The sequence below is a fragment of the Sycon ciliatum genome, chromosome 8 (assembly GCF_964019385.1).
Source record: "Sycon ciliatum chromosome 8, ocSycCili1.1, whole genome shotgun sequence".
NCBI classification, from domain to species: Eukaryota; Metazoa; Porifera; class Calcarea; order Leucosolenida; family Sycettidae; genus Sycon; species Sycon ciliatum.
The window spans coordinates 12,209,323-12,280,962 of NC_088650.1; the positions used below are offsets into that span (position 1 = coordinate 12,209,323).

General features: G+C 46.7%; 5 protein-coding genes and 2 long non-coding RNA genes across 7 annotated transcripts in view; 2 read left to right on the forward strand and 5 right to left on the reverse strand.

Annotated features, from left to right (window-relative positions):
• LOC135823447 (uncharacterized) overlaps window positions 1-4,374 on the forward strand; it is a 20,470-nt gene extending 16,096 nt beyond the window's left edge. The window contains exons 16-18 of the mRNA XM_065336298.1: window positions 1-66; window positions 700-809; window positions 3,243-4,374. The exon at window positions 1-66 is cut by the window's left edge and continues 118 nt beyond it. Coding sequence (XP_065192370.1) covers window positions 1-66; window positions 700-809; window positions 3,243-3,831 — 765 coding nt within the window. The 3' untranslated portion in view covers window positions 3,832-4,374. The remainder of the gene's footprint in view (window positions 67-699; window positions 810-3,242) is intronic.
• Window positions 4,375-11,131: 6,757 nt separating this feature from the next.
• LOC135823449 (uncharacterized) lies at window positions 11,132-18,732 on the forward strand. Its single transcript, XM_065336300.1, has 4 exons — window positions 11,132-11,292; window positions 13,652-13,933; window positions 17,386-17,529; window positions 18,468-18,732. The coding sequence occupies exons 1-4, from the start codon at window positions 11,235-11,237 to the stop codon at window positions 18,719-18,721; spliced, it is 738 nt and encodes a 245-aa protein (XP_065192372.1). The 5' UTR covers window positions 11,132-11,234; the 3' UTR covers window positions 18,722-18,732.
• Window positions 18,733-18,889: 157 nt separating this feature from the next.
• Window positions 18,890-23,381, reverse strand: LOC135823450 (uncharacterized). Its single transcript, XR_010554709.1, has 3 exons — window positions 23,250-23,381; window positions 20,991-21,135; window positions 18,890-19,835 (listed from the first exon to the last, which is right to left on the reverse strand). It is a non-coding gene; the product is annotated as an uncharacterized LOC135823450 (long non-coding RNA).
• A 3,262-nt stretch (window positions 23,382-26,643) lies between these two features.
• Window positions 26,644-32,689, reverse strand: LOC135823012 (uncharacterized). The gene is made up of 4 exons (XM_065335847.1): window positions 32,664-32,689; window positions 32,535-32,591; window positions 31,634-31,682; window positions 26,644-28,302 (listed from the first exon to the last, which is right to left on the reverse strand). Exons 3-4 carry the CDS (start codon window positions 31,644-31,646, stop codon window positions 27,548-27,550), a joined length of 768 nt encoding a protein of 255 aa, XP_065191919.1. The 5' UTR covers window positions 31,647-31,682; window positions 32,535-32,591; window positions 32,664-32,689; the 3' UTR covers window positions 26,644-27,547.
• A 6,966-nt stretch (window positions 32,690-39,655) lies between these two features.
• On the reverse strand, window positions 39,656-43,344 carry LOC135823454 (E3 ubiquitin-protein ligase TRIM71-like). The gene has a single exon (XM_065336302.1). The coding sequence runs from the start codon at window positions 43,088-43,090 to the stop codon at window positions 40,757-40,759; it is 2,334 nt and encodes a 777-aa protein (XP_065192374.1). The 5' UTR covers window positions 43,091-43,344; the 3' UTR covers window positions 39,656-40,756.
• A 2,728-nt stretch (window positions 43,345-46,072) lies between these two features.
• Window positions 46,073-50,394, reverse strand: LOC135823275 (uncharacterized). Its single transcript, XR_010554646.1, has 2 exons — window positions 50,326-50,394; window positions 46,073-46,601 (listed from the first exon to the last, which is right to left on the reverse strand). It is a non-coding gene; the product is annotated as an uncharacterized LOC135823275 (long non-coding RNA).
• Window positions 50,395-62,006: 11,612 nt separating this feature from the next.
• Window positions 62,007-65,811, reverse strand: LOC135823456 (uncharacterized). Its single transcript, XM_065336305.1, has 4 exons — window positions 63,551-65,811; window positions 63,046-63,301; window positions 62,793-62,861; window positions 62,007-62,596 (listed from the first exon to the last, which is right to left on the reverse strand). Exons 1-3 carry the CDS (start codon window positions 63,990-63,992, stop codon window positions 62,834-62,836), a joined length of 726 nt encoding a protein of 241 aa, XP_065192377.1. The 5' UTR covers window positions 63,993-65,811; the 3' UTR covers window positions 62,007-62,596; window positions 62,793-62,833.
• Between the last annotated feature and the right edge of the window lie 5,829 nt (window positions 65,812-71,640).

A 71,640-nucleotide genomic window follows, 5' to 3' on the forward strand; every position in this document is an offset into this window, starting at 1 on the left:
TCCAGCGGCCTCTACTACCTGCAGAGGTTCGGCTTCGATGACACTGGACCTGCGATCAATTCACTGGTGAGCCGTTTGTTGCATGCACTATGCTGTTTCCTCTTTACTGTTTAGCTAACTGTACAAAGGTAAACATGGGTGCAGCGAACGAGATTTTCGTTCTTGGGCCATTTTGCTGGTGGGTGTGATCTACTCATCTTCCACTGCTTTAGGAGCTGCATCTGCACATTGATCTCCGAGGGTGGTGGCGCTCCTACGGATGCGAACAAAAATCGGTCCGACCGGGTCTCTAAGTGAACCGTGAACTTTTAGATGTGCACTACTGACGCAGTGGACGATCTCCTCTGCTGGAATTAGTACTCGATATCCAGGGACTAAGCTCCCTGCACTCTTATGATACTGTGCCGGTGATGTGAGTCTGTGGGTACTTACATGTGTATCAGACAAGTACATGTCTGCATGTCTAGGGCTGAAACGAAACCATAGCGAAAAGAATTTTGTTTCGAAGATTTCTTATTCAGAGAATATTCAGAGTTTTGGATGCAACTCTGATCTTTAAGAAAGCAATATGATTGCCTGCTTATAATCCATTCCAAGGTCTGGAGGCATCCAGTGGATTCATTTTCCTCGGTTTGTAGTGTGCTGTGAATGTCAGGCAAGCAGGATTGCCTCCGTGCTGTGCCGTCTTCTTGTTTGAAGGTTCTGTACATCATGGCAGTAGTGTATTTACTATTGGCCTGGATCACTCTGGAAATCCGCTACAACCATCTGCGGCGGAAGTTCACGCACAAGTTGCGCAACATAATTCGGTAAGGAACGAGTTGATGAAAATGGATGTTCTAAGCATATCCTAGCCATATTTCCATATAGTTACAGTGCAACCGATCCTGGGAGATACGGAACGCGTTCAAGAACAGTAGACTGCACCCCCTACAGTTAAGAATGCGAGCATTGCGAAGCTTCATACTTTTCAGCAAAGGAAAGCAAGCAGGGAAAATGGCAGGAAATACCTTCTCTTAGGATCTTGCAAACCTCTATTTTTTTGCAACTTTTCAGTACAACAGGAAATAGTGATGTCATTCGCAAGCAAGAGCATTCTCGCTCCACATATACTGGCACACACAGAGGCATAGACAGCAATAGCGACACTACACAAAGTGAAGGGTAGTTGGCCGCAGCCAGATGTGAACCGGATAACGAGTGAGGTATGGAAGCAAGGACTATGAACAGAGTGTCTCGGATAGAATAGGCGTGCCAGCGAATAGCAGAAATCGGCCATGATGCAGAACCACTTGGGACCGTCAGATTAATTTTTCTGGACCGAGCCAGCCGGGGAAAAACCCTCGCGCCGACGGTAGTTGTGAGGGAAAAAACCGGGTGTACATCCCCAATGGCGATTAGGCATCATGTAGGCATGGCAAGCGCATCACGGCTGTCAAGAAGCGGCAACTTATAAAGATGGCGTCGGTTCGAGATGGCATGGTAACCGCGCACGTGCCGTGGTCCGTGACTTGCTCATGTACATATATGTATGCACGCAAATGCAAGTCACAAACTCACAAAGATCGTCTTTGCATTTGGAGAAAATATCTTCGACTCTCTTTGAAGGTTGGCGAGGTTTGCCTAATCTTTACTTGATTGCGATGCCGGTATGTCCTCTCAATAATTAGAACAAAGAGAGCTGATGATCGCTTCATTGCTGAGCAGAAGTAACAATCAATTCGTCTCCTCATGTCCTCAGTGTCAAAGGCAGACGACTGCAATTCCACAACGCTCATTTCACGATGATGGAAACAATAATCGTGTACTAGTACACACTTGGACCATCTGGTCATCCCTATTCTAGCCGCTAGTCCGTCCAGCAAGCAACTATTGACTATTACGATAAGGACAACTGCGTGAACGAGGGCTCGCCCAGCAAATACAATTCAAGTCGTGACTCCAGTCAAGAATTAGGGACTCGAGAACTTCACAAATACAGGCCAAGGCACCCCACAAAACTGATAGATGGCACGAACAAAAGACAAATAGGCTAGACAAAGTGTCCCAAGTGATTGAAAACAGCAGATCTACCAAATAAGACAGCTACATGTGCCTAAACAACGATTCCCATACAGTAGAGAGTAATATCAGGCAGAATGAAAGCCTTGGAAGTGCACAAATACAGCCACGACCGCTACAAAAATTGGACGACCGCCACAAAAAAATTCTCATTGCACTACCTCCTTGAAGGGTGAAAGTTACCAGTTATCCTATAGCGCTGTCAGTTTATGCCTGTTGGAACCCCCCCCCCCCCACAGCCCACACGAAATACCTTTCAAACAATTCCAGGATGCAATTGCAGCTCCAGACAGGAGGAAGAAGAACACCGTGAAAAATAACGGCAACGATGCCCAAACTCTTGGGAGACGGCTGAAGTCTTCCTCAAGATGTTAACATTGAATAGCCATCGACTACCAGCGTGGTTTGGTGACTTTAGAACTGTTTCGAGACTTAGAACGAAGCGATATCTCAAATTTGATGGAATTGTTACCTGTCAAATGCGTGGGCGAGCAGGCCAGCTGACTGGTTATGCATGAGCATGCATTGATTTTTCATGGTTCACGTGCAGAAAACTAAGTTGCCGCGATCCAAGTGCAGCTAACAGCCGTGGCATCACGGCAAAAAGCGATAAAAACGCAATGATAATATGCACAGAAATGAAGGGTGGGAGGGTAGGGACACTGGTGAGACTCAAACTGACTGAAGAAGTCAGGAAAAGAAGCGGCAATAAAGAACTCACCAGATGCCATATTTGCAACTGAAAATAGTTCGCGAGAAATACGTCTTGATGATTATGTCAACACTAAACAATAGTTTCAACCATATTAGCCCCGAAGACAAACATTTTGCATGCAATAGCTCATATCAACATTATCCCTGTGGTAAATTTTGCTCATATTATCTCACTGTGTCTGAGGTATACCTTGAAAGCAAATTTTCATTCCTGTGTTGCAACATAGTCCCCGGTATCGTTTCCAGTCCAGTCTTATGATGATTTATCGGTGCGATTAAGATGTTGATGTTGGCTTGTGCATGCGTTCCTGTGTGTGTGTGTGTGTCTGTCTGTGTGTGTCTGTGTCTGTGTGTGTGTGTATGTGTGTGTGTACGTGTGTGTGTATTTGTATGTATGCGCATGGCCGTACATGTGCATTTCGTTTCCGTCCTTGTTCATTGCTTCATATTTTTTGCTGAATGTGCAGTGGCAGAAAGCACTGGGATGGTGGGGATGATTTGCCGCGTCTGAAGGAGGAGGAGAGAAAGCCCTTTGTCAACTTTCAGGAGTACTTAGCTGGCGAGGGGATACGTGAGCTTGAGGAGATCTGCAAGCGCAACGGACGGGAGTGGACGACTGCTAAGCGCAAATCATTCAGCATCATCATCGAGGACGATAGAAAGTCCGCAAAGCACCAGATGCTTTCCGTGGACGTCAGCCATGGCGGTCAGTCGACACTGCGCACAGAGACCAGCACAATGGTGACGCCTATCTGCGCCAAGTGGCGCTTTGCCGCCAAGCTGGCAGCAAGTCGAGAGAACGTCAAGATGCTGGGCAGCTTCCAGGACGGCGGAACATTCACCGAGAGGGCCATGCGGCACGCGCACATACCCTTTGAGAAGCCCAAGCCAGGTGCCACCAAACTCCTGGACCTGGTCATGGATGCCTACAAAACTCAACAGCCGGCCGAAGCACGCACTGCTGCCGATCGCCGGGCGGAGATGGCGAATCGGAAAGCATACCTCAAGCAGATCATGCGGGCAAGGGTGCAAAAGAGCCGGAACAAGAAGGACTGAACCGCTTGTTGTGAGTATCCTGATAAATTCACCTAGACCTACGGACCTAAATTTATGCTATGGATAGTGACTGTACAACGATGTAATGCTGCAATGATTATCTGAAAGCATGGTGTGTAATGACCGCACCACAGTCCAGGCGTCGACGAGAAACCTGTATCCTTGAACGCTTCCCGAGTTTGATTTTGGTTCTCATTCTTGTGCAAATTATCAGTGTATTTCTTGTGAAAATTAGATAAGCAAAGTAACTATATTGATTGATTGTGAAGTTAGCCTTGATTCTAATTGTGAGCTCAGCTGTTTGAGTGAAGTAATACTAGCTTAGAGCTTGTTCCGTTATTCTGTGTTGAATACCTGTTGAATTGTGCATGGTGATCTCTATTATAAAACTATTAATATTTTCAACGAATTTTCTCTACCATGACTTATTCGCACCTTAGACATAGTAGTTGACTAGACCTTGAACTGAAACTCACTCAAATTTCCGCTATGATCGTACACGGTGTCGTTGATGTACTGACTATGGCACAAACCCTCAAATTTTCACTTTCACCAGACCTGGAATTCTACACATTCTCTTCATGCATGTGTGCATAATGTCAGGCTCCAGTCCCCTCTCTTGAAGACGAACCATACCATTCTGGTTCAGGTGGGTATGTGTATGGCTTGAAAGTGAGGACGTCAGAAGTCAAAAACAAACAAAAATAACGACTCGGATCCACTCTGCTCTAAACGAAGTAGTGGATGTGATGGGTTGACGACCCCTTGTGTCGCATGCAGGTGTAATGCTTCTCTATACCAGGAGTGGGTCACCGACCGGGAGGGCCTAGGTCCAGTCACAACTGCACTGGTGGATGTGTCGCTATGCTGTGAAGGGAAAATACCCAAACCTGCATGGCAAGATAATTTAGGAAAACGGGAAAATGGTTTACGGTGGAACCGTTTGCCTAAACGGGTGAATGGGTTACATTGGAACTGTATTATTATTATTATTATTATTACGCGCACACTCATGGCCAAGGCCAATCAAGGAGGAGGTGAGGGCGGTTAAAGCCAGCCATGGCAAAAGAAAGAAGAAGAAAAAAGAAGAAAGAAAAACAAGTGCAAATCAGAACAACAACAATAAAAGAAGAGATTGGGCTGCAAATCAAGTTGTACTATTAGGTTTGAACGTTTACGGGAAATGGTCCGAGAGATCACGAACAAAGGCAGAAATGTTTTCACATGATTGCTTTTTTTGGGGAAGCGAGTCCCAGAGACAATAGCTAATGAAAACAGGCGAGCGACTCATTGAGATATTTCTTGAAATAGGGAATCTTAGTTTATTACGACTTGACGAAGAGGAGTTAAACCAGTTAAGCGCATTTTGAATATGCATTGGCCATTGGGGCCTTCAGCAGTTTAATCTGATGGATAAATCTACAACAGAGTCTGTTAATTATGGTTTGTAAAGGACAGGTTTTGCATTGGGAATACAGAATTGTTAATGGGGTGTCAAGTGGGAAGCGAAATATCGCTCTCAAAATCCTGCGATGCATTAGTTCAAGCCGCGCAAGCATTCCTGCTCCAGCACTGCACCACACAATGCTACAGTATAAAATTATGGGTAAGATATAGGAGGCGTAGAAAGCCCGACGACAGACTAGTGGTAAATGGCTCATGTGGCTGTATAGAACACACACAGCCGAACTTGTCCGGCGCTCGAGATACTCCAGATGGTGGGACCCACTCATGCCTGAGTCAAAGATGACTCCAAGGTGTTTGTGGTGGCTAACAATTGGGATGGGCGTCCGGTCGTCAGGGAAGCAGAATAGGTACTGGTCGATGTGGGAAAGATCGGAACGCGGGTGAGGTGGAATGCACAATATGACAGTCTTTCCAGCATTAGGTCGAAGTTTCCAGAGACGCGTCCATTCAACCACTGAGCGAATTTCCGACTGCAAAAAATTACACGCCATGGGCAGGGAAAGTTCAGATGCCACAAGAGTAGTATCATCGGCGTACAGGGAGGTATTTGGAACGCGAGTTAAGTCATTTACATAGAGCAAGAAGAGAAGAGGACCACGTATTGAGCCCTGTGGCACACCGGAACAGACTTCGAGCGGTTGGGACAGCGAACCTGACACCCTGACCTGTTGGACCCGGCAGGATAGATAGCTTTCGAGCCACCGCAGAACATTGCCACCGATGTTAAAGGAGGCGACTTTGGCCAACAAACCACGGTGCCACACTGTATCAAAGGCCTTTGATAGGTCGAAGAAGCAAACTAGGCTGAAGTTGTGCCGATGTCTGCGTTCCAACAGGTTCTGAGTAAAGCGTGCAAGTTGCCACGCGGTAGAATCTCCTTTGCGGAATCCAGACTGGGCTGGAGATAGTAGAGGGTTTACATGGGCATACAACTGGTCGTACATGACGCGCTCACACAGTTTCGATATGGCAGGAAGGAGGGAAATAGGACGGTAATTTGTTGGATCGGATTTGCTGCCCTTATTTTTGTAAATGGGGACAACAACGGAGCGTTTCCAGACAGATGGAAAAACACCAGATGAGAAGAACAGATTAAAAATTAAACTCAATGGATCGCAGATTGACGGACCAAGGATCTTTAGTAGTTCGTTTGTGATACATGTACCATCCAGGCCAGCTGCCTTGCGCAGCTTGAGGCGTTTGATGTACTAAGCAACGCTGGTAGGAGTTGTTCTAATGTCTGTGAAGAAGGAGGTGCTATCAGCGTCAGCAATGGGCGGGATAGTCCACTCTGGATTGTTGGAGGTGCCAAATGCTACGAACTGCTTGTTGAAAACATTTGCAATGTCAGAAGGTGACGTAAACGTTTCATCCTGAACAGTTAGTTGCTTTGTGGGCTGTCGCTGGCTGGGTGGTGAACGTAATGATCGGATAAAGGTATGTGACGTTGGCCGTGATGTTGGCGTTGTGGCCTGTGAGTACAGTGTAAGGGAGTTTGCGTAAGCACGGTGCTCTGAGCGGGAGAGATTGCGGGTGCTGTTCCGTTCTGTCTTGTATCTGGCCTGATTTGCGGGTGTTGGGAATTTTTTGTACAGACTAAATGCATCACGCTTGCGTTTGATCTGAGCTCGCAGGGCTGGTGTCAGCCAGGGAAGTTGGGAAAGTTGTGGGCGATTGGATGGCTGTCGGATGCGGCGCATAGGAACGTACGACGATATTGTGTTCATCAGTATGGTTGAGTAAGTCCACTGAATGGGATGGGTTACCAAGAGGAATCTGGAGCTCGCTTAACCAATCGATAGTCGATAAGCACTGGCCAACGAGGGACCACTCTTCGCAGGCTCTGAGGGATGTATCGAATGAAGAAAAGTTGAACTGACTTGGTTCGTCAGGGATGGCAACACTTCGTGTGTCTCGCTGACCTTGTAATTGGAGTCTGGCGAGGACAAATGTTTTTTAGGCATATGCGGATAATGCCGGCAGGGTTCGGTACTTTTTCTGGTAAGTTTCATGCATGTTTGGTATGTGGATAAAGAAATAGAGCAGAATTCGAGGAATTGCCCGCCATAAGGTTTGTATGGTTCTGCCAATTTCACTGCTTTTCGAGCAGAATCTGTCAATGCCTAAACTGTTTACCCCTGCCCGCCCCCTTGCTATAATTATTTATTTAAATTATTTACATGGCTAGAACCGCGTGCAGGGCTACACAGTGTACAATGCTGTTTTTGTTTTGTTTTTTGGTTTCCCGTTCTCTGGGCCTTCTATTCGGTACTCTTTGTAGTTGTACTTCTGTACTGTTGAGCTATCCGAATTCAAATTAACACTAAAAAAATGCGGACTTTCATCTACTGTCCATGGCGCCGGGGAGTGGGTACTCACACCGACATGCCGATGACTGCCCACATGTGTAAGGCCCCGGTCACACCGAAACAAGTCACTTTGGCCCTTTGTTTGGGCTTGTTATCGCTGGCGCTCAGCTGGCTTGCGTGATCCCTGTGACGCGGTCACACCAGACCTTGAGTGCAAAGCTTGAATGGCTTGTTTTTCTTACCCGCCAAATTTTGAATATCTCGAAACACACCAATGTTTGCAAGAAACTGGAGAGCAGAACGTTCGCGATCTAAAGCTGTACTTGTTCTAGTGTTCAGTTTTGATGAAGAAGCAAAGGAAGCCCGGATTCTGAATTGCGAAGTCGTGCTCTTTTTATTTGTTCGGTGTGCATGGACGCGATGGTTCGGGTGGTGTTTCCTGATGTCGAGCTTTCTGCCCCGCCGGTTGCCATTATTGAACTCAGTTGGAATCCACTCTCTTCTTCGTACCCGGCTTTCTTCATGAATTCGGTCGTGAGTGTGGTGCCTTGTCTTGGCCTCAAACCACAGCTCCAACAATCTACGCAGCAGTCTAGAGGCACAGCGGCAGAAATCCATGGTCGTCGGACAAAATCCAAATCAAACTGAATACAGTGTAGTTGGGGTAGACAGACTCACGGTCAAAACCAAAGGCACAGGGATAGCACGGTTCCACGGACACAAGAAAGAACATCAATACGGGGGATTAGCCAGACGAAATTCGCGTTCGCGTTCGCTCTCCAAGGAAAGTCGAACTCAGTGACGGAATTCGCGTTATGAGAAGGATTAGCGAACAGAATTCGCACATGCATGACGTTGACACGACATACATTGTGTACAGACAGTACAGCGTAGTAAATTTATGACTGCCCTGACACGAATCCGCGATTCGTGTTCCGACTACCGTACTGGCAATATATGTTGCCGCAGTGAGGCCATGAAGCGTTACATTGGCACATGTTTGCCGCACGCAGGGCGTTACATGCAAAGTCGCACAGGAGCCGTTACACAGGTTTCTATATTGCCGCAGTCCTTTTTTGCTATTGCAGGACTTCCTGCTGCGTCCAGTTTTGAACTTTTCACCACGCGGTACACGTGCTTTCACAGTTTTCAGCCTTTTTTGCAATGAAAAGATCGCCGCACCCCGCCGGACGCGCGTTACGAACGCAACGAAAATTTGTCGCACTAGCCTGGTCGCGCGTTACGCCGCACCCCCCTGCGTTACGCGTTACGCGGCAACATATATTGCCAGTACGGTACTTTTCCGAACGAAAAATGCGAAAGTTCGCAATCCTGACAAATGTTTGCGAACGCGAACGCGAATTTCGTCTTGCTAGCGCTAATCCTCCGTATTATCAGTTCATCATGTCAACTAGCTACATGGTGTGCTCCGGAGCTCCAAGCGCACTCAAATTATTTTTTGAATTCCGGTTTTCAGCCGCTTGTACAAGCTGTGGCTGAAACAAGCCGGAAAAAACGGCTGAGAGTCAGCCACGGCTGAAAGTCGCTTGTAGGACATTTTTCAGCCATTTCCATGGTAATAGTCACGTAAACAAGCGCTTGTTTCGGCTGAACGGCTGAATCGAGCTCGGTGTGACCGCGGCCTAAGCCATGCTCCATGTCCCTCGGGGGAGAATGATCCGATTCTAAGCAACGAGCAAACACAACTTACTCATTGGATGGCATGTTACTATTACACCGAGCAACAAGAGCAATCAAGGTTTGCTAATCGCTGCTTAAAGTGTCATGCTTTCGCAATCATTGGGCAACATGTTACAACTGAAGTACTCAGTATTATAACTATTAGTACGCCAATGTTATCAATATGTCCAGCGCTTGATAATAATAACGAAGTGAGAACTTCGGGAATATTCCATATTCCTCCCAGTCGTGCGCCCACGTCCATCTGAGGATGACTCATACACTGCAACAACTTGTATAATGTACAGTTGAAACAAAATTCCCAACGATCGAAGACAGGGAAACGGTAAGCATGGTGACTCTATAGTTACCCACACCTTTTTGATTGTTTGTTTCTCTATTTCCACCGCTATAGCGATTGTGCTCGTACAGAGTATTCATTGATCGATTATGACGCAGTCATGATTAAGAAACTTTTAAACATTTAGACCATTCATATTCAGGTTCGACAGGCATGTACGGGTGCATGTAGAGTGCAGTACATCATGTACATGTACATGTATGTACCAGGAATGTTAGCTGTTCTACATGCAGAGTATCGGCGGCACAGTGAGTGAACGCAGAAGGTCGAATCGATGCTCTCACACCAAATCAGCTCCGTTTGTAGTGGCGCAAAATGAGTAACCGAGAAACCTGCCACAAATTCAGTGTAAGTGTGGCTCTTGTGTTCACGCCAGGCAGTCGGAGATTACATGTACATGTATGCATCACGAACATAACAATCATTGCTATCATTTGGTCCTAGGTACAAGTAGTAGCAAGAGTATATAAGGGGGGGGGGGGGGATATATTATACTCTTGGTAGTAGGGTACACATGGCACACACATGGCTAGGAATAATTGCACATAACAACAAGCCCTGAACATGTTATGGAAATGACTGTATCCCGAACAATCACAAACTCACAAGGTTCATGTACGACGTGCGCTGCAAAAAAGATCAGAAGTTCTCGAAGGTATTGCAAACGTTATCCCGAGCTGATAGGCCATTCCCATGCGTGGGCTTGGCGAGACGCATGAATGGCTACTTCCCGGTAGAACTAAAAATCCCGAAGAATCGTTTTCCGAATTTATTGATAATATAATGTGCAAGGACATGACCGTATGACTGTTAGGGTTAGATGTACTCGCAGATAACGCATCCATGGCGACGGCACGATTCCCGTGGAGCGCAAGCGGAAAAAAGGTGTCTGTTTGCGCAAAGAACCAATGGAGTTGCCATGATCCGTGTAGTGATGAGTGAAGGGTATGAATTAACAGTGACGGCTGCGTGATCGGCTGAAGGTTCACTGATATCATGGATCATGGCGACATGGATATGCTAGCGCAGCAGGGACGACGAGCAATGCTGTAGCACGGTACAAAACGCCCCGGATGACATAGAGTGCGCATCATGTCGAATACTTACGGCTGTCCGAGGAATACAATGTCGATCCCACCTCCATTGGATGATTTCCATGTGACGAGAGGCTGCGTTTGAACTGAGGTAGTCACTGCGCACTGTCTCCTCGCGGGCGCACAGCTATCCATTCATTCATCCCGTTACGAACCAGGAAGCTTGTTGAATCCGCCTGTCAACGTGTGCAGAATACATAACACATGTCAACGTCAACATGCTCAAGGCAAGGTTCACGTGACAGCAAAATTTCCCTCGCATTTTACTATTACGCTGGCAGGATCAAGTCCCACGACGTACATGTCGTGTCTAAGATGCAAGTCGAAGACGCTCATATAAAGGAGCACGCAGCTACAAATTCCATTTGCACCCGTCTCGCCAGCTACCGCCAAGTCCAGTCCTGGGTCCTGCAAGTGAATTCCGGCATTGTACTATTTCGCAGAGAACTATCCCAAGGAGACAATAATTAATTATTGTTTGCCAATCTCGGCATGGCATCTACCGTCGGCGTGTCCCCAATGCAGAAATGCGAAGACAAAACCCGTCAAGGTAAGCTAGCTACAACGACTTTACGAGGATCACAATGTTCTGTTGTTGGTTGTTAGCAAAGGAAGCCTGTTGGCAGATGGGCGACATTAGCAGAATTCTGGAGTTACATGATACGGAAAGTCTCAGGGACGCTCGGAATTTCGCTTGCATATTCTGGCGATATCGTTATGACTAGATACTAAGAGGCATATCTTCTGGATGCGGGTCCATACAACACTTCTCTTTATGGTATGATATGGTACTTTATTTTACTTCATCAAATGAACAGGCACCGATATCTTCCCACGGGACTATTAGTCTAGTTCCTATAAGAGATCATGGTTGCACAGGCCAAGCCAAGCATCAGTCCTGGCTCATGGCCGTAGTCTAACAACCACATGTCTATATTATTACTTAACCACATCGGCAAGCCTCTGAACAACAGCTCCACTGAGGCCAGAAAGCAGTAGCAGCACACACATATGCTGACATTCTCTTGGGAGGACATGATTGTGTGTACCAAGGGGGAGACATACATGATTTTCGGTGTTAGAACAGAACGGACGTGTCATGTTTCTGCATCGTTGTTGCCAGGGAGCGGACAGACGTTCCCGTTCGATAGTGTATACATGCGTGAGTAAATGTATGTATGTACACGTGCGTGTGTGCTTGTGTATGCGTGTGAGGGCGCGCGCGCGTGCGTGTGTACATGTACATGTGCAAGAGAATGAGGAAGAGAGAGACTGAACGGAATCGTCATTGCCAATTCAAAATTGTAGTCTCAAAGACAGTAGACATAATTATCGGTACAAAAACTTACCCCTCTGTGTAATCTACGGCCGAACACGTACCTGTCTGCAACGCACACGGTTTGTCTTGGAACCGAAGTATCGCCATGGAACACTGATCAAAGAATGTGAGGCGACTGAAAATGCGGACATTGGTATGAGCAACACTGCCTGAACGCCAGTAAAATCATGCACAAGAAACTCGTCAGTGTGGACTCAAGCAGACTGCCAAATTCAAACTCGTCGGATGATTGTATCAATGTGGAGAGGAGGTCGGTGGTCGAGCAAAACCTATTCCGCTCCGGTCAGTTGACGTACATGTACATGTAGTACTGTGGGACGAACACGACAAGATTCAATTAGAGGACTGCCCCAGCGGTGTGTAGGACACACAGACAGACGTACAATTAGGTAATGGAATTCTGCCCAACGCTGGATGACCACGTACTGTTACCAGAGTCGCCTGGGGGATTGCCACCTTGGATGAAACTACTGCTAGTTACAATTAACGATTATCCAGACGCGTGGCACCGACTAAGAGTGACTCGGGTGATATACTAATCTTGTAGCTCTGCTCCTGGGAGCAATGGGCACTCTATCGGACCGCAGGACTCCAGTCTCCACTCTCTGCGTAGACTAGTCTACTGCGCAAATCACTACTGACTGTACAGACTACTAGTACAGAGCGCTACAGGATAGATAGATATCCCTGGGGTCAAGATGGCCCTGAAAAGCCGAATGTGTTCGAATACTAACATGACCCGCTCAGCACAGTCACAAGAAGCTGCTGAGGGCAAGACTAGTGTTTCAAAGGCGCTGGTCGTCCGTGTAGGCTAGCCTTGAGACGTGGGAAAGGGTGAGACGAAGTGCTAAGGAACTGCCTGTTACGAGAACCATCCATGGTCAAGTGCCAGGTCTCGCAAGGGATTTTGATTCACACGGTTCGCTACCATTCTACAACACTTGCAGCTTATAACATAAGTTTAAGGTCGTCCCTGCCTCTACATCAGCACGGGTAGGCTGTGGGGAACGCATGCATTCATACAGTGCTGCTCCATGAAATCCGATCTTGGGAATCGAATGTGTGCCTTTCACAAGTTCACACCGCAGTGTTACTGTAGCTGGTCTAGTAAAGCTGAATGGTGCCCGGCTTGCCATTCACTTGCTGGTCCGGACTTCATTGTGCAGCACTAACACTGTAGGTGAAATGGGCAAGTGATGGCCGTTCAGCGCCAGGCCTTCTGCGACATTATCAACCACTTCAATCATGAGGAATGTCAGACGGGTGCGAGTCTGCGAGATAGCGCGCGACCCAGTGGCCAACAGGCAACACCACGTAACTCATCTGTCCGGCAGATCCAGTGAAGGACGGACCGACAACGTAAAGGCCACAGATAGTACCTATTTCGCACAGATGTGCCTGAAGATCTGGACGTGAAAGAAGTGTTAGAAATTCGTAATTACACTGTATAATTATGAACTAGAAGAAAATCACGTGGAAGCTGCTAAAGCTATCTCTCTGAGAGAGACACGCAATTCAATCATAGCAATTTGATAAATTGCGTGTTGTATTGTGCTTCCAATTGCTCTAGTCATGGCTGTGGTCAGTGTAGCTCGACAGAAGCCCAATCGGGGCCAGATAATTGCGACCAGGAACCCTCTTCTCGACCTGGATCACGATCATGACGAGCTGGAAGAAATCGTCATTTGTGGCAATCCAGCGGCAGTGCCCTGCCCAGCCAGCTCCAGACTCGACTCAATGCACTCCAGTGGCGGGCTTCCGCCAGGAGTAAGACAGTGTTGGGTGGCGTGCGAGACGGATTTCCCAGCAACGAAGTGGAGCATGCATGGCAAGCAACATATACCCATGTTCTGTGAGTAATACGTGATAGTGCGGTTGCTCATTTTGAGCTTTGACTTCGGTTTCGTAATAACTGAGAAAGGCAAAGCTGCATTGTACGTTCAATCCTACATATACCGTGTACATGTAAATGTATACGTTTTAAATGTTCGTTAAAACGAACATTTTAAAACGTATTTCCGCCGTCAGTGATGGTGCTCCTTCTGCAGCACACGCATGCAGTGCAGAGTTCAACTATAAAAAACGAGAATGTACATGTAACCCCTAATTCATATTTGCTTTCAGCCACTCCCAGTGCTGCCAAACTGTCCGATTTTTCGGACAGAGTCCGATTTTTGAAGGCTCTTCCGAAAACCGGTCCGAAAAAGGAAACGTCCGAAAAGCAGCCAAAAATGCCAGAGATCAGTACTCAGGTACTTTCCTATGCAGAAGTCCTGTATTTTCACCTTTCACTTCAGCACAAAAATCATGTTCATGTACATGTCACATGTGCTTCTAAAAAGGCTTGCGCTTGGCGAAGTAAGTAAGTTGGCGGTGGAAGTGCAAGTAACATGCCTGGATGGCATGTACACTGTACAGCGTGTGACCACACTCATGCATTACAAAATTCATGACAACTTCGGGGAGCAATTTCGGTTACCATGGCAACGAAGCGAATTTTCATGGTATTTTGGGCGATATTTTGAATTCTCTGGAAAAATTTGCTGAGGAGAAAATTCGCACCATGTGGCCAGCCTTAACGGTGAAAGGTGTCCGATTTTGGGCGAAAATCATTTGGCAGCACTGCATTCCCCATGAAAACCATTCCAATTAATTATTTTATCCCTTTAATGGCAAGTATGTACATGATTGTGTTTACACCCCAGCTCAAGGGACCTTCAAAACGTGGTAGGCCTTGACGGATTATGCTAGCATAATTTTTCGCATAATTCCTACCAAAATCGAATAATCGCATAATTCGAGGCAAATTGCATACGAATCGCATAAATTGGAATAATCCGCCTGTTCGCATCAAATTCCATACAGTTGTACATGTTCTACAAGTACAAGTACAAGTAGATGTGTAACGGTAGCCGAGTGGTAGGCGCGGTGCAATTAACAATAATTACTTTTATTCTACTTTCAGGTACACACCTGAGATATAATCGTTAATGAAAGAAGGAACGGCAAAATAACTGACTTTCTCTCCGGTGCTCACCTGGAGGTTGAATAGCTCGTTATTATCAAAATCTCATCTTCGAGTTAGCTTTCGTTGCTTCTAATCTAATCTAATCTTCATCAAAACAGAAATGCGCAGCCGCTTTTATGCAGCAGACGACGTACGCTTACATACGGAGATACACTAAATATACATCAGGCAAGCTCCGTATTAGTTCCGTACTGCTTCCGTATTGGTCGGGCAGGGATACTACACCCTCCCTTCCTACAGATTATCACGCCCTCGTGATTTTCAAAAAATTAGTGAGGAGTTACGAACACAGCGTCAACCGGAAGATGGCAAATTATATCGGAAATGATAACGTTTAGAGTAGACAGAAGAAATGAACTGATAACAAATCATAAAGTAGAAGCACACCAGGTTCACACGATCTCACGGGGTTAAAAGGGGAAAGAAATGTCCTCCAAATAGGACCTGAAAAACTACAGCACTCTTGCTGCACAACGCTGGCACAACCCGCCAGGAACATCGCAGTTCAAAAACCGAACTGAATACACTATAACTATAAGGGGCGTTGTCACACACATTGTCCCACGTTAGCTGGGTAAGCCGTGGCTCACCATGATCAGACGCCTACCAAACTAAACTGGATTCACACACTCGCATAAAGGAAGACTGAAGAGAACAGGGAGACTGAAGGAAGACAGGAAAGAAAATGCCATACCTGGAATCAGCGTTAGTAACCACGGCGGTGGCTGGAGCTATGGCGGAGGGCAAGCCAGGTTTTATCTTCATCTTGGCTGAGCCGGTCACTCAGAGCGGCTAGCTCGTGGTCGGACAAATGACCTCCCTCCTCGTCTTGAATCATGGTCTTCACATTGTCGATAGCATCGCTTTGCGCGACGTAAAGAGTGATGGTCTAGCCAGGAAGAGTGATGACGAAAATCTGCATCCCACTACGGACACGAAGTACCAAGTGAATAGTGGACTCCTGCTGAACGTTGTAGTCACTCAGGGTTCGGCCGTCTGCCAACTGCGTGCGGGCGAAAATCAAACGCTGCCTGTCTTGGGGAATACCCGCCTTGTCTTGGTCAGCAGCCTGCATGTCGTCGTCCTCATCAGCTTCGCCATCACCACCGGTAGTATACATGTAGGTAGCGGGTCGCTTGGAATCGCCATCGGAGTCTCCAGTGAGTGCCGTGCGGAGAGAAGGGTGATCCACGCTAGCACCCTGACTGTGCTGCAAGCTAATAAGTAGGGCCAAGCCCAGGACGGCAAGAAACATGATTCTCATCTTGATTCGTCGCAGGGAGCTGTAGCGGGTTGAGCCATGGGGTCTGGGGTCGAATCACTTTGTTTTATTTAAAACTACACCGCTGCCACCAATGTAACGGTAGCCGAGTGGTAGGCGCGGTGCAATTAACAATAATTACTTTTATTCTACTTTCAGGTACACACCTGAGATATAATCGTTAATGAAAGAAGGAACGGCAAAATAACTGACTTTCTCTCCGGTGCTCACCTGGAGGTTGAATAGCTCGTTATTATCAAAATCTCATCTTCAACAAAACAGAAATGCGCAGCCGCTTTTATGCAGCAGACGACGTACGCTTACATACGGAGATACACTAAATATACATCAGGCAAGCTCCGTATTAGTTCCGTACTGCTTCCGTATTGGTCGGGCAGGGATACTACAGATGCACCAGGAAGTCGTAGGTTTACGACTCCCTTGATAACATGTCCAGTCCACTACAATCAGTGACGGTCGTAGCTACAATTGTAGGTCGGACGGCACGTTGACCCCGTTGAACTTTTGCTACTACAGTACAACGCCCTATACAAAAAAATTCCCCTGTTATTTTGCACAGAAGCATCATATACATTAGCAGCATATGTGAGCATAATGCGGCATAATATGATAACTTTTAGCATAAAAATAGCATAATTCTGCCATTTTTTCAGCAATGCGAAAAGCATAATTTCACGAAAATATTAGCATAATCCGTCAAGGCCTAAAACGTGGTCTCTATTGCCAGGTGGTCTCCTTATCCAGGGTCCATTGACTGGAAATAGCATCCCTTGGTCCTGGTTACAGTGGTCTTCTGGGGCAGGTGGGTCACCTTATCCGAGTGGTCGCCTTCACAGTTTTTACTGTAGTTCTTCCAAAGCTAGCATGCTGGCATCCTCCCAGTTTTTTTTTGTTTTTTTGGGGGGGGGGGCAAGTTTCTCCTGTATGGCTTGTCTTGTTCACATGACTTTCCTGTGACGTGTCATTCTCTGTTTTATTACTTTGCGATCCACAGATAACCATTTAGCTCATCACAAAATACCGACACCCAGCCAGACACATGCTGGAAAACCCATCCGTCCAGTTACTACGCACATGCGGAGACCAGGGATTAGGTCACCACAAGAAGTCGTCGTGGACAAGTGGAGGACTTTCAAAGGTAATAATTACAGCTGCTCTGGTGAAATATACATACGGTTGACTCCTGATATAACGAACACCGCTGTGCAGGAGAATAATTCGTTCCTTATAACCGAAAAAAGCAATTCCACCTCCGCCAAACGCGCTCTCTGGCCGAACTCACCGCCGAGGTGGAATTACTTATAGCCGAAATTTGTAATAACAGAAATAGACTTGCACTGTCGGTTCAAACTAGGACATGGACAACGGTTCGCAATAATTACCGCGCAATTCGCTGTTATGCGAGTTCGTTATAAGTGGAGTCGACTGTAAGTATACATACGTACATAGGAGATGTGGTCCCGTCCACCGCAAGGAGTGCTCGGCAGTGCTGGGATGCACTGGAGCTAGTACATGTACATGACATGGACGCGATTGGGTCCTCACCAAGGAAATAGATCCGCTTCTACTCAGACTTTCTTGGATCAATCAATCATCAGGCAGCATAACAGAACGCAGAACTCTGAGTAGCAACGGAAATGCTTCCTTGGTGATGACCCAACCGCTTCCATTGTGCATAAATATTAAATGTACATGTACATATAAAATTGGATCCGCGGTTTGGGCAAGCTCCACAAACAACAAACGACACTGATTCCATGTGTTGTGAAGGTATAGAAGAAGGTCAGCGGCAGTGTATTCTGCTTACTTCGAAGTACATTACACCACCCCCAACGGTTGCGCTCTGTGGCCGAACACACTGTAGCACTGTCTTTCATCATTATATTCAAGCTGGATAAACAACAAATCTCTTATTGGCGATGTTTCCATTGTGAGAATAAAGAATTCAACAACAACAACAACAACAACAGCAACAAAACACACGCGTGCACACACACATTTCCGACAACAAAAATCAAGGTGTCTTACTAGTTCATCCTGATGCTGGCTATGTATGTGTGTGTCTCCCTGTGGCAGATCGTTGTGCCTGCTTTGCAGCGCTGTTTATCCTCGCCGTGGCACTGGCCGGCATCATCCTCCTGCTTCTCGGCATCGCCGGTGTACACAAGTGGATGACGGGCATGGGGCTGGCAATGGCGCTCGCCTCGCCGTTCATATTCATCATCGCCTACGGCGTCTGGCATCAATACAGCGTGAAGCGGCTCGGACGCCAGCTGACCATGGTCCGCGCCGTGCCGAGGGCACCGGCGAACGGAGTCCTACGCGTGTAGGGCCTTTATTAATAGAACAATTTACTCCTCTCCACTTAGATCCACACAAAGTAACAAGAAAGAGAAGCAGATTTGTCCACTGACAACTGCTCAGTTCAGTTGCTTTTCTGCCTTTAATGCAGTTCCGTGATGTCCATACGATTCTCAGTGGACAAATGAACAAGGATGTTATTTATCACCTCACAGTAACATTCATCTAGCCGGCAGTCGTGTGCCAAAATCATGATAACGACTCAATCAGTGAAGCCAGTATGCCGTGGCAATATCTCCTAGTAAATAGGTGTTGGTTCGCTGCAAGAGCTTTCATAGTAAATTTACTAGAACACACTAGAATCAGATCTCATCGAATTGTATCAGTTTGTCAAGTATGGCCACAGCCAATGCTCTGAATAATCACACATTCATGGTTATTATGCATAATTTAATTTTCATATACAATACACCACTAGTATGGTTTGGTGATAGTCTGCAACTCGTGTGTTGCAAATTCAACATCATCAAGAATATCACATCGGATATCAATGCATTCAGTACACGCTACTGTGCGCGAGTCGCGGGCAAGCAAACTAATATCGCAGTGTTCGTAGGACACTGACTCTATACCGTGACTGGGGAAATTACAGTTTGCTCTTGCTGGGAAACAATCTAAGGTTGATAGTACGTACTCAAGTAGCGTGTCCCACTGCTCAAAGAGCGCTCAGCAGCCATATACGGCAGAGCCTTCCACACAAGTGAGAGAGAGAGGAAGCCGTATTGTAAGTCTCTTGGGTAAGGACGAACTACTACATCCGATAGTCCTTTGTAAGTGTTGCCCCAGCACAACTGGGCTAGAGAGGTGTGCTGTGTTGGAACCACATTGGCAGCATACTACACTACTAGTAGTGCATATCCTTCTCTATAAGAGTCATGGTGGGCCCGCGTGGCAGAAACCCCGAAAGCAGCCAGTGGACCAAGATGAGGGCAAACGGCACCAGGAACGGAGAGAAGATCGTCAGCAGAATACCTATCCATATATACGTAGGGCTGACGTAACCAGTCAGACCGAGAATTGCCATAATAACACCCATCAGGAGTGCAAGAAATATGAGTGCAACCACCAACTTGATCCTGGGGTCTGCTCCAAGCACCAATGGAAGAGAGAGAGAGAGACCAAGAGAGATGGATGGATAGATAGATAGAAACACACCCATACACACACACACACGCATGCGCGCGCGCACACACACACACAGAAACAGAAAGAGGAAATGCTGATGAGTTAGGCTGCTTAGTGTTTGCATGGCAATGCAGCTTTACCACAGTTGTGCTCGATGAAATCCGGCCTCACAATGCAGTCAGCGCCATGCACCAATGCACTGCTGAGTGCTCCCAAGTCTGAGACTACATGGCATCAAGAGTACACAACCCCAAGAGTGTGCAACTGCCTGCACAACCTCGATACAGTGCTGCGGCGGCAGTATTTCACATCACGTGACATGGTTCAAAAGGTTACGCTGGTAAACAGTGCAAAGTGACCGCAAGAGAGTTGAACCCAAAGCAGGGTTGAGTACAACCCTGCATCTATCATGCACAGGGTGCAAATAATGTGTACGGGTTTGTCACGTGATGTGAAGCTCTGCCGTCGCAGACCCCATAGCTGGAGTTGCGCACTCTTGGGGGTTACGTACAATTGATGGCATCCAGTGCTAATCGGCTTGCACAGTGAGATGCACATGAGCAGCACTTCACTACAGTACTGTCACCCGGCAACGGGCTAGAATTGCACCAAGCACAGCATACTACTGTATAGACGGTGACTCAACTGACTGCGATACATGAAAATAAAAACGGTCTAGTCTAGGAGGCTGACCCCCCAGTTCATCGGCGACCAACAGTATGGTACCTATTGTCCGTATTGGGGAGTTGAAACTTAGGCATGTTCTTGCACGAAACATGGCTCTTCAATAACCCTCAGCCAGTGTATCAGGCGTTCAAGGTGGGGTTCTCTGGCCTAGCGCCTATATTTCTTGCCTGCACCATACCACACGTCGATTTATCAGAATTTTCCTCAACTAGGGTTTCATCATGCATGAGTATAGTTAAAAGTTGGACACCACGATAAATTTAAACACGAACAATCCACAGTGCTTTACATTTTGTCCAGTTGTTAACTTAAAGAGAGGGCGAATGGGATGTCAAATAAAAACAAACAAACAACAAAAAAGAACACAATTTCTTACTGCCACCCCCCACCCCCCAGTTCCTCGTTGCCCGACTGTACTGTACTTACTCAGCCATCGTTCCAGTGAATTAGTATCAAAGGGACTTCTTGACTTGTGCTGCTGATGAGCTTCAGCTCGCCTACTGCTAGCCATGATCTCTATCGTTGGTCCCAGCGAGGCAGCTGCAGTTCTTCAGTCTGGATTCCGATGGTGCTAAGCAGAGTCGCACACAGAACCATACATACTGCACACAATGACTACAAACGCTACATGACATTACACAACTTAGTTACAGTACTGTAACATGCAGACGAAGGAGTGTTTGTGTGTGGGGGGGGGGGGGGGGGGGGCAACTCAGTAGAATTTTAAAAGGTGACAAACAATACAGGTGCTAACTGAAAGGCTACAAGACTAGCATACGATAACCTGTATGGTGCAATGTGTTACAATTGTCACACCACGCGTTACGCCGTACTGCAGCACATACACACTCTATACAGCTTTCAGATCACGCCACCTCGAAACCAGCGCTTTCGAAAGTGGCTCCGTATTTCCCCAGGGCATGATCCACGCTGGTGTGAAAATTGCATCCTGTTCCTCTTCCCCCTGCTTGGACACACATTTTTCGACAAGAGCGACTGGTGCTGCTTTGGTAGAAAGTTGTTTGTGCTGCAGGTATTGCTCATTAGGAGCAATAGTTGTCACCAAGTCCTGACCTCTGGATTTTTATACCAGTTTTGCACGAATGAAGTGGACCACACAGCTGAGGAAAGTGCTCCGGCCATTGCTGGTCCAGCCAGGCCAGTTATTTTTTTAAATTATTTAATTTTTTTAATAGAAGTGCACATTCCCACATAGAATAGAGATGACCAACAACAAAGAGCGTGTATGTGCAATAGCTGTGCAGGTGTGGTAAAGTGTGCCCTCTCAGAATAAAGGCGCCCATCACGCACCATGGGAGAGAGAAAAGACATTGCGCGCGCGCGCGTGTGTGTGCGTGTGTGTGTGAGAGAGAGAGAGAATGAGTGAGATAGAGAGAGCACATGCATTTCGTTTAGAAGCACCGAGCACGGAGTCCAGTTCTCGTGCACGCACACACACACACACACACACACACACACGCGCGCGTGCGCGCGCGCGAACACAGAGCGGTCTTCCTACACTACGCTCAGATCCTTGAAAGGGAACCATGGACTCCGAACAGTATGATAACAAAGTGAATCATGTTAAGGTGATATCACGAGAAGAATTCACTATAAAAATCAACGAATATAAAGTTTGCACATCCGCGTTACCACTGGCCAAACGATCTAGTTGAATGAACACTATAAATTGTCATTTTCCTTTAGTCACAGCACTCCACTGATGATTGTGACAAGAAAACGTTCTGGACACTTGATGTTATTCATCGTCAAATTGCGATTATTATCTCCTCACTGCCGATTTTAAACACTAGAATGATTTATTATTCAACCTTTTTTGTAACTCACAAGGCTGAGGGACTGAAACGGGAAACAGTCTGAAGAGACTGTTTCCCGTTACGTTCTCTTTTCAGTCACTCAGCAAGATGAATATTACGTTCTGACACTTAATTTTCCGTTGCTCACCTGTCCGTCCTTGCTACGTGGTCCAGTTCAGCAGGTGGAATTTCGTTCTCCAATGGCTGCAACTAGAACGATGCATGCTGCGCTTTTCTCTAATGGCCATTGCCTGCTCTATGTTTCTCTGTTACTATAATGTACTCTCGAGCTAGCTTGAAATTTCAAACATTTCTTTGCTACTCGACTCGCACTCTATGCCTTTGCAAGAAAGGTTTGAAATGCTTTTACGACAATAGTGATGTCATTGCAAGAGAGTCACGAATCACGATCACGTTCGCGCTATGACCATGATGACCTAGCCCCCCCTAGGAGTAGGAGCAGGGTTGCCAGCGCTAGCGCCTACTTGATCAAACCTGGCTCTGCTTTGCGGGGAAAGTCGAAGACGAACATGCACTTTTGTGCTGCTGCCGACCTGCCGTGCATTCTTCTCTGGCTTTCTTCAAGTTCAAGTACTTTTTTTTTCGAGTGCCTTTCTTCCACTTCCTAGGCTTTGGGGGAAGGGTGACATCCTGTGCTACAGACTACAGTCCACATGGTCCAAGGTCCAGGATAGCAAATTGGCCCGAGCAGAATGAACCCACGCGTAGAGATGAACACCAGCACAGAAAATAATTATTTGTATCAAGTTTTTCAATTACTATTTAGCGGGACGTGGTAGCGCACATTTCTCAATTTATCGTGTGGTGGGCGACAGAACAGTACTACTGAGCGTCACCTGAAGCTCACCTTCAATCACTCACACACCGGCCAGTCCATTTCAGCAGCATCACAAACCTACATCTCTAACCGTTGAACTAACTAAGTTACTAACTATGTACAGTCGTATCCGACTAAACCGAAAATACACTAAACTATTACTTGTAGAACAGCGTGCTCATCAGACATCATCGACTCGTAGAGATTACTACACAATCATGATGTACTGAATGATTATTGTTTGTTTCGCCTTTTTATTTTCCGGAAAAGAAGCAGTATTCGTGCATACATGTAGATTTTACATCGCGTCACGTGAGTTTAGTTCACTTTGACTCGAACGACGTCACCACCAGCAGCACTGCATTGATATCGATGATGCAGCCTGCGGCCTGCCCGGCGGATCGGGTATACTGTAGATCTACCCGGTAGTTCGTGGTGTGGCTGAGTCATCATGGTCACCATGGTCACTTGTCTTTCTTGTTCATTTTAATTATTTTACTGCGACTCAGTGCGAGTCCATGTAGTAATTAGTATTTTATTTACGGTGTTCAGTATGTAAACCGCGCCGACTCTGTATACTCAGTACAGGAGCGAGGGAGGACTTGTACCAGGGTAGGATAACCATGATACATGTTACAAAAATAATCACAATCCGAGGGAACACCGCCGCTACTGCGTTGAAAGGACTGTTTTCAACACAGTGTGCTCTCCGCCATGTGATATTCTGACATCCTCATCACACCAACTACATGACATGCAGCTACATGGCATTACAATTATAACACAATACTGGTTCAAAACCACTAATAGATAAGCCTTGTTATAGTTCCGGCATATTATTGTTAGATTGACAGCCTTGTTTCATGCTGTCAATCTAACAATATGTAGCTACATGTATTCTCACTTGACTGACTCACGACTGCCATCCAGAGCACACGAGAAGTCCATCGAACCGTCCACTCGGCAAACCTGCAAGAAAGCACCACTCCCTGCTCAATATACAGTGTTCCGGAGAATTCACCCCTCATGAGCATCAGATGAGCTTGAGTAGGCTGAGGAAGATTGTGCCTGAAGAGCACCACTTACATATACATGTATATACTGCTCTGAGTCAATTTTTTCTTCAGACTTTTCCCGTTTGTGTCTTTCCCTCAAACTAGTCAAGATATACTGCTCTCCAGGCACAAACATCACCAGGGATGCAAACTTACAGAGACGCTCAGTTTCCAGCGCGACAAACACCTCGTGAACACCAGATAGCAGCGTGAGTCAGTGTCGCTTATGGAGGTGCTGAACAAGCGCTGAGGACCGTTGGCCATTCACAATGTTGTTGCCTCCAAACCATCTAATTCGCAAGCCCGCGCTGGGGACAACAATGTGAAGAAGAGGTTGGTGCGACTTCGGCGATAGTAGGGGAAGAGTGTGTTGCTCCCTACATGGGAGCTCGCGGTTTTCCTTCCGACTTGAATTCTCACTTGACTGAATCACGACTGCCATCCAGAGCACACGAGAAGTCCATCGAACCGTCCACTCGGCAAACCTGCAAGAAAGCCCACTCCCTGCTCAATACACAGTGTTTCGGGGAATTCACCCCTCATCAGTTGAGCTTGAGTAGGCTGAGGAAGATTGTGCCTGAATAGGAAAACCGCGAGCTCCCATGTAGGGAGCAACAGACTCTTCCCCTACTATCGCCGATGTCACACCAACCTCTTCTTCACAATGTAGCTACATGTACATTGTATATCAATATTTTAGAAAATTGGGTGTGTCTCGCATGCGTTCATTTGCTGTTGCTTTATACCTTCTTTTTGATGGTTTCTGTTTCGCCTAGCTATATCAAGCAAGTACGAGGTCATTTGCTATTTTTGGACACTCAAATTAAATAGCACCCCATTATGTTGGTTTGTAAGATAAATTAAATTTCTTTCTTGCTTTTCTACTGCCACACTTATGCTTTACCACCACCACACACACCTGAAGGCATAGAGTTGAAGCATGCGGCCACAACTTGACCTGATCGAAGGTGTCTTTTCTACTGCTTTTTCAATGCGAGCAATTATTGGACAACTAGATTAAATAGCATCTAGCAGCAGTCTGCAATGGTGTGAACAAGTAAAACTTGCACAGGACATGAACATGGGGTAAGGCTATGCCTATGAGACCGGCTGATGTGAGTTCTAATGACAGGCCGTTCATAGCAAGCTTTTCAAGGCTTTTCAATGTGACACACAATTTAAAGGGTCACTCAAGGGTTTTCATGGACGTCATATTCAAGAACAGAGGAGAGCACTCCAGTGTGGCCCATCTCCTTCTCATATTTCGCAAAGAGTGGAGGGCTAGCGCCGTAACTAGCCGCTGCGTCCTTCTTGGTTAGGAAGTGTTCACTGGTGCCAGGTGAGTGGAACGCTCGCACTGCTAAAAGATATTTCTCCTGACCAGAACCCCTCCACAAACGCACCGGTTGAGAAGGCGAGGAGACTCTTCCAGGCGGATTCGAGGTGGAAGACGTAGTCCCTGGAGTTGATGGAAGGGATACAACATCCCCCATGTCGACATTCTCTCCGTTATGCGACGTAGAGTCAACGGAATCCGCAATCATTTATTAATTAATCGAAATTTTCAAAATTACTCATTACATTACCTAAGAACAATAAAGAAAACGCCCAGAAAGAAACGGCCTTCACCGCTAAAAATTGGCACGAAGAAACTTGAGGACCACACGAAGACACTCTTGTCAAAGATTTGTCCACCAAGGAAAGGACAACGACTCAGGAGGACTCTACTTCCGTATTTAACTGATTTGTCCAAAAATTGCTACATGTCCAAAAATTGCGAATCACCTCGTACTACTAAATTAGTAGGACTAGAGTTGTCGTGCCCAGAGAACGTCACATGATTCACGACTCGGTTGGCGACACGTGACAATTGTACAGTCATGTACCAGTAGTACAATGCCGACCAATAGGCAATACTAGATTTTATACAGTAATGCCGCACTTTATGGAGTAGAAGCCACACTGGAGTATAAGCAGCACCCATATTGTTTGTCGTGTCAGGAAATACCGTCATCTACCCAATTTATCACCGTCAATTTGACTATCGTATCTATGCCTGTTTGCTGTGTAACAAGTCAAGTACATGTGCATGTCATAATATTATAATGTATGCAATCCTATCTAACATGCCGCATCGACTTTTTATGGGTGAATTGCTCGCGTTTAAAGCGCGGATTACATTGTATACTCCGGAAAATACGGTACCTTGACTCTGAGCTACATCTGACTGTTGAGCTCAGAAAACGTACAGTAGACTAAACTCTCTACCAGTGGCTAGATTCAGTGAGCACTGCAGCAATGTAAGTACACATGCAGAGGACACCGGAGAATTACCTGAACTGCTGAAGCTGACTGCCCTCACCAATCACACGCTACATTATAAGGAGGACACGGTTGACAGCTAAGACAATAGAAAGGATAAATCGATTACATACCTTCACAAGTATCTCCATAACATAATAATGCGCGAAGTCTTTGAAAATCTTTGAATGTACGCTGACTGCAATATACGTAGGCGCAATTGCACGTCTAAAACGAATACACTGCTATCAGTCTATGATGAAAATGATGGCAACCATTAATTTTTCTGGCAATAGAATGAATAGATGCAATACGTGTACATCGACACATCAAACCTACAACGTTTTTTTTATCAATGCAGACATGTGTCTGTATCAACAACTGGCAAAATACATAGGATCACAAGTACTGCAGGTTTTGAAAGGAGAAACCCCATAGACATACATGTAGGTACCACCAATGGTGCCTAAACATGCTCAGCTGGGACTTTCATCTTTATCTGTTATCTGTAATTTTGATAAATGAGTAAAATGAACTAAGACACGTGGAGAGAGCCATTCGTGAACCTGCGAGAGGCTGGCCAGTGCCATGCGCTGCTTTGATAATAGAATCATAAGTATTAGTTAGTAAGCGATGAAGCTACATTTAGGTGATGAGGTGTATGCTTACTCTGATGACATCATCTTGACTGGGCAGGCCCGATTCGTCATCGCTATCGTCTGCAAATGTTCACGATCCTTGGAATGGCTCTGCGCTTCCCCCCCCCCCCCATGGAAGTTCAACACCGGGCAGATCCGTTGGAGCTGCAGGGGCTTGCGCATGGGCCATGGAAAAGCAGGTGACGAACCGCGTGACATGGTTGAACTGGAGTAGATGTACATAGCACAGCACCAGCTGCTGCTGCTCGTGGTGCAAGTGCAAGTGCCCACGCATCTACAGGTGGAGAAGCCTCAGAACACACGGGACTGAACTTCAACATTTGGACTCCGCCTCCGCGTTCGAATCCGGCTGCACCTCAGCAGGGCTGGACTCAACTCTGGCAACATCTGCATCGAGATCGGCATTGCCAGCATCTGCCTCGAGATCGGCATTGCCAGCATCTGCCTCGAGATCGGCATTGCCAGCATCTGCCTCGAAAGCATCTGCCTCGAGCTGAATACTGCCACAATCTGGGTGAAGGTCAACACTGCCGGCGCCTGCCTTCAAATCCACATTGCCAACATCCGCCTGGAGATCAAGATTGCCAGCATCTGGCGGGAAATCAACATTGCCAGCACCTGCGTTAGCCACGAGATCCACATTGCCAGCATCTGGGCCCGGATGATGATCGACATTGCCAGCATGTGCCTGGGGATCAACATTGCCAGCACCTGCTTCGACATCAACTCCATGATCTGGGTTCAGCTGAGCAGTACCAGTGTCTGCCTGGAAATGCACCGGGCCATAGTGACATGCATGGAAATGCACAGAGCCAGCACCTGCCCCGAAATGCACAGGGTGAACATTTGCGTCCAGATCAAAAACGCCCGAGTCTGCATCAAGAACATCCTCATCATAACGCCTTTTAAGATAGTAACACAAGAAGAAGAACATACCAAAAAGGAAAAGAGCCGTGCCACATATAACTCCGACAGCCATTTCTTCCCGGCTTGCTTCAACCTCCATAACAACACAGAAAATGAACAGCAGGGAAAGGCCATACGATGATGTCGTAGACTGATAGCGGTCTGTGAAGGAGAAGCATTGAGAAACAGAGAGAAACATTGAGAAACAGAGAGAAGCAGAGAGAAACAGAGAGAAGTAAGCATGTAAACACGCCGTTACAAGAGACAAAGAGAGACACCAGCACGGACAAGGGCACAAGGAAATACTGACTCAGAAGGCTGCACACAAAACACACACACACACACACCTCACCTCACACACACACACACACACACACACACACACACACACACACACACACACACACACACACACACACACACACACACACACACACATACACACATACACACACACACACATACACACACACACACATACACACACACACACACATACACACACACACACACATACACACACACACACATACACACACATACACACACACACACACACACACACACATACATACATACACACACACATACACACACACACATACACACACATACACATGCATACACACACATACACACACATACACACACATACACACACACACACATACACACACACACACACACATACACATACATACACACACACACACACACACACACACACACACACACACATACATACACACATACACACACATACACATGCATACACACACATACACACACACACATACATACACACACACACACATACATACACACATACACACATACACATGCATACACACACATACACACACACACACACACATACACATACATGTACATACATACACGCACAGCCATGTATCCGTACATGTTTCCACACAATGTACATGGTTGTACAATTTCTTCTAAAATCGAGCACATGCTTAAAAAAAGTATCAGAACGTCTTCTATGCCTACGAAGTACATGTACTCGATGGGCACTTAAACACCATGGGCGCCCCACCCGGCATTTACATACTGTACATTGAAGAACTGTGCATTCATACGCCGCGGTCGTAGAACCATCTTCATACCGGACGCATCGCCCTTAGTCTTAGAGATGGTCTATGACGAGTTATCTCGTCGTTGACACTGAACGGGTGTAATCCAAGTTGTACCCTCGTTCTCCTAGTGAGCATATGGTACATTGTGTAGATGTGCTCAACCGACCATAGCTCTCCACACTCAAAACAAATTCTGGATGAGCGCATATCATAACAAACCAAGCATCCCAGCATTTCTGTCTTGAATCTATTTATAGACCGCTGTAGTGTCACATGAAGTCAAATGTTCGAGCGTTTAAATAATGGTCTTGCAACGCGCAGCCTTGTATCACGCACTCTTAAGTTGCCCATGTTCAGAACTGCCTTTGCCCGTCACGGCGCTTCCTTCCAATGTGCTAAGCTGTGGAATGATTTACACCCTCTAGCTCGCTGTGTGGATAACTCCGCCCGTTTAAAGAAACTGTTACCCCAATGCCTTGCTTTTTCACGCTAGTACTTATGACTTCCAGCTATGCAAAATGCGAACATGATCACCTCTCCAATACCGGTAGTCTATTATATTAATTATTCATATCTTTTTGCATCTTTCCCTCGAGTGGGTCTATTGTTAGTGTCCAGCTGATAATGCTCCGAAAATGTTCGTATAATTCTAATCATAATGCTCCAAAAACTACCTTGTAGTGCTGCTTATAATGCTTCAACAACGCCTATAATGCTCTTGGTTTGGAACAAAAATGGAAGAAAGGCTGCACATTGTCAAACTTCCAGGAAAGGACGCATTTAGTCGATCTGGCTCTGAAGCTGCTACAATATCTCTCATGAGCTCCACCACTTCTTAGCACTATACGACTGGATCGAGTCTCCATTGGTTGCTCTCCATTGCAACTTTGATGCAGGGCTGTGGCTGAATAGTGGGTGTATCGAATCTTTTCCCTTGCTTATCCATGTAGTGAGAGGTGAAACCATTATTGCTGGTGGTAATTTGGATGCTGGAAGCATATCATGGGAAGTGGTGTTCCTGCCTGCAGACAAGATGTCACTGCTTCCACTCTGTGAAAAATGCCAGTCTTCATCTGAAACAGCTCACGTGAAGCCAGTCGACAGACGATCTCAGATCGAGATCCCTCCCATTTGCGGAAATCCTGAAAACACATGGTCAGAAGTTGTTTTGCCGCTCTACATCTTCTGCTTGCGCTGTCTTCTTCTCCTGAGGTTGCGTGGAGGCAAAATATTAATGGTTGGCCACAATACTTTTCTTTTCTGATAGCACTTGACTGTAGGCCTTGCATTACAATCGTCCACGACGAACTGTACGTGCTTCACCAGGAAAGTAAGACAGGCGCTCCTGTGCACTCAAATCGACTTGGTAATGCGTCCATGAGAAATTCTAGTTCTTTTCGAGCCTGCTGATCTGGACTCGGCAAAGGCAGTTATTTGGAACAAGCTCTTTCTGTATATAGCAGCTCCTTCATCCAGGTCCAAATTTATCAATAGATGAATGTTTTCTTCAGTATCGCTAGAGATATGCTATGGCCAGAGCCTATGGCATAACAGGAAAACTCCTCTTCGTCTCTTTGATATTCACTTCGCGGACGTCTAGTATCCTCCATGGCTCTTCATGATTTCTAAAAAAGAACTCCTCGTAAATCATCGTTCCGGATATTATGTAACAGCCTCAGTTGCAACGTTGGGCATGCTACATCACCTGTACATTTACCTGACTACATTGCTACATAAAGACTTTATGTAGCAATGGCATTACATGTATGAAGTCAGGTAAATGTAGCATTAGCGCTAAATGTGTTACGTGTCTACAAATCACAAAGTTATGTGCCGGTACAATACATGGCGTTGCACCTCATGGCTTTAGCCGATTGTTGCCAAAAACCTTATATTTCCCGACATTATCCACTATGAAACTCGTTATGCCGCTGAAACCTCACATAATGCTCGTCTTGTTCCTTTCTAATGCTCCATAATGCTCTGATGATCGGATAGTCTCATAATGCCGAATATAATGCCGGCATTATCCGCTGGACCCTATCTATTGTTATTAGGCAAGTGTGTTATAGTCACCACTATAAAATCCAATCCAATCCAATCCAATCCAATTTATGTTATCTATTTTGTTTTTACTGCGATACCTCGAGGCGGAGCGGGAACGCCAGCCAATGTGAAGAGGGCGGGAATTATCCAACCACTGCTGATAAGTAGGGGTTGTGAAGGAAAAAGAATTTCCTTGCATGTATGCAGCGAACAATGTACATGACCTATTGCACATGACTTATTATTTTGTAGGCCCTAACACAATGTCAAACAGTGGGGTTAACCCCGGTTGACAGCACTAGTTTTGAATGGTTTGAGAGCGCAGCCAGTCTGGCCAAACAGTGAGCTCTTACCTTGCAGTGACATCTTGCTTGATGGGCACCGTACTGGTTTTGTCTTTTCCTGTACAGGGAATATTATAAACGTGAGGGCATTATGGTGAGATGAATGGGAATATGCCGTACTTGCGTGATTAGAACCCTCTCTTGAATGGCGACCCGTCAAGAATATTACCCCTGTCTCTGAGACTGAGCCAATGGAAAAATGAAAGTTATGAAACCCTCTTTTAAGGAGTTCCCTCCTCTCCGGGCTTGTATTCAAGGGCATGTGAAGTTTGGTGTTGTCTAATAATGGTCTTTTGCATACAATTGCACTGGTGGATTCAGCATCGCAATCACAGAGTAGTTTTTGTTTATAATTATTATAGTCCACCATACGAATACAGACCCTCGATTAGCCATGAGAAATTCAGAACAGTGTTGGCATTCGCGAGTTGTCGTTCTTCGCGAGGTTTAAGTATGCGATCAAAAGGACATTGGAAAGCACACAAGAACATTCTCATTCATGATTATGCATTAACGTGGCAAAGTCTCGGTTGGCACACGATTTCCGAAACTGACAGCTATGCGCATGAAATACGGTTGCTACTAAGACACGTTAAAACCCTACTTCGAATAAAATTATTTACTTGATTGTTGGGTCACATAATAATGTTATGTATTCACTACGCCAATAGTACATGTCGGGTAGGGTGTTGTATAAATCGTTGTCCAGCCGAACCCCACCACCCGGCATCTTTCTAGAGTCCTGCTGCGCACTTGCTGCACCTACATGTACATGTAGCTAGGGACCGGCGGATTCTGCTCGAAAAGCAGTGAAATTGGTAGAACCATACAAACCTTATGGGGGGGGGGGGCAATTCCTCGAATTCTGCTCCATTTCTTTATCCACATACCAAACATGCATGAAACTTACCAGAAAAAGTACGGAATTCTGCCAATTTTTCCGCCGGCAGAATCCGCTGGACCCTAGCTGCACCAGACCATACAATGTAGAAACAGTAACTAGCTAGTACTATGGATAGGTAAAAGAACGATAACTCACCTGTTTGTCAATCTCGCAGAACACACTGCTCTATACCGGTAGTGTTACAACGCTACGATGTCCAACTTCCCGTCAGTATTGCAGACGAAACTAAACCGCTCCAACTAGTAGTAGTACTAGAAGTCTGCTAAGGGCAAGATGATTTTGCGCTAAGATGTTTCGCTTTTCAAACTCAAAGTGGTCGAACGTCACGTCGAGGCGTTGACGCGAACAAAATATTAGAAGGTGCGCGCTATGCCCAGGCGCTGCATCTGCCACCTAACCTTAGACTTAGTGTAGTCAGACATGGTGGTGGCCTGGCACAAGCGAAACTTCCGAAGCTGTTTCTGTTTCTCCACACAATTTGTACAACCATTTGTGACGCAGATGTGTAATATCCCTGCCTTGCTTAAACTACGTTATAGTTATACATGTACTGAACTGCTGCATACTGCACTTTTACATCTATTTTTATTACATCTAATTTGTACAGCCACTTGTGACGCAGGTGTGTAATATCCCTGCCCTGCTTATAGTTATACATGTGGTAAAAAAAATTATAAAAAAATGCTGCACTATTACATCTATTTTTACCTCATTGCATACTAAAGTACAATCATGTACTGTAGTATCCTGCATGTGCGCAAACTGTCAAAACTGAAAACTGTCAAAACTGAAAACTGTCAAAGCTGGTTATGACACGTGTATACCTAACGTTAGCACTCGGACACAATCATCTCTTTGCATACATGTAAAATGTGCATTGTACATATATGCAAAGCCTGTCAAGGCGACCACTCGAATAAGGCAACCACCTGTCCTTGAAGACCACTAAAAGCAAGATCAAGGGGTGCTGTTTTCAGTCAAATAACCCCGGATAAGGAGACCACCTGGTAACAGAGACCACGTTGTGAACGTCCCTTGAGCGGTGGTCGTCTTAGACAGGTTTCACTGTACATGTATATTCGCCTGACAGGTCTTACCCCGCACACACTAGCACGCGCACACATCTCCTACTGCAATGACTTACAATAGTGTTTACATACACAACAGACTAGCTTACACATTGTAGATGACAAGTACTTATTATACGCAACTCACCTCTCAACAGCTGGCTCTATTATTCCTCTGTCTCCTATTATATTCCACACCCACGTTTCGTCACTTTCCTACTCGCACACATTTAAAGGCAATTTCTTTTGCTTATGCATGACACCTCTTCGTTGTTACTGTTAGGTTTTGGCGGATAATGCTCGAAAAGGGGGTAGATTCTGCTCGAAAAGCAGTGAAATTGGCGGAACCATGCAAACCTTACGGCGGGCAATTCCTCGAATTCTGCTCCATTTCTTTATCCACATACCAAACATGCACGAAAGGTACCAGAAAAAAGTACCGAATTCTGCCAATTTTTCTGCCGGCATTATCCGCAAAGGCCTAGTTACTAAAGTTGGTTGCTCCAACGAGGACCACACGCTTCTTGCCCAACTTGACACTTGAATGATTCACGACTGCCATCCGAAGCACACGAGGAGCACGTCGCACCTTCCGCTCTGCAAACCTGAAATAAAGCACCACTCCCTGCTCAATACACCGCCGAAGTCGCAACTTCTAAGGCCTAGTTACTGTAACTTCTTGGAAGTCTTATCGTTGGCTAGGACCTGTTCTTGGTCGGCATTCTCTGTCGTCTTGGGCTTCCTGTTTGTCCTGCTGCTCTTCCACTTGTTAGTTTTTTTACTTCTATTGCTAAGCTCAGTGAAGTTCCAGTAAGCTATCTCCAGGTGTGTGCCGGAGAAAGTTCAATTACAGTAAAACCTGGTGTAAAGCGACCTCTGGTTTTAGCGACCACCTGCTCTTAACATTGGCCGGTGTTTCCACCGAGTCTTGAGATGTTGTAATAAATATAAATATAAATATTGTCACTGCATGAATAGGTTATGGTGCAACGGTTGTGCAATCATAAAAACCGGGAGTATGGGTTTTATGTTGACAGTGAACACTGGTGAATGCGTAAGTCCTGGTGTAATCTGCTGTTGATCTGTGTGGTCTTCCATTTTCCGTCCTGAGTGGTGGATTCGTTGTAGTTGTTGTGTATATGTCATGAAGCATGTGGTGGTGTTGCCGTGATTGCTAATGCCTCTACTGACTCTGTAGGTAATTCCAATGCTGCAGTCAATACTGATTCCGACGGAGCACATGCATCGCTTGTCGGGGTCACTCTCCATCTCCACAGACCCGGAAGGAGGAGGGTCAGGGAGGCAAGGGTGCCGAAACCACCAGCGGTACCGCCCCAAGCAAGGCACCCCGATGGCACAGATACGGGTGCCCCAGAAGGCAGTACCAATGGCGGCGCCCCTCCAACACCGACGTCAGAGATGGAAAGGCGGACAGTGGCAGAGAACTCTCCGGCAATGTGGGCAAATGATGGTTTCCAGGCATCTCGTGCTTTTGCCTCTCCGATTGTGCGTTGGGTGGGAGAATGTGAAGTGGTGTGTGTTGTTTGATGCGTGCGTTCAGGTGCTGAACAGTCCTACCAACGTCCCGACTAGCACAATGTCGGCATTCAAAGTTAGTTGTAGATACATGTAACATAACTGTGGTGGAGGGTCTCCTCGCCGAATATTTATATTTCTTTTTATTATGCGAAATAGTGGTCGCAACTTCGGCGATGATTTGTAAGAAAAGGTTTGCTCCCCACACTGGAGCTCGCGCGCCGACTTGACTTGACACTTGACTGACTCACGACTGCCATCCTGAGCACACCGTAGGAGAGAAGTCCATCGAACCTTCGACTCGGCAAACCTGCAAGAACGCACCACTCCTTGCTCAATACACATTTTTTAGGGGAATTCACCCCTCATCAGTTGAGCTTGAGTAGGCTGAGGAAGATTGTGCCTGAAGTTCACCACTTATTATAGTGCTCTCCAGGCACAACCCCCCCCCCCCCAAATGTTCCAAACGAGCTACGTTTTGGGCATTTTTTGGCAGAGCGCACGATCGATCTGACAAGAATGCAAAACTTCAACAGATTGTAACTCAATCAGATCTCGCTCAAATTCAACCATCTAAATATCCAGGTCAAATAGAAAACACTCAGCTGTCAGTAGAAGCAACTCACGAAGCGCTGCGAGCAATGTTTCCTGAGATATATCATTCGTAAGTTGAGCCGTCTGCGCATCACTTCTTGGCTTGTGGATTGTTTGAAAAGAGATAATAATAATACAGAAATACCTACATTCTGCCTGTGACTACACACGAACTAACCCTCCTGATTTTTTCCAACCATAGTTTGGGTGTATGAAGTTGAAGACACCACTGCAGCTGTACTTATGGTTGATATGGTGGTAAAGACACACCTGGCAATATGGCGGTAAACACACGGCTGCCCACACACGCTCTCTACTACTCTAGGCTGCAAAGTTCTGGCACAGAGTTCTCCTTCTCACCACCACCACCATCACTTCGCGCCTGGCACCTGGTCGATACATGGCTGGCGGTATCCGGCATAGCAGGCTGGTACATCAAGTAGCGCATGGCACATAGATGATGACACAGCAACGACATAGCTCGATTGCGACGTACGTTTCGTCCCGCTGGACTCATCAGGCAATCTTCATACGGAGCTTGACTCCGTATGAAGACATCCAAGAAGATTGCCTGATGAGTCCAGCGGGGACGAAACGTACGTCGCAATCGAGCTATGTCGTTGCTGTGTCATCATCTATGTGCCATGCGCTACTTGATGTACCAGCCTGCTATGCCGGATACTGCCAGCCATGCATCGACCAGGCGCCAGGCGCGAACTGATGGTGGTGGTGGTGAGAAGGAGAGCTCTGTGCCAGAACTTTGCAGCCTAGAGAGCGTGTGTGGGCAGGCGTGTGTTTACCGCCATATTGCCAGGTGTGTCTTTACCACCATATCAACCATAAGTACAGCTGCAGTGGTGTCTTCAACTTCATTCTCCCGAGTCAAGCTCCGTATGAAGACATCCAAGAAGAAGATTGCCTGATGAGTCCAGCGGGGACGAAACGTACGTCGCAATCGAGCTATGTCGTTGCTGTGTCATCATCTATGTGCCATGCGCTACTTGATGTACCAGCCTGCTATGCCGGATACCGCCAGCCATGCATCGACCAGGCGCCAGGCGCGAACTGATGGTGGTGGTGGTGAGAAGGAGAGCTCTGTGCCAGAACTAACTTTGCAGCCTAGAGCGCGTGTGTGGGCAGGCGTGTGTTTACCGCCAGATTGCCAGGTGTGTCTTTACCACCATATCAACCATAGTTCGGGTGTGACCACGAACCCATGCCCTTGCGACGTGCTCGCTCCATGCTGTGACCTGCAGACCAGAGAGGTCCGCTAGCTATGCAGCTTGGTAGATCTATAATTATTATGACATAGTCATTGAACATTGTTGTCTTGTACGTAGCTAGCTGTAGATAATACAAAGACTAAAGTAGGTCTCCACTGAATATAGATCTACAGCTACGCGTTCACTTCGGAGAAAGAGGTGCATGCATTTGTTGAGCTGCTGCGGAAACTTCGAAAGTACATAAGTATTAGTTTCAAAAACTAGATCCTGAATAGTGGCCGTGCAGTGCTGTAATTGTCGTCACGGCTCGTGCTTTTTGAGCTGTCTTAGAGTTCGTCGAAGCGTCTAAAGGAGGCAGGATCAAGACCAGCTGCCATTGAATTTTGGTGACACTCCAAAGAAAAGTGTAGCCACTAGTGTCGAAGGTAAAACAAAGAGCGAGACTTTGAAAACCACCTTCAAGTTCAACGTCCTATCATCCAATAATCAAATTTCTCCGAACTGGGGACAATTATGACTGAGACACGAAAGCTGCAGGAAGCCTGCCTTATGGAACCTACTGTACAGTGGAGTCAACATCGGGCGGCTCGGAGTACAAAATTATGGACAATTATTACAGACAAGCTGCTGGAATCGGAAAGTACCAATCAGCTATTCTGCAGTAAAGAAATTGAAAATTTCTTCCTTGTGCTACGTGTCTTCAATAATGTTTTAGCTGCAGAGTGTTGAAAACAGGGGTACTGAAGTTACATTTGTATAGCAGCGGGCATGTTCAAGTATTATTTGGTACCGATAACGCGAACGTGTGAACTTGTTATACAATCATGTACATGAGTATGTCATCATTTCGTCATTGTGGGTAGGGTGGGAAAAAATTGAACCCTCCTTGGAAAAATCCTGGATCCGCCCCTGTGTATGGTGATTTGTGACTGGTCATCATGGCCATGGGGCATTGTGACTGTTTGACTGGTCACGGGGACCGTGATTGGTCATGGGGCCTTGACTGGTCACAGAGTCCTACATATATCTTGCCGCATTTTGACTACTGCTGTACTGCCTGGACAAATTATATTGCCCAACAGCAGAAACTGGAAATTCATAATCGTTCCCTCCTTTTAAAAGATTCGTTATCATATGCTCAAGTCACGTTCTAGTGTCGCTCTCATTATGTTATCCTCGACCAGACCACTCCTAGAAAGACGATGAATCATGATGTACTGTTTTATCCATAGTATTCGACTTTCCAAAATACCCCCGCACCTTAAACTATTTGACTGGTTCCGACGGGATAGCCCCACTAGGAACCAACTCCCCTTCCTCTAGCCCGCTCTTCTGCATTGCTAGACTCCCCCTTTTCAATGGCTATTTGCAGTGGCTTTTGCTGCACCAGGAGACAAAGGGTCTTTCTAGTTTAAGGTGGCAGACTACCCAAAAATTCGCTGAAAAATCGAATTTGTAAATTCATATTGAGTGCTACGTCAGTTGAAAGAGCATGAATAGCTGCAAATTCTCTGAAAACTGTGTCCCGATCTGACCGGCCGTTCAAGAGTTATGGCCGAAAATGTGCCCTTGCAAGGAAAGATTTTTTTGTTGCACGCTGTCATTAAATTTGTGGCAGCACTGTATTTGAATGTGAGCAGACCGTGCGCAACTTGTCGTATCATGGAAACACGTGAAAGTGTGCAGAATTTTGCTCCAAGTCCAAAAAATCAGGTTTTTGAGCCACGTATTGGGCTGCATGGCGGCGGGCGAAGCCCGCCGCCGTGCAGCAGGACTTTTGCCAGCACCCTCGTGACGTTGCAGATATGTGGCTTGATTATTGTAGTTGACGTTGATTTAGTGACTTTGGCAAGTTTGAGTAGTGTCAAGAAGTCAGGTAGGATTCAGTACTAGGCAGTAGTGAAACGTGAGTGGTAGTCTTTGCTGGTTTCTGAGGGTATCCTGGATTTGGTGTGCAGCGCTGTGGAAATGGCTTGCTGTGGAGGTCCCAGCACTGGATGTTGTATCAAAGGTACGACCTCGTAGCACGTGCTAAACCTAAAAAAATCCAAAAATGGACTTGGGTCTGTGGGAGTGTGTGAGAGAACGCCCACTCGTTCCGTTGTGACAGATTCCAGGGCCTCGTTGAGGGGCCCTACCCCATCACCCATGGCTGCTTCTGGACTTGTTCTAGGTTTGAATCCCGCGCACGAACAGAATGAGCACGAAAATGTGAAAAAATTGTAAATGCATTTGTTTGGCTCCTGGGTGGCTCGCACACCGTGGCACTATGCCGGAAATTTGAGTTTTTCCGGCCTGGAAAGCCTGTCAGTGAGGCGCAAGAACTTGTTAATCATGTCCTGAGGGCCAGCATAGTGGCAGGAGTGTGTGGTCAAAATTTCACTCAAATCCATTGAGAAACACCAAAGTTACGGTCAATTGAATGCCATATGAAATTTATGGGTAGGCTGCCCCCTTAACAGCATTCAGGAACGCCTTGCTTTAGACCACAAGTTTAGTCCATATTTGCTTCTTTCTTCTTTTCCTTTTCTTTTTGACTTCTTTAATACTCTTTCCCTTGTTAGCCGTGGTTAGCTAAAAAAAAACCTGCAATCGCCAACCAAAGTGGTCATTGGCTAACCCAGCAATGTATTGCTTCGAATAAAATAAGTATAATAAATTGTGCCTACAACTTCCATGTTACAAATAAATAAATATCTGTACCCTGTGGATGTGTGCTTAGATGCAATGGGCTATTCTTGATGTAAGCAGGCGAAGTGAGTTCTCTCGGAATTGCGTTAACAGAGGCATGAAACTATACTCCTTTTTCTTTAAATAATGCAAGGGAATAAGCTGAAAGTATCTACATTATTATATCTGGACCATGTGGATGCGTGCTTACACAATAATTTCAATTTGGCCAAATTAAACCCAAGCTGAAGCTTTGAACATTTAGTGAAAGAAAGGCAGGTGTTTACATGAAGGAAAAAGAGAACAAAGGAAGAATATTGTGGCAGATAACAGTACAGTATATGCAGAGCAAAGCAAATTTTATACTTCTTGTAATTGAGTTGAAACCATTCAGGGTATGTAGCAGGCGGCAGACAGCAGGCAAAGCAAAACAATACGCCAAGGAACCACATGTCATGCGGGGGGAGGGGGGGGGTTCTACTGTGTGGCGCTGTGTTAATTCGCTTCCATAGAATTGGGCACCATTGCCCGTTTGGCCTTGCGAAGTAAAATAAAAATCAACAACAACATTACTGACAGAGAGTCTAGCAGCAATACCGCGCCAGTCCAGAGCAAGCAAATGTACACTGAGACTGATGCCAACGGATTCACACTCTATTAGAAGTGATTGATCCAACTGGTCAGCAATCCTATCAAAAAAATATCTAGTTGAGGAAAAATGGCAAAAAAGCGGGATTGCACTCACCAGAATGTTGTGGGTGCCAGGCAGGTATCACACATCACAAGCATTTAGCAACAAAAGTTCCAGTTGTCACGTGCAGCCGCATGTACTCTGGGTGGCAGTCGTGAGTCAGTCAAATCTCAAGTCTAGTCGGCGGAGAATCGGGAGCTCCAATGTGGGAGCAGCCATCTTTCCAATTGCATTCTTACTCCAAACACTATAATGTGATCGTGAGCTCTGTGTTTAAAAAACAGAGTATTGCACATGTGACAGCGTGTCGTATCAAGGGAAGCAGTCACGGTGATAAGGGCAAAGCACAAAGATAATCTGGACAATTATATAAAGTGATATTCAAAGACAGAGGTCCTAACATCCTGGCGTGGGTTTGACCGGCACTAGCTGAGCAACTGAGTTACACTAATCAGCCGGAAACGACAGGTGAACATCGCCGCTAAATTTGGCTGACAGCCACACAGCTGGACAGATGCTTGAAATCACACCAAACTGCTGAGAACGTGAAGGTTGAGTCCCAGCTGCGTAACTATAGTGAATGTCAGACTCTTCGAAAACGTGCTCTGACGACAATAACGTATTATGATACTGTTCTGGCAGATGACGTGACTTGAATGCCATGTCGATGTCACTGTCAAGTGGCAGGACCTTCTTAGACGGAGTCAGAAGGTCAACTACGTACTTCACATTGCCGTGTGGTTGGGTGACGACCAGAAAGTCACGTTCAGGGATATACTCCAGGGTCAGTTGATCACCATTGCGAAACTTGAAGTCTGGCTCAGCATCCCCACCATCGGTATTAGGTCCGCCACGATGTGGGTTGTAGCAAGTCGCCTTGCCACACATAGCATTGCCTGACGAGAAGAGAGTGACAGCACTGCCAGCATAGGTCTCGAAGTCATTTCGGGTGTTACTTCTAACCAATGCCTTCATTGCCTCTGATTTTTCGTTCACCAAGAGCCCAACGCCAATTGCCGGGTCTGAGATCTCTTCTCCATTGCCGACATTGTGCACTTCAAACTTGATATGCCACTTGATCGCAGGTCCATTGATCGTTTTGGGTATCGCCTTCGCTGCAGCGATCAGCCTTTGTGGTGCGTCTGTTCCGTACTGCTGGTTTCCGTAGGCCATCCACGCACCCTGTCTTCGTTGATTCCTTCCCGCTTGCTCCTCATCCTCAAATTTAGCGTGAAGCCCAGTCAAGGACAGCTGGATGCCGGTTTCTTTAACTCCATGGCTCTGGCGGAGTGTGTATGATTTGGAAGTGTGGCCGAAGATCCATGGTGGTTTCGACACATTGGCAATGGCTGGCGAAGCTTTAGCAGGAAGGCCAGCAATGGTAGCATTCACAGCGTATTTGCCTGGTCCACACGCGGGGATGAAGTTGAAAATGGCTTTGGAGCTCTCAACAGTAGCGCAGATTACTTTTCGAACTCTGCCATCGGGAGCAGAAACTGTGCAGCTGATAGCACCGCTGTTGATATTGGATGTGGGGTGTCCGCTTGCATCTGCCAGGTTGACAGTGGCTGTGACGGGTTGGCCAGTATAGCAGTTAGTGGGAAGACGCAGGCTACTCTCTCCACTTGTGGCTGTGGACGTGACACAGCCAAACTGCTTCAGAGAATCCTTTACATCAGAGAGATCAAGCACTGCTGATAAAGATCCGTCATCATGGGCGAGGGAGGACTCTTTTTGCGAAGCATGCAGCAAGCTCTTCAAGCGAGCATCCACAAAGCCGTTCAGAATAAGTCGTTGCGATGGGCTGGCACATTCCTCCATTGACTTTGCAAATCCTGACGCACACATCACATTCTCCTGCAGTCGTTTCAATGCTATCTCTTGATTCTCCAGAGCAATGCTCTTCTTTTGGTAAACTCTGTCCACGTCTGAAAGGAGCTCGTTCAGTCGAACATCAACAAGCCGCTTGGCTTCAATGGCAGCTTTCTCCATGTTCTGACTCGTTGCAAGGAAATTGGTGGCGAGAGTCTCCTTGGACCACTCGATGCTCGTCAGTGTGGCTTGAAACTGTGTCACCATGTGGTCCAACTGTGGAACATCCTGCCACATCTTCATTCTTTCGATGGCGTTTGGTATGAACATGTATGCATGCAATTTGTGATCCACCAATACACAATCTCTGCATATACACTGAGAACAGCTCTCACAATACAACTCCAGTTCTTTCTGTTTGTGGTGGACGCACATCAATGGACTGCGTGCTACAGCCAGTTCAGCAATATCAACGGATACCTTTCCATCATCAGCAGTTGCTGCGCTGGATGACTGGAGTTGGCTGAGAGGAATGGTTTTATGATCATGAGTAGCTTTGCTACGTCTATGAGCTGTTTCATGGAAAGTGCACAGAAACTGACTACAACTTGCACAGCGATGGCTGGCTATTTCCGCATCTATACACTCTCCGCAGTTGTTGGACTGGTGTGGATTACGCAGTTTCTGCAACGCCACATAGTCCAGTGCCAAATAGTCCACTTGCAGAGTGTCCATTTGGCGAGGACCGACGATGTAGGCACATGTCCCGCAGGTGAAACATTCATCTTTGTCCCTTGCTGTGCCAGCGACCCTGCACTTGATACAAACTGAATGTAAGCAAGGCAATAACCTGGCATCCACCAGCTCCCCATTGCAGCCACAGCATGACCATCGACTGGACGTCTCCTCCTTTGCCTTTGGCTTCGGCTGGTTCCTATCATAGCGATGCTGTCTGTCGGCCAAAGACATTGCCTTTCACAGCCTATGCCACTGCCCAAGCCAGATGGGGCGAGCTCCCGTTACTAGTACTAGTGCTAGTACTGTAGTAGTACTTCCACCGCTATTGCCAACCATACAGAACACAACACCCGAGCCGTTTAGTCTGCTTTCCACAAATTAGTGGCAATTATTGTGTGCACAGACTAGGCTACGGCTTGGCGTGGCGTGGCCTAGGTAGGACAACACAATTATTTTTGCCGGTTGGTGTTGGACTCGGAAATATGGAGCAGCCAGCACGAGAAATACTAAGCAAGGCGGTTGCTCGCCACCACGGTCAACAAGCCACGGTCATGGCTCATGGACCCCGCTGTCATCAGGGAGTCGCCATAACACCGTATTTGACGACTCCTAGGACCTGGCTGCCATCCGTGGCCTGAGTCGCGGCGCGCGCTGCCTCAGCAGTGCCTGTCAAGTGACAGATTTTTTGCTGTCCAGCCTTCGCAAACCACACACTCTACAAGGGGCGGCGAGGCTGGAGGCGCCGGCGTCGAGCTAAGCATGCATCTATCATGTGTACTGTCTTACTACTGAGTCTGTTTACATGTAAGTACACATTTTCGTTCGCTATATTCGTTAGGGGGCACGAAATAACTAAAGTTTGTACCAAACTTAATTTTTTTTCTGAACGTTCGATCGGGGTGGCAGACCTGGACCAAAAACGAAATCTAGTACGTATTATAATATATAAACAAGCCGGCTGGTGGAGTGAAATAACGAAAGATTTCGTGAACGAAAATTTGTACTTGTATAATATGCTGCCTGATGATTGCGAGAGCATGAAACTTCAAGTCGCAGCAAACAAGCCTTGATTGTCCTTGTTGTTCTGTTCTGTACTTATACAGTACTAGCAGCATGCACCCGGCCAGCGTTGCCTGGCCGAACGTGGCATGCGGGCGAAGCAAGTACATGAACAGCGCACGACCTCAGCACGTGGTGGTGGCTACACGATTCGCGCGTTAACGCGTTAGCGTTCGAATAGTTGTAATCTGGGTGTTAGCCCAGTCCGATCGCCAGATTAAAAAAAACCTTCTTTTTCCGTGACTTTTATTTTCCGCGCGGCGCGAAATTTGAGTGTTGAGAGAGAAGATCGTGTGAAAGGCATACCTTGATAGGCCTTGACGGATTATGCTAATATTTTCGTGAAATTATGCTTTTCGCATTGCTGAAAAAATTGCAGAATTATGCTATTTTTATGCTTAAAGTTATCATATTATGCCGCATTATGCTCACATATGCTGCTAATGCATAATGGTTCTGTGCAAAATAACAGGGGAATTTTTTTGTAACAATCGACGGGGAGACAATAGTCGTAAAATGGCAATAAATAAGATAAATTGTGCACTCATAACAACAGCAAAAATGAAGAAAGTCAAGTTCCATAACGTTTTCTTGTGCTGTCATCAGTGGAACGCCGTCACATAAAAATGTAATAACTAAAACACACACTTATATACATGTAGCTAATATGGTTTCAGGTAGAAATACAGCAGCTAACAGGTACAAAAAGCGAAGTTTGCACCTTTGCAATGTGTGAATATAGTGTATGTGAGAAAGGTAGTGGCAGATGAATGTGATACTGTGTGAATGAATGTAATGGTGCGTAACTTCGCTTTTTGTACCTGTTAGCTGCTGTATTTCTACCTGAAACCATATTAGCTACATGTATATAAGTGTGTGTTTTAGTTATTACATTTTTATGTGACGGCGTTCCACTGATGACAGTCACAAGAAAACGTTATGGAACTTGACTTTCTTCATTTTTGCTGTTGTTATGAGTGCACAATTTATCTTATTTATTGCCATTTTACGAATTTTTTTGTAGAGGGCGTTGTACTGTAGTAGCAAAAGTTCAACGGGGTCAACGCAACGTCCGACCTAGCTACGACCATCACTGATTGTAGTGGACTGGACATGTTATCAAGGGAGTCGTAAACCTTCAACTTCCTAGTGCATCTACTTGTACTCGTACTTGTAGAACATGTACAACTGTATGGAATTTGATGCGAACAGGCGGATTATTACAATTTTATGCGATTCGTATGCAATTTGCCTCGAATTATGCGATTATTCGATTTTGGTAGGAATTATGCGAAAAATTATGCTAGCATAATCCGTCAAGGCCTATACCTTGACGTCCATTGACAGACCGTAAACTTTCTGTTTTACTGAGCTATTCCTTCGTATCGCATCAGCCTTTGCCGAAATTTATCCTTATTAGGTATATTTCTTCCCTAAATTGCCGTTAAAAGTTTGCCCAGTGCTTATGAAGATCCTTTTTTCGCCTCCTTATCCAGACTGCCATTTCGACGAGATTCTTGTTTTCAAAAGTTTCATTTAGTGCCATGACCTTAGCCGCGGCTTCACCGTGACATACTTCCCAGTCTGGGGCGCAGTAAGTCTTCCTCTCCTCACATCCCGGAGTTCGTTCGTGTCCGGGCTACCATACTTTCAGGACAGCCAATTTCATATACCCTATTTTTTCTTTATTTTCTACATGTTTTTAGACTTGAAACACCATGCCTGGTAGGCGCAGCCATGCTGCAGACCTCCACCCCGAGCGTTCATGTGGTCCCTGTGGCATATGTGGAGTGAATGCACTTGACGGGAAGTACACCCACAACACGTCAATCAGCAACTGGCAACAATTAATCACTGCACCATGGGCAGCCATGCATGTATTTGCTGGCCTTGCAAGAAATCCCTTACACGCAGCAGCAGCAGCACCACCACCACCAACAGCAGCACCAACAGCGGCAGCAGCAGCAGCAGTGTGGACACACCACCCGTCCGGCACCGGCAATGCTCCGTGGCAGATTGCGATGCCGATGCATATACACGCTATCCACCCACACAAACTGACTCGCTGCTGTTGCAGGATGGGCAGGACATAAAGGATGCAGTGGTGTGCTCCAAGCACTTTAGCCAGCTGACCAGCGGCCGTAAGCACCACTGTGGCGATTGCCATGCGCCAATGGAGCTAGAGCCATTGCGGAAGGCTGCAAATTACCAGGTTGTGGCAGCAAAGCTGAAGGATGAGGGCATCACTGTTTCAGAGGACGCCGTCTACTGTACCAAGTGCTACAATGCACACCTGGCCTTGGTTACAGTAGACGGCTACGCAAGCGCAGATTACCAATTGAATGCCATTGTTATAGCACAGCGGGGCATACACACGGCTCCAGCGGCAACACTCGTGCTTGCTGGAGAGCAACTGCTCTCAAAGAGTGCAGTTTTGTTGGTCACACTGCACGACCACTTCATGCACCACGCTGCCACAGGCTCACACAAACCAGCAAAATGGCTTCTCAGCCAGATAATGGAAGTGTTGGCAGAGCACATTGAAGTTGTATACCCGAATGTGAAAAAAACGTGGTATCCTGTTGCTACGGAGAGGGTGCAACACGCAACAGACCCTTGCATGATGCTCTTTCCACCCAGCGATGCGCTTCAATGTCACACGACAAGCTTGCCACGGACATACCTGTAGTAAACAACAGGACAGAATCAGAAAAGGGAGTTTCGGCAATGGCGGAGCAGGTACACATGATGGTCAGGGCACAGGCTGGTGAAGGCAAATGGGTTGTGTGGCCCAGGTTGCAAGTGTCACAACTGCCAGAACATGCCAAGCGCCACCACCTCCAGCAATTGAGCTACGTGTAAGTATGTACATGTATGCAAGTACATGTACCGGTTTGCATATTTGGATGCGTGTATAATGTCATAATTGTGTTATGCATGTTCACGCAGATTTAAAATAGTCTCAAATCTGCAACTGGTCTGCAAGCATACCTTGTATGTTGTGTGTAACTGTCTGGAAGTGTTCAATTTCACACCGTTGACATCTCTGTGCTTGCTGAGGTTTTGAAATTTTAACTAATGGCTTTGCTGTTTCAGGTATGTCCATTTTGGGGTGAATTATTTCCAATGCCAAAGGTCCGGCCTCATTTCTCGGTGTTGACCTGAAGGAGCTGCACGATTTGTTCAACCGCAAGCAATGTTAGTGGACAGAAATGCACGTACATGTATGTATGTACAATTTTAAACCCACACACACACGTAACTACATATTGTATCTTTTTTCCAAGAGCGTTTTGATGGTTTCTGAGAGCTGAGGTATTTCAGGACAGTTCACAAATGCACTACAATAGTTCAGACACCAGAACTAATACTCATAAAAAGGACACACTTCAGGCTCATTACAAACATCTTGAAAGTTTTTGTCTTCACAAGTATACTTTCAAGCCTTCTCATCAGGTGAAATACAGGCAAGAGAAAAGGAACAGGAACAGTGGATTAAATACAGTAAGAAGGTGGTAAAACAGCGCAAAAAGAAAGAAAGAAAGAAAGAAGATAGCTAAAGTAAACAGCGAAAATTGCAATAATGACACAAAGGTGCAAATGCGAGAAAACTCAATAAGCGCGACATGTAGTGCGACAACAAGAGACAACCACTGGACATACATGTAACTAACGAGGTTTTGACGACCTACCTAACAGCCTAAGTGTGAATTTGATTTGTTTCTGTTTGCAAAGGTTGGGTTTCCTTGTGTGGATGTATACAGCTTCCAAAACATTCAGCAATCTAGCACTGCGTACACGTGACACAATCGAAAAACAATCATCCGAATACACAGCACGACAATCAGGATGCTCAAACAAATGACTAGCAATGGACGACTCATACTTATCAGAACTAACATCAGAACAATCAGCATGTGCGGTGGACACATCCGATTTCACATGGCTAGTCGAGTGGACCCTAGCCGTTGCCTCTGTCTGTGCTTTAGTCGCTGCCATCGCCGCCGTTGCCGATCTTGTTATTCTTCTGGTTGATGTGGTTCCTGTCACTGCCACGCACGTAGGTGTCTTGTCCGGTTGTTTTTCTGGTGGTCTAGTTAATTGTGAGGTGACGTTCCTTGGTGTTGATGCCGCTGCGTTGGACCATCTTGTACCAGGATGATTCTTTGCTGGACGTCCCCTCCGTGGTCGAGTGGATCGTGCGTGTTGTGGAATAAGGTGTAGCGGTGCGTGTTGTCGGATGCGTGCGTCCAGATGTTGAAGAGTCCTACCTACATATCGGCTCTCACATTGCCGACACTCGAAGTGATAAATCAACTTGGATAATTGGCCTGTAGGTAGGACGTCCTTCCTCACCGTGAACGCACGCACCGTGGAGTAGATGAAGCGAATATGAACATTATGGTAATTGGACTCCACGGCAGACTTAACCCGACGCTGAACCATACGTGATACTGACTCGCCCTTCCACGGTAAACATAGGTATACTGGTTTAGCGGAAACTTCAGCATTCTTCTTTGGACTGGTCTCAGTTACATACTTCACAATAACAGACTCGGGGTATCCATTGAGACGAAAAAGCGCCCGTAACTTCTCCAACTCCTGCTCCAACCTTGAAGACGAACAAAGGCGACGTGCACGATCCACCAAATTACGCAACAAATTGATCTTATACAGTGTCGCGCAGTGTCGATCTGCTGAGGAAGGTTGTTGATGGTATGTTGGATTTCACGTGTGAATTTGAGGAGTCAGATCGTCTACCTTTTCTTGATGTGCTCGTTGAGAAGTCAATTGATGGTGGTGTTGTCACGTCGGTCTATCGCAAGCCTACGTTCACTGGCTTGTACATTGTTTGGGATTCGTTTTGCGCGACACTGTATAAGATCAATTTGTTGCGTAATTTGGTGGATCGTGCACGTCGCCTTTGTTCGTCTTCAAGGTTGGAGCAGGAGTTGGAGAAGTTACGGGCGCTTTTTCGTCTCAATGGATACCCCGAGTCTGTTATTGTGAAGTATGTAACTGAGACCAGTCCAAAGAAGAATGCTGAAGTTTCCGCTAAACCAGTATACCTATGTTTACCGTGGAAGGGCGAGTCAGTATCACGTATGGTTCAGCGTCGGGTTAAGTCTGCCGTGGAGTCCAATTACCATAATGTTCATATTCGCTTCATCTACTCCACGGTGCGTGCGTTCACGGTGAGGAAGGACGTCCTACCTACAGGCCAATTATCCAAGTTGATTTATCACTTCGAGTGTCGGCAATGTGAGAGCCGATATGTAGGTAGGACTCTTCAACATCTGGACGCACGCATCCGACAACACGCACCGCTACACCTTATTCCACAACACGCACGATCCACTCGACCACGGAGGGGACGTCCAGCAAAGAATCATCCTGGTACAAGATGGTCCAACGCAGCGGCATCAACACCAAGGAACGTCACCTCACAATTAACTAGACCACCAGAAAAACAACCGGACAAGACACCTACGTGCGTGGCAGTGACAGGAACCACATCAACCAGAAGAATAACAAGATCGGCAACGGCGGCGATGGCAGCGACTAAAGCACAGACAGAGGCAACGGCTAGGGTCCACTCGACTAGCCATGTGAAATCGGATGTGTCCACCGCACATGCTGATTGTTCTGATGTTAGTTCTGATAAGTATGAGTCGTCCATTGCTAGTCATTTGTTTGAGCATCCTGATTGTCGTGCTGTGTATTCGGATGATTGTTTTTCGATTGTGTCACGTGTACGCAGTGCTAGATTGCTGAATGTTTTGGAAGCTGTATACATCCACACAAGGAAACCCAACCTTTGCAAACAGAAACAAATCAAATTCACACTTAGGCTGTTAGGTAGGTCGTCAAAACCTCGTTAGTTACATGTATGTCCAGTGGTTGTCTCTTGTTGTCACACTACATGTCGCGCTTATTGAGTTTTCTCGCATTTGCACCTTTGTGTCATTATTGCAATTTTCGCTGTTTACTTTAGCTATCTTCTTTCTTTCTTTCTTTCTTTTTGCGCTGTTTTACCACCTTCTTACTGTATTTAATCCACTGTTCCTGTTCCTTTTCTCTTGCCTGTATTTCACCTGATGAGAAGGCTTGAAAGTATACTTGTGAAGACAAAAACTTTCAAGATGTTTGTAATGAGCCTGAAGTGTGTCCTTTTTATGAGTATTATCGCATTTTTGTCTCAGAGGAAACTGTGTACACCAGAACTAGATACGTTTTATCACTTTGTATACTTTTAGTGGCTGCTGGTATACTCGTTTTCCACATGACAACAATATGTATAAAAATTATCGAAATGATATACAAAGTCTTTCAATTAGTGCCATCGGCTTAGCCGTGCTGGTATGCTCAGACTATTTCTATCACAGGGCACACAATTATGTACTTACTGAGGTTTCTAATGACTGCCTCGTGTCCGCGGCTTCTGGCAGCTGCAATTCGTCTACTTCTCGACTCGACGAACTTAGAAAAATAGGGAATATAGTTTCTTCCTAATAAAAGAGGTACATTGAGGTTACGACCCCAAATTCCCACTCGTCATCACAGCAAAGAACAGAACTCATCATTTCCCACTACATTGGTGACTTAGGAACCCAGTGATATGATAGGAGAAACAAAATCAATTGCCAAAAATTAGGCAAAATTCTCCCTCAACTGCCATGAGCGTCGTCATCTTTCCCTGCATAAAACCTGTATCACCCTTTCCCGCAAATAAAATAAAAATCGGGCAAATCAAGGCTTGGCGCACGGACTGAGCACATTGCCCTCACTTTTCGTTCCTTGGACAATATACTGAACCTCGATAAGGACGCTGCCTCCATAACTGGCTGGCCATGTCTAATACAGGAAATCTGTGTTCAGTGCCATTGATTTCATAAATTGCACACTTACTCAAAAACAACTGTGATTCTCAGAGATGCAACTCTATGCTAATCGGGCCGTTTCCCGATGTACTGGCTAGCCTAGTTGCTTTTCGGTGTATCTGCGCCGTTGACCTCGTACCCAGTCATCGCTGTATTGGAATTCCTTTCGTATTTTGGTATGTCTGGAGTGTTTCAGTTTGAATGGGAGCACTTCAGCTGTACTGTAAATTAGTGTCGTGATCGGCATCATTCTCATGAAAATGGTTCTGGACAGAGCGATTCTGGCTCTTGTTGCCATGGCAACAACCATGGTTACGCTTGATATGGTGCTGCTGTATATGATCATGGTCCTTGGAGCGCAGGACTGTGGAACATACAATATTGTCTAACAGTTTAGCACCTTCTCTATCACTACTTTTTAAAAGTAGCTATGCGTGCATGCAAGAGTTCACAAACAGAATACCGTGTTATCTATAATATAAGCACAGTCTCCAATAATAGAACACCTTGGGGCGGCATTCAAAAAGTAAAGTTGTCAGTCTCCATTATAAGCACACTGTCTATCGGTACCTGGTAAAAATGCATGTACCGTATTATCTCTAAAATGCAGTACCGGCGAAAAAACCCGTGAAATGTGTGTGTCTGACATGAATTTGGCATGGCAACATGCCTCTCAAATGAGGTTGAAATAATAATGGAACAGTCTCCAATAAAGGAACGTCTCCATTAATACTCGGGTATTGAGCCAATAATAAAAGTAGAAAGGAAAAGGACATATGGAAACGAGTTAAGAGTAACTCTCCACCACTGTAACTAGATATTATATACAGTCAGAAAGTGCAACAACTAGGCACAAAACTGACAGAGTACTGAGACATTCGACGTCCTGACAGCTAGCTTCAACACATCTCCGTAGCGCTAATCGACAGCCTTCCAACTTGGAAGGTTCAAGGTTATTATTCTTTTATTCCACGATGGCGTGACGCCAATAAGGATGATTAATAAGTGCGATAGAACTGGTACTAGCCAGAAACAGCTAGATGGAAATTAACCGGGAGGCAAGAAGCAATGGATCTTGAAAAACAAGCGGGGGCAATAACGTTAGCAGGGGTGATCGAGATAGTTAAGTACACGTTCGAGATATCAGAAACCAGGGGGATGCGCGGAGCAGGAGCAGGTACTGCTCAAAAGAAGACTGGATGAATTGTTTCGGAAAGAATTTCTACGAGGTTGGGTTGTGATGTCGATAGGGAGTGAGTTGTAGAGGGTGAGGGCACTGTTGATGGGGGAATCTCGGTGCCTGTTCGTGTGTGCGTGTCCGATGGAGTAGGTCCTTGTCTGTCGAAGGGTGTATGGTTGGTGTTGACGTTGTGGTGCAAGATATGGTTGTTGCAGGTGTGGTGGGGAGGTTTGGTGGTGGATGTCCCATGCTAGTAGGGCTTGTTTAACAAGGAGTCGTGAGCTAAGGGTGGGGAGCTTTGCGTGATGGAGGAGGGAGCTGTGGTGAACTGGTGCAAAGAGGGGAATCCGAAGGCAGATGCGTATAGCACGGCGTTGAATTCTCTCCAGTGTGTCCCGCTGTTGCTGTGTGGTGTTGGAGAGGGCAAGGCTGCCATATTCGAGAACGGGTCGGATGTAGGTTGTGTATATTAACAATAGGCTGGAAGCGTTCATTGTGCCACGTGTCTTGTGGAGTTGGTGTAGTAGTTTTTTGGCTTTGTTGGTGGTTTCTATGATGTGTTGGGTCCATCGCAAATCGTCTTGGAGTGTAACACCAAGGTGCCTATGTTGGTGGACCTGCTGCAGCCGAGTCGAGTGGAGCGTGATGTGGATGGTGTGTTGGGGTTGGAAGGAAAGGACGACGGTTTTCGTGGTGTTGACGAGGAGATGCCAATCCTTCAACCATCGTCCTGCTGCGTCCACGGCACGTTGGAGGAATGCAGCTAACAAATCCCTCGTGTAATGCGTCGCGATGAGTGCCGTGTCATCGGCGAACTGGCTGCATTTAGTGTGAGAGTTTGTACATGCCGGGGGGAGGTCGATCGTGTACACCAGGAAAAGAAGAGGCCCCAGGACAGAGCCCTGGGGTACTCCAGCTGGAATGGATTTCCATGATGACAAAGCGGAGCCAACCTTGACGCGTTGTCGGCGGCGAGTCAGGTAGCTTGTGAGCCAGGTAAGGGCAATGCCACGGACACCAAGGTGCTCGAGTTTGGCCAGGAGGCCAGCATGCCAGACTCGGTCAAAAGCCTTTGATAAGTCAAAGAAGCATGCTGACACTGCCTGACCGGAATCTCGGCTGGCGGAAATCTCATGCACTAGGCGGGAGAGCTGTAGTTCAGTACTATCCTTAGATCGAATACCAGATTGGTCGGCCGGTAGGTGGGGCTCAATGTGGGTGTAGTTATGGAAAGACCAAAGAGGGGAAGGCTTTGTTAAATCGCCTACTGGTCTCGTCATCGTCCAGTGACAATCGACATTCTTTGTTCCGTTGGGACTGTAGCTTGTGCTCGTTTTCGTTGCGCTTGCCTTCCCCTCTTTGGTCTTTCCATAACCTTGAACCTTCCAAGTTGGAAGGCTGTCGGTTATCGCTACGGAGATGTGTTGAAGCTAGGTGTCAGGACGTCGAATGTCTCAGTACTCTGTCAGTTTTGTGCCTAGTTGTTGCACTTTCTGACTGTATATAGTATCTAGTTACAGTGGTGGAGAGTTACTCTTAACTCGTTTCCATATGTCCTTTTCCTTTCTACTTTCTCCATTAATAGCACGGGGCGGAGGTACATTGAAAACGTCTCCTGAGAGCGTGTCGCAGCAGTTTGTCGACGATTTAGAAGTCTGCGGCGATCAGCCTGTTCTTCAGTTTCCTGTGACCTTGCCCTCTGCAATCGAACCCTGGCTTGTTCGCGTCTGCGGGCAATGGCCTCTTCATCGTCGGACGACGTTATTGATGAGGACCGGCGGCGTCTTTTCCCAGACCGCTGAAGTCCTGGTGAGGGAGGTTCTTCATCGTTGGAAGGAGAAGGAGGGACGTCTGTTACGCCTTCGGGATGCTGGTCAGGGTTGTCCATCACCTGGTGGTGGATGAAGCGGCTCAAAACATTCATAAACTTACGAACAAAAGTGAAAGTGCGAAGCGTCGCCTAGGTCAAGTCTTCAAGTTTTTGTGGTAGCTGCACGATGCGCTCTTCACTGCAGATCAGATGCAGAGTGCAGTCAGTGCAGATCTTTTGTATCCTTTTTTTGCAGATGTTTCTTTTTGCAGAGAACGGTTCACGTGGTCCGCAGCGCTTGTGCGGCTGCTAGTGCTACCTAGTACCTATGGCCTAGGCAAGGTGGCTACACGATTCGCACGCTTCGCGTGCTCAGTGCTTCTGCGCGCGGCTGCTACTGCTACTCGTACTGCACTGATCGTGTCTGCTAGCTACACTGTTCGCACGCTTCGCGTGCTCAGCACGTGGTGGTGGCTACACGATTCGCACGCTTCGCGTGCTCAGTGCTTCTGTGGCTGTTTCCGGAATTCCGCTACCTACACGATTCGCACGCTTGGCGTGCTCAGTGCTTCTGCGGCCGCTAGCTACACTGTTCGCACGCTTCGCGTGCTCTGGGCAGCGCTGCTCCGCACGCGCAGCGCTTCTGCGTAACACACAGACAACCACACAGACAAACACACGTCACAGGTGCCTCTTCTTCATAAGTAAAGATTAGGTACTACATGTACACGTACATGTACTGCGCTGTATGACTGGAGTAGTAATAGATCTAGTCGATTCGATCTGGCGTAGAATTGTTACATGTACATGTACTTTAGAATGACGAGACAAATTGAGACTCGGGCTGGTCGAGGATTAAAATTATCGTAAACGACCCCATCTCCTTTTTTTCATTGTGCGAACCCATTGACAAAGAAAGTAAAAGTGGGGAGGCTTCCTGCAGTTTCATAAACATTAAAGAGCAGAGCCCACACGCTCTCTTCCATCAACACTGCAAAAATTCAACTCATTTCACAATCATTAGTGCAACGTTTAGGCAAATTGCCTTCATCAGGTTCACAATGATGTGCAAGCTCCAAAACCAGCATTGATAGCTGGCATTCGGTCCGTTGAAACTACTTGCACGACCTGCAATACAAAAGATAACCAAATGTGGCACCAGTGGCATGGAGGGTTCATGGACGTGCTGGACAGGCATGCTCCGCAGATGCTTACAAGTCAGGGGAAACGGCCATCAAACCCGCCCTGGTCGGATAGAGACTTTTTCCAGCTAAATCAGCGGAAAATCCGACTCCACAAGAAATGGCTCGCGAACAAAGGGGACTGGGCGGCACATCAGGACTTCAAGCGAGCCAGATCTGCATGCTCAAATGCGTACTGCAGAAAACGCAATGAGTACTTCCGCACCCAGTGCAGTGAGAATAACTCTAATCCTCGTCAAATGTGGTCGGTTATCAATCAGGTCACAGGACGAAGCCGTCAACACCAGGAGCCCGCATGCCCTATGGATGCAGTAACCACCGCGTTCCACAAGGTTATCACGGACACCAGCCGGCCGCAAAGTCTCCAGATACCAAGCGGATCACCCCCACAGCAATGTCTCATCTCCTTTCCGCTGGTTACTGTCAGGGAAGTTGAGCGGTTACTACGATCAATCAACACGACCAAGGCCACAGGAAGTGACGACATACCCGGTTTTGTACTGAAACATAGCGCTGATATCTTTGCCCCTTCACTGGTCACACTGTTTAATGCGTCCCTGTCCAGCGGGGAAGTGCCAAGAGGTTTCAAGCTAGCACACGTCACACCCCTGTTTAAGGCCGGAGACCCATCCGTGCCCACAAACTACCGCCCTGTGTCGCTGTTACCCGTGATCTCTAAGCTACTCGAAAAGCTGGTGCAGAAAGCCCTGGTTGACTTCGTCGACCCAGCTCTCCCTAACACCCAGTTTGCATTCCGCCCTGGACACTCGACCGAAGATGCACTGGCACTGCTCTCGGACACCGTCCTCCAAGCAAGAGACAATGGTTCTGTTGTAGCAACATGCCTGTTAGATATGAGTAAAGCCTTCGACAAGGTGAAGCATGCCACCCTCATCCAGGACTTGTTCAGCATCGGTATCTCCGGCACAGCCCTGAAATGGTTTCGCGACTATTTGTCTGGGCGCCATCAACGCGTTCGTATGGGCTCCCGACTGGGCAGAACTGTACCGTGCGCTTGTGGTGTGCCGCAGGGCTCTGTACTAGGACCCATGCTGTTCTCCATATACACTAGAGATGTCCCCTCTGAATCTGCGCCGGCATCATCACTGCAGTTTGCGGACGACATCGCCCTGACATGTGCAAGACGGACAGCGCAAGAGGTGTCTGATGCGCTCAGCTTGGCGGTTACCTCCCTCTCAAGTTGGCTGGACGCTCGTGGTCTTGTACTAAATGCAAAGAAGAGCAATGTATTGGTTTTTACCAGCAGCAGTGGGCAGCAGCCGGACGTGGTTGTACGCTGTCGAAATGATGCCCTTCCGCACACCACCAGCGCGAAATACCTCGGCATCTTGATCGATGAACGAATGGCCTGGCAACCGCAAGTTGACCGGTGCATCTCACGCACTGCTAGGAAGATTGGTAGTCTGTGGCGGGCGCGACGTTGCCTCACTCTAGCTAGTCGAAGAAAGTACTTCCTATCTGTCATCATGCCGGAATTGATATATGGATCGTCCGCCTATGGCTCTGGCTTGACCCACAACCAGCTAAACCGCTTGCAGGTGGCCCAAAACCGCGCAGCAAGGGCGGTGTTCGGACGACCACGATTTACCAGGGCCAGTGACCTCTTGGAGAGGCTCTCTGTTTATCGCGTGGACGAGGTATATCGCCAGAAACTGCTCGTGCTGATATGGCGGTGCGTTCATAACCGTGCCAGTCCTGCTCTGCAGGCACTGTTTGTCAGCAACTGCGGAGCAACTCGCCTTCAGCGCAGTCTGGGCCTGCAACAACCAATAGCCAGAAGCCGAGCAGGCCAATGCCGACCGGCATCTCGCGGTTGCCTGTTATGGAACCATATACCTGACACGGTGCGAGCCATGGGCAACATCCCAGCATTCCGCCGAGCTGCCATTCCCTACACGTTGTAGACTGCTACACAATTGGTCACACCATGGTATTCAGTACCCACGAACTTTGCAAAGCCGCGCCGATAATATGATAATGTACCGTGGTGCATGCACCGATGGTACCACCACTTCGTAGACTGCCTCCCGTTCATTTCTGTGCTCCTGTCTTTATTCTCGTCAGCTGTGTACATCAGCAGTTCAATTCTGTGCTCCAGTCCTCTTTATTCTCGTGAGCTGTGTACTTGTTTTGCTGTTTGTTTGGTTTATTTGAATTCGCTCAGTAACCGTGTACTTCAGCTATTCTCTCCTCCCTCTTCTGAATTTGACTCTCCGCTGGCCTTCTCTCCTCCCATCCCCTTACATTGTATTGGGCCTCCGCAGCTCCCCCCCCCCATCCACGCACACACTACATTGTCACATAGCACAACTCAACCATTCGCCACCCTGTTATTGAGCACTCCTGCTCGTTTGGTCTCGCGAATCCAAATAAAATCAATCAACTATGACGAGCACGGCACGGCAAAACAGAAAAGCATTAATCAGAATAAGTACTGCAACAATCAGGACCCTGCAGAGACCAATTAAAGGGGAACTGTCATCAAAAAAATTCTTTGTCTCATCTTGTAGTTCTTTGGCTCCTGATCACGATGGTGTGATCCGTTTTTCTCTGCGATGGCTGGAAGTGGGTGAAAACTTGCAAAGAAGGTGCCCAAAATTGTCCCGAAGTACCGAGTGACGTCACGCCGGACTTGAGCTCCACGCGTACATTCATCGTCAAAAACGAAGTCCAGCCCGTGTGCTCGTCGATCGAGTATATACATTTATCCCATGGCACGGTACTATAGGCCTGTTTCAGCCAATCAGGAGCCTTGCTGACCGGGAAATAATAGCCAATACAATCCCGCGCGGGATGATATTCATTATTAATTAACTGGGTTCACTTTTACCGTACCTACGGTGCACCCTGCATTGGCATGCCCCACCCCCTCTCGATTCGATGCAATGCATCTTGCCACTGGAGTCCTGTCAATCAGAAACCCAGCGACAAAATACACTACACAGAACCGTGAGAGGGTGGGAGCATGCCAATGCAGAGTGCACCGTCGGTACAGTAAAAGTAAACGGAGAGAACTTACCTCCGCGACTACGTCCAAAACCAGATTCCACACAAACAAACAACGAACTCCAATCATTATTCAACTCAACACTACGACACAAAGGAGACTTCGAAGTGATCTGTTCTCATTCACTCTTTGTAAACTCGAAAACTACACAAAGTATCACCATCCGAGTGAAAATTACAACGGTAAAGAGATACCGTAACAACACGAAAAGTACAAGACGTGAAAGTGAGAGGAAAAATCTTGTACAGAATATTCAACAGTGTGAAAGAAGAAGAGCTCAGCAATCCATGTGTGATGTAGATAAGATATGAATGCAAGATATGACCTGCAGTGATTATCATGACACTGTATCCAGTACGATTACCACGAGAACTGCTACAGAAAATCAGTGCTAGCCACATCAGCCTGCCTATCAGGGGCCGTCACCAACGTCGCTGACTGGCTCAAGCATCGACATCTGCTTCTAAATGACAAGAAGAGCCAGGTCCTGTCAATTGTACCACAACGCAATGCGGGTCAGCATGTCACTGTCCGCTGCAACCAGACAGAGCTTCCCCTGAGCCCAACAGCAAGGTACCTCGGCGTGACCCTTGACGCCGCTGTGAAGTGGCACCCCCATGTTGACGCGATGGCGAAGAAAGTTGTGCAGAAGATTGGAGCATTGTGGCGGTCCCGCAGATGTCTGAGCCTCAGTAGTCGCATCCAGTATGTGAGGTCAGTCATCATGCCTGACCTCCTATATGGGTCTAACGCCTTCTCTTCCTCCCTCAAGGTTTCGCAGCTTGATCGCCTTCAGGTCCTGCAGAACCGAGCGGCGAGAGCGGTATACGGTTTGCCGCCTCACACCTCGGCTCAGCCTCTGCTCGAACGGATGTCCCTGTACAGAGTTCGCGAGTGCCACGCCCAGAAGCGGCTCGTCCTGGTGTGGCGCTGTGTCAATGGGAAAGCCAGCAGTGTCCTCCAGGACCTATTCTCACCATCAGCTGGCAGCACCACCCGGCACCAGGTTTCCAGGGTCCTCACTGTCCCCTCGGCACAGTCAGAAGCCGGCAGACCTCGCCTGGCCTTTCAGGCAGCCTTGGCCTGGAACGCTCTCCCAAGGAGTGTAAGGGAGATCAAGGCTGCCCAGCAATTTAAGCTTGCCTCCATCCCCTACACCTTGCAATGAATGCTCTGTCTGACTTTTCCCGTCCACACACCACGTCATTTACTCTTCTCTGCGTGCTTGTGCGCTTATAAACTCTTTGTGTTCCCTCTGTTGACGCTTCAAAATCGCTCTATTAACACTGCAAAATCGCTCTGTTGACGCTGCAAAATTGCTTATCATCTCCCTCCCTCCCCCCTCTCTCTCTCTCTTTCTCTCTCTCTCCCCGTAGCTCTCTCCCTTTTTAAATTGGCTTCCATAGAATTGGGCACCATTGCCCGTTTGGCCTTGCGAAGTAAAATAAAAATCAACAACAACAACAACAATAACAATCTAAAACGTAGATGCTGCTACACATCCAGTATGCCTATAATATAACAAGATCACCGTTCTTCTGATTGCATAGTGGCCGATAGTGATACAACGAAGAGTCTTGATACAACGAAATGCACTTTACTCACTGGTGCCAATGTCCGACGATATGTACAATGTGGCTACTGCCTGCACGGACCACTGCGGACAGTGTTCAGCAAAGATCCCAAACCGTTGAAAGTTCCACGCCGATCCAATGACAAGGAAGTCAGCACCAGCCTCCATACTGGCATACATAATGACGTGGTATCTCGCCGTGACTTTGAAGTATGGCCCTTACTTTGAACCAAATGACTATGTATCATAACACTTAACAGTGCAATCTTCGTCAATTCTCTAGTCCAAATACTAAAATGCAACTTGTCTCCCGAGCTCCATCGCTCTCAAACCTTGACTGGATTGAAAAGAAAGGCAGCACCTTGTTTTCGGTATAGCTGTACCTTGGTACAGTAATTGTATTCAGAACGCAGTTGCGTCGATCCCCAAAATGCGTAGATGTACCTGGGATAAGTAGGATCAAGATGTACTCTTGGTAGGATATTGACCCGCGTACTCGGGTGTTACCGTACCCTCATATCATCCCTCCTGCTACGCAGTCGGGATGATATTCGGGAGGTAACACCCTCGTACTTGGGAATATCCTCTACATAGCTTTTCTAATGTGCGGTGCACGTGTGCCTTTTCAAAAAACTAACACAGAGATGTTTACGTCGTACCGAAGGAGAATGCCAAAGAGGCAGAGACCCACGTGCAGCTACACTGTGCACAGCCAAATCAAAATATGAAGCAGCTGAGCTTTCACCTTTTTGACTTCTTCCGCGAGGATCTAAGTTTTATTTCGTGAGGACGGAAGTACACGTCGTTGTTTTGAACTTTTCCTGTGACGAACAACACGATGATGAGTGCGTATGCAGAAAACAGTACTCCTCCGGCCGACGATAACACCACCAACCCGAGCCCCAAAGGAACGCAATGCAGCTACGTGAAGGCGATTCATCTGGCGATGTTGCTGAAGATGCAGATGACAAACTCCGACGTCTTTCATTTCAGAGCCGGGAGGGCAACACCGCCACCTTCGATACAACGACATAATTTTCAAGTACGAAGTATTCTGTACTATCCTGAAGAGAAGGGAAAGAAAACGTTTGATAGAAAGAAGTGTCTACTGAATTGTGTGGATTTGCGTCGTTGCTTGCGAATACTTATTACGAAACTGTTTTCCCAACGCCTCCAAACTACTGCACGAAGTATTTATTATTATTATTATTATGAAATGACCCAAAGGCAATGTGCCTATCGAGGGGTTCATTTGATTGAAAGAACAGTAGATGTAGATGTATGTACAAAGACAAGTAGGGATTAATGAGGAGAGAAATGGGAAAAATCAACTGCAAGGTGGCGGAATTCCGTTGATTGCATAAGCATGGTCAGCTGTAAATTTCCTGAGGCCAGCTTTGAACTTATAGAGCGAGGCTTCCGATGTTAGACTGGGGGGTAAGCAGTTCCATAGAATAGCAGTTCGGAACATGAAGAGAGACTTAGACAATGATTTAAATTTGGGAAGAATGATTTTATTTGGTCGTCGCTCACTATTCGTAATCTTGAAATGGAAATCAGCAAGGTAATCACGATGATGGAAAACATATCTGTGAAAAGTAGTGAGACTGATGATTTGACGACGATAGGCTAGTGACTCTAGGGAGCATTTAGAATTTAAGACAGATTTGCAAGAAGTGTAATCAAATGCAATTGAATTGGTATGTGTGTCACACTAACAGCAAACAAACATCCTTCCACTCCTTCGTTAACAAATAAAACAAAGAGCTGGAGCTTCGTAGAGGAAGTACCAGTGCGACAAACTGCTGTCGACTTTTGTTTATTTTGTCCCTTTTGGCGCTCTCATTGTGTACAACGTACGTATATCGAGTGTCCGAGTTCAGAAGCCAAGCGTGCACCGTACATCGAACAGTTGACTCGATCGACCACACGGGCTGGACTTCGTTTTTGACAGTGTAGTCCACAGGCCAAGGTGCAAAAAAGTGACTTTTCGTTCCCGTTCGAGGGGGACCAAGGTTTGACATGTGCAAATGATAGAGAATACATAGAGCTTTCAGGATCTGTGTCACTTGACCCAGAAACATGGGGCTTTGTTGACCAAATCAACGAAATACTTCTTGAAGAGTGTTACCATAGCAACCAAAGTGATAATTCCCAATTTAGGTATCTTGCAGATTAAATACCAACAGTGTTGCTTTGGAATGAAGTAGCCAAGGCCCAGACCTAGCTGTGTACACATTTTCATGATGATCGGAGGTGTTTTACTACCTCAATAGCATTTCTTAGAATAGAACACAATAGCGTCAATACACGGAATGCAATATACACTAACCATGCTTATGCAATCAACGGAATTCCGCCACTACACCTTGCAGTTCATTTTCCGCGTTTCTCTCCTCATCAAGCCCCACATACTAGTAGTAGTACTGTTCTTTCAATCAAATGAACCCCTCGATAGGCATACTGCCTTTGGGTCATTTCACAATAGTAATACATTGTAATAATGTATGTCACATTTGAGAACATATTATACAACAAGGAGCCTGCACAAAATAGGAAATAGGACAAGTACACTAGAAGGATAATTTATTATTTCCTAGCATGAAGTCTCTGATTATAATAATAAAGTCTTAGTACTGGCATAATCTGTAAAGTTACTATTACTGTCACGCTTTCATGGGTCTCCGGACATTCCGATCATATTTCATGCCTAACTTTTCTGGTATAGGAGCTCCAGTAAGAAGATCATAGGTCCTCTGGAAACAATTTAAAATGAAGGTACAGGTTAAATTATAATGACAATATTACAGTCATGTAGATAATATGATAAGAAGAAGATGTGCTATCACCCGTGCTGCGGGATGCGGTTGTCGGCCAAAGAAAGACAGTTCCGGCATCCACTGATGCTGACACAGATCTGTCATAAGATTTGTTGCAAGATATCCCAGAGGTGGTGGGACACTCTAGAGCTGGCTGCTATCCATCATGCACATGATTGCTCAACCTGAAAAAGATAGAAAGAAAGAAAAAAGACCATCGCACAATGATTGTGTCCCGTTAGCAGCAAGCCGCGTGACGGATCTACATACATGGCCAAGTATAGTCAGTATGGACAGGTGCTCATTAGCAGCGCATCTCTCATGCTTAAAGACTTGGAAGTTAATACAGCACAGAGATAACGGCAACTAGTGATTGCTTACAAGTTTGTCAGTCCCGAATCCTTACGGTTGGCTGGCTGCTATCAGTCATGAGCTGTGTCACTGCAGACCCTATAACACACATACGAGAATATAACGCTTTGTAAGTATTGAATTCAAGTTCACATTACTTAAAAGGATTTGACCAGCCATGTACACCAATGGTATAAACAGTTACTATCATAAATATCTCTCACGTGAAGCATTCATTGACGGCATTATTTTAAAACAAAACAAGATATCAATGACTACTTACAAATCAGTTTCAGGTGAGATGTGTTGGGTCGTAGGCAATGCTGCATGCTGCTCTGGGTAGTTTGTGCATACTACTGAAGAGTGGTGCCGACAGGTGCAAGCATCTGTACACAACAGCATATGCCGGCGGCACGAACAGTTGCCACTGCTGCAACCAGTTTTGCACCCGCACCGGAGGAACTCTAGGATTGACTTTGGAGCAGGTGGCAGGCTTAACCAGTCAACTGCCAATGTCCCATTGCTTTCTAGGTGCCAGCCTGTAATATGAAGAGAAGAATCACAGCGACAGGAAAAAATGTTCAAACTCCATTACATACAGAGATATCAAGTACACTGGTTCTATACAACATCTTCTTAGCAGATTTATCACAGCGGGTACTCTTACAGGTACATAAGTATTAAAGCCTGCTGCACTTTCTTATTCAACACCAACACAGACAAGATACATACTGAAATACATTCTGCCATTCTCTTACTTAGGTGTACTTTACTATTGCTGCTCTCACCTTGTTCTTTCTCATTCGGTGATGGTGCATCCACATGTGACAAGAGGCATCGCTTCCAAATACCAGCTTGGTAATTGGAGCGGCAGCAGTGCTTTAGAAGGGCGTCATTGCAGGGTGGCAGTTGGTTGGATTGCAGACTCCTTGTGCAAAACAGCTGGTACCTGGCATCATTGACCCGGGAACACGTGGTGTTGTACATGATGCAGACAAACTTCTCTAGGGCGTCGATGACATCGGTGGCAAGTGGTGTAAAAGCTGCACCCAAAGTACTGAAGGCCAAGCGGGCAGCTGCACTCTCCGGGGAGTTGTTGCACAGAAGCTTGAAGGCACCTTTCTTGCCTCTGCCTGCAAAGGCACTTGTTGTGTCACAGCCCGTAAAAGCATGAAAGCCAGGTAGAGCATCACAAACAGCTTGGCCCAACTTCTCGCTGATAGCATTCATCAGGATGTAGCGAGTCTTTACACCGGTTCCGTGTCTCTCTCTCCAGCACCTGGGCGTACGCAATGCTGTGGCCAAATCTGTTCAGTATGGTCACAAGTCGTTCACTTCTGTACAGATGGTGTACAGCCAAACCAAGAGCAACATGCTTTGGTGGCACGATAGTTGTGCACTGGAACACTAGGTCCTGTGCAAAGGACATCACACAGCGGTTGAGCGTGGAATCAACTTCAAGCTTGCTGGATGCTGCTGGTATATTGTCATGCTGGCCTGAGCTCAAAAACCACACAAGGAAATTGTGGAGCAGGGCAGGAATGCACTGCTCAGCTTGCTTCACTGAAATCATACCAGTGCTGCTGCCAGGACTTGTGCTTGTAGTGTCGAAACTCTCTGCCTGTTGCTGACAGGCATTCCGCAGGAGCCTAGCCGAATGGTATACCAGACGTATGCTGTCCTGCATAATAACAGTCTGGTGCACATCCACTTCAGCGGGGCGTCTGGGTGCTCTTGTTCCATAGTTGGTAGACCTACTGGTAGTGGTACTAGCGATACCCTCTTGGCTCTCACAGGCGCTAGCACTAGGACTGTCACCAGATTCCTCACTCTCGCTTTCGCTCGCAGCGTCCCTGTCATACAGTCGTGCTTTTATTATCACTGGTGCACGTTCCGTGGCGTAAACCAACTCGGATTTATTCCGTGCGCGGGGACGAGAGAACGTTATGGACTCGCCATACTTATCCATTAGTAGTCCCTTGACTCTTTCGTTTCTCGCTAGCGCTGTCCCTTCTATGGACACTTGATTGAACAATCGAGTCAGGTCACTGACGGTCCGAACCAAACATTCCACAAACAGCAGCGTTTCTACTTCAGTAAAAAAATCTTTATCAATCTCGGTGCCCGCACTGGCAACAGGCGCACAAGTGGCTGCGCTCTCGCCCTGATCTTGCAGCCTAGCAAGTGTTTTGGCCCGAGTATATTCTCGGTAGCAATACTTATGATAGTACGCTTCGCGTGCTATCAAGCAACTCGAGCCTATTGCTATCAAGATCTTGTCGTCCTGCCTGATCTCGGCAGCGGCACGAAGGGTTTGCTCGCCATCCTCGGATTGCAAGAGCGACGTTGTTTGCTTAGTGCTTTTGCCTGGAATCTTCTTTTTCAAAGAGCCGCAGAAAATGCAGGTTTGACGGCCTGGCTCGACAATTGGGGCCTGCACAGATTGCCGAGTGTTCCGGCGGGGTTTCGGATCAACTGATTCCATACTCCAGTGTCCATATCATATCTCTATCCCTCGACAGGCCATCGCCTCTGGGAGATATAATTTATGCTTATAATTATGTCAGTCACCAAAACTTCTCTATCTCGACGATTCCTTCATCTGGCGCAGTAAAACATTATCGTTTCCCTAACCTGCGTGCTCAGTCGAAGGGAGACATGTATGGTTGCCCAAGGATGAAGGAGCACTCCTTGGGCTACCCGAAACAGTCGCCATGGATCGGTTGGTCGTGTAGAGTAAGCCCTTTTCGGCTTTCTTTGTTGTATCCGACTGCTTCAATTTCTTCTAGTTCTGCAGTGCCGCCCCACGTGCCGCGCCACGTGAAAGCGAAATTCAAATTTGAGCAGGCTCTCCGCGTACTCAAAATTGCAGGAGACGACAACTGCGCACTTGGGGTCGTTCCGAAAATTGGAACCAAAAGGGCTTACTCCGCACGAAAGCCCCAGCTCCGGGGATACCCAAAAGTAGTTTCGAGTAGCCCGAGGGGTCCTCTTTCGGTTCGCCACAACCAAACTTGGTCCCCCCTGAGCGGGAGCGAGATTTTTTTATCTCGAAAAATTTCAACCCTGGCCTGCGGACTAGTGAGTGTACGCGTGGAGGTCAAGTCCGGCGTGACGTCACTCGGTACTTCGGGACTATTTTGGGCACCTTCTTTTCAAGTTTTCACCCACTTCCAGTCATCGCAGAGAAAAACGAATAACACCATGGTGATCAGGAACCAAAGAACTACAAGATAAGACAAAGCAAAATTATAGTGACAGTTCCCCTTTTAAGGTGGCAGACTACCCAAAAATTCGCTGAAAAATCGAATTTGTAAATTCATATTGAGTGCTACGTCAGTTGAAAGAGCATGAATAGCTGCAAATTCTCTGAAAATTGTGTCCCGATCTGACCGGCCGTTCAAGAGTTATGGCCGAAAATGTGCCCTTGCAAGGAAAGATTTTTTGTTGCACGCTGTCATTTGTTGGCAGCACTGTATTTGAATGTGAGCAGACCGTGCGCAACTTGTCGTATCATGGAAACACGTGAAAGTGTGCAGAATTTTGCTCCAAGTCCAAAAAATCAGGTTTTTGAGCCAGGTATTGCAGCAGGACTTTTGCCAGCACCCTCGTGACGTTGCAGATATGTGGCTTGATTATTGTAGTTGACGTTGATTTAGTGACTTTGGCAAGTTTGAGTCGTGTCAAGAGGTCAGGTAGGATTCAGTACTAGGCAGTAGTGAAACGTGAGTGGTAGTCTTTGCCGGTTTCTGAGGGTATCCTGGATTTGGTGTGCAGCGCTGTGGAAATGGCTTGCTGTGGAGGTCCCAGCACTGGATGTTGTATCAAAGGTACGACCTCGTAGCACGTGCTAAACCTAAACAAATTCAAAAATTGACTTGGGTCTGTGGGAGTGTGTGAGAGAACGCCCACTCGTTCCGTTGTGACAGATTCCAGGGCCTCGTTGAGGTGCCCTACCCCATCACCCATGGCTGCTTCTGGACTTGTTCTAGGTTTGAGTCCCGCACACGAACAGAATGAGCACGAAAATGTGAAAAAATTGTAAATGCATTTGTTTGGCTCCTGGGTGGCTCGCACACCGTGTCACTATGCCGGAAATTTGAGTTTTTCCGGCCTGGAAAGCCTGTCAGTGAGGCGCAAGAACTTGTAAAGCATAGTGGCAGGAGTGTGTGGTCAAAATTTCACTCAAATCCATTGAGAAACACCAAAGTTACGGTCAATTGAATGCCATATGAAATTTATGGGTAGGCTGCCCCCTGGGAACACGACAGGTCACCGCGAGACAGCTCACAGCGCGACAACTCACAGCCGACAGCTCACAGTGTCATCAACTCACAGCCAGGACAACTCACAGTGTCGTCAACTCACAGCGAGACAAGTCACAGCCACACCAGCTCACAGCGCGACAATTCACAGCCACACCGAGATCGCCTGCGGATTCACAACATTCCGCCGAACCCAGGCACACTGCAAGACCTCCAGTTGCCGGAGCGCTATCAAGAAACGAAGGGTGGGGACGTCTTCCTTCTCTACGACAGTGGACCGGAAACTGCGGACAACAGAATTATTGTGTTCTGTACCGCAAGTTTTGGTCTACCATCGACTGTGTCTATGAGGAGTTGCTGCGAACTTGGCATTTCATATCATTATGTGATTCTTACAGGAAATTTCAAGGTTATTTTTATTTTATCTTATATTTTAACTCTATTTTCATTACTGTCTTCTTCTTGTTCAGGCTTTGTCTTCTTTCTCGATTAAAGTTCTCTGTTATTTTCTTCTTTGCACTACATGTAAATAGGGAAGTGCCGGGAACGTCGCGTTATTATTATCATAATTATACATTGTAAGTTAATTATACATTGTAAGTTTTTACTAGGACCAACTCCCCAGAGGTCTTCATTGCACCATTACATAAATAAGGACGCTGTGAGTTGCCTCGCTGTGAGTTGTCGACACTGTGAGTTGTCGCGCAGTGAGGTGTCTTGGTTGTGAGTTGTCTTGACTGTGAGTTGACGACACTGTGAGTTGTCTGGCTGTGAGTTGTCTGGCTGTGAGTTGTCTCGCTGTGAGTTGTCGCGCTGTGAGCTGTCTCGCTGTGACCTGTCGTAGACCCCTGCCCCCTTAATGACTGTACACTGAGGATTTGCTACCACGAAACTTACGCACGCGCTCCCGACTCACACACACTCTCACGATCGCTATCGTCATCACTCACCTCACCGTCTCCTTCACTTCTGAAATCACCACTCCCTTCATCGTCCACTCCGGTTTGACCCTCCGCGTCCTCCTCGCTCACTTCGACCCGCGTCTCGCCACCACCATCACCGCAAGTTGCAATTGCCGCCGCTGTTGTCGTTCTCTCCTGTTGTACGGGTTTTATGTTGACAGTAGAGAGGTTAAGTTTCACGTAAAAGTCTTACGTCCGTGAACTTTTACGTCAAAAAGTGAAAAACTCACGTAAAATTTGACGTGTTTTACGTGAGTTGACTGTCCCGCACGTAAGTTCATGACGTGAGTTTTTGGAAGTTTCGCTTGGTTATCCCGACCGAATTTGTGTGAGTTTCCGGAATTTTATCGAGATTTATCAAGTTTGTTGGAAGATTTGATATTTGTGCGAACTAAACCCGAATCCTGCCAGGCAAAATTTCACGTCACGTCGCACGTGTAACTTAACCTCTAAAAATTACACGTAACGTGAGATTTGCACCGCGTTTTGAAAAAGGGCAAAAAACGTGTAACTTAACCTCTCTAGTAGAGAGGTTAAGTTTCACGTAAAAGTCTTACGTCCGTGAACTTTTACGTCAAAAAGGGAAAAAACTCACGTAAAATTTGACGTGTTTTACGTGAGTTGACTGTCCCGCACGTACATGTAAGTTCATAACGTGAGTTTTTGGAAGTTTCGCTTGGTTATCCCGACCGAATTTGTGTGAGTTTCCGGAATTTTATCGAGATTTATCAAGTTTGTTGGAAGATTTGATATTTGTGTGAACTAAACCCGAATCCTGCCAGGCCAAATTTCACGTCACGTCGCACGTGTAACTTAACCTCTAAAAATTACACGTAACGTGAGATTTGCACCGCGTTTTATAAAAGGGCAAAAAATGTGTAACTTAACCTCTCTAGTGAATGCGTAAGTCCTGGTGTAATGTGCTGTTGATCTGTGTGGTCTTCCATGTTCCGTCCTGAGTGGTGGATTCGTTGTAGTTGTTGTGTATATGAAGTGTGTGGTGTTGTTGCCGTGATTGCTAATGCCTCTACTGACTCTGTAGGTAATTCCAATGCTGCAGTCAATACTGATTCCGACAGAGCACATGGCTAGTCGGGGTTACTTTCCATCTACACAATGGTTGAGGCGTCAGTGAAGTGGAAGCAAATTTTTGAGCTCCGCAGTTTTTAGTTTCCACGGCTTCCTGGCAGCCCTTCGGCGTGCCCAAGAGGACTACTGTAAAACGACAAACTTTCGCGAGCGATTAACTTTCGCGACTTTCGCGAGCAGGGTCGAATCGCGAAAGTTTGACACGCGAAATTAATTTGTAGATCTACGATCGATCGTTTTGCAACAGATCTGAACAGTACGACTCGTACTCGTACATGCGCATGCATCACTCACTGCACTGACTGTACATTCACAGCGCTGATCGATGCTTGCACGGCCGGCTATGTCCAACCAAAGTGCGCAGCTGTTGCAACGACGGGTTACGTACCAACACCAGTCTTGCAAGTAACCGTTGAAACATTAGTTGTCGTTGGAGTACGGCGACTTGAACCAGAAGAGAATAAAACGATCGACTGGAGAATGTCTCAGTGTTGTGGAGAGTGTAGTAGAACTTCTTGGAGCGTTTGGCCAGCTTGCTGTTGCGTAGATTTTAGTGTTGTACTGCTCGAAGAAGTCTTCTGAATTGTATCGCGATGAGTATCGCAGTGGCTCAGCAGTTCGAAGAGAAAGTCTTCCGATGATCCCTCTTCGAACGTGCCATCCTTTCTCCCAGTACTAGTACTTACCTTATGGTTCTCTTTGATGCCTTGACTCCTTCTTACATTCCTTGATTCCTACTTTCATTCTTTGATTTCTTCTCTCATTCTTCATGCACTCTGCGCCCAGCACTCCGAGGCTTCGTAAAATAAAATTCTTTGATATTCGGTGGAAGGTAAAAATCGCTAAAATTAATCGCCGCTAACTGGTCCAGTTTGCCAAAACGCTAAATTTAGCCGCCGCGAAAGTTTGTCGTTTTACAGTAGTACTAGTAGTAAGTATAGATTAGTAGTAGGGCTGACCCACCTCTGGCCGCCATGCCCCCAACTACAAAGACCGCCCTCAAGGGGCTCTAAGAGGCAGAGATGAAACTTTTGTTCTCCCTTCCGGGTATCGAGTCGTCTGTGCTGGAAGTAATCAAGACCCTGGCTAACCTAGTGTCCGAGTCGGCCGATCGTGAAGCTCGCTTCAACAAAAGGATTGATGAGCTGTCGCGGCAGGTGTCCGGCCTGACTGAGGAGGTTGTATCCCTCAAGGAAGCCGCCATCGCCAAGGCAAGTGTTCCTCCGAAATTTCAAGCTGCTCAGCAGAGCCAGCGTACGCGTGCGAAATCGTCCAGAAATCGTACCCGTACCCACCCAGGCCAGGCTGCCGGGTGCACTAGTAGTAGTAGTACGGGTGAGCCCCGTAGCGTGGGTGACACAGGCGGTGACCCAGAGGCGCAGAGTAACGAAGACATGCAGCACCAGTCCATCCTCAAGCGTTCCATCGAGACTTACACTGATTTTTGCGATCTTTTTCTTGAGAACGATTCTCACCCTGAAATGACTTTCGGCGACTGACGTGAAAGAACACTCATGACACCCACCTCGTCGAATGGAGCATGCATTGTTTGTGGTGTATGGGTGCAGGAAGGTGGTATGTTCGCGAGGTGCATATCGAAAATGATCCGAAAGACTTTGTGATGGTGCCATTCGGCGGAGAACATTTGAATTTTTCGTACGATTCAGAGCAGTCGGCGAAAACGAGCCAGTAACCTGAAAGGAGGGCGTGAACAGGTGTAATTTTCGACAATGTGGTTGCCCTCGACCCTGCTCTCGGACATTCGAGTAATGGTTATGGCAAAATCGATGGTGCTCCAGGTTTTTCAGACGCATTTCTTGACCATACTCAATTCCGTAGATAAACCTGTGCACAGAAAGCACACAAGAGTTCAAACTAACTCCACTGTATTCAGTTCACGTGTTTTCCACAGATCCAAAACCCTCCTGGGACCAGGAAAGTGGACAATACGCTGGAGTATAGACGTGCACACTGCGAACACGCCCACGCGCCACTCCTGCACACCCGTGTCGGACATCACATACTGGCCATGTCACGGTGCCGCAGACGTCATGGGCGTGCCCCACACGCTTGAGTTACACACGTTTAGATCCTACATGCACACGTGGAGCACAAACATGTCAAACATGCGTGCCGCGGATGCACACACATTGTTCGTACATGCCGGATACACTTCGCATACATTACATGTGTGTGCCACACCGTCGGAGGAATACAAACGAGCACGGATACGCACACATGAGAGTACCTCACCAACAAAGCCTAGCCAGGTTCGCACTCGGTTTCCCTATCAACAATAATTTCTGGCTAGAACAGTGCAGTAGCAATAGCCGAAACAGAGAGAACGCAACACGGGTGGCCGAGCAAGTGACATACAGCATAAACAAGACAAACGTACTTTGTACATTCACATACAGTCAACTTCTCTAATAACCACTGCGTATATAACGACAATTCGCGAGTACGACAGAATTTCCATGCCCAGAGCAAAGTGACACACAGCATAAACAAGACAAACGTACGTTGTACATTCACACACTTTTAAAAGTTTGTATACATGTA

Excerpts from the sequence above, each read along its gene's own strand:
- LOC135823449 (XM_065336300.1), top strand. The coding sequence starts at position 11,235 with ATGGCATCTACCGTCGGCGTGTCCCCAATGCAGAAATGCGAAGACAAA. Across the intron at positions 11,293-13,651 it reads CGAAGACAAAACCCGTCAAG|TCATGGCTGTGGTCAGTGTA; the intron begins GTAAGCTAGCTA and ends CAATTGCTCTAG. Across the intron at positions 17,530-18,467 it reads CAAGTGGAGGACTTTCAAAG|ATCGTTGTGCCTGCTTTGCA; the intron begins GTAATAATTACA and ends TCCCTGTGGCAG.
- LOC135823456 (XM_065336305.1), bottom strand. The coding sequence starts at position 63,992 with ATGAATGCTATCAGCGAGAAGTTGGGCCAAGCTGTTTGTGATGCTCTA. Across the intron at positions 63,302-63,550 it reads ACCGAATGAGAAAGAACAAG|GCTGGCACCTAGAAAGCAAT; the intron begins GTGAGAGCAGCA and ends TTCATATTACAG. Across the intron at positions 62,862-63,045 it reads ATCTCACCTGAAACTGATTT|GGTCTGCAGTGACACAGCTC; the intron begins GTAAGTAGTCAT and ends TGTGTGTTATAG.
- LOC135823454 (XM_065336302.1), bottom strand. The coding sequence starts at position 43,090 with ATGTCTTTGGCCGACAGACAGCATCGCTATGATAGGAACCAGCCGAAG.